The sequence below is a fragment of the Malus sylvestris genome, chromosome 4 (assembly GCF_916048215.2).
Source record: "Malus sylvestris chromosome 4, drMalSylv7.2, whole genome shotgun sequence".
NCBI lineage: Eukaryota > Viridiplantae > Streptophyta > Magnoliopsida > Rosales > Rosaceae > Malus > Malus sylvestris.
Window position 1 is genome coordinate 7,492,089 of NC_062263.1, and position 71,355 is coordinate 7,563,443.

A 71,355-nucleotide genomic window follows, 5' to 3' on the forward strand; every position below is an offset into this window, starting at 1 on the left:
GCTTACCATCAATTGACTTTTTTTTTTAAATAAAAAAAGGTAAATTACATTTTAGGGGTCAATTGCAACCTTATATAACATCTTTAAAACATTTCAATTTCATACATTTATTTATCATTTTATTTCAATTTCATACATCCGTTAAGTGCTGACGTGGCAAATATGGAATCCACATTTATGCACGTGGCTACAAAATTTGTACCATATAGCAAATTATTTATTTATTTATTTATTTATTTATTTTTATGCATTTATAAGACAATAATTTACCCTATTTAAATAATATAAAAAAAAAACTCTAAAACTCATATTCCCCAACCCACCTTCTCTCTTCCCTCCACTCTCTTCACCTCCCTTCCCATCCAAAAAACCCACCCGCAACCTCAGATCCAATCCAAAATCCAAAACCCAAAACCTTTTGTCTCTCTCGGCATCTCCGCCATGGCGACCAATGGAGTCATACATCCTCCAAACCGCACCACCATAGCACTGACCCACCGCTGTTCTTCTACACCAGCATTCCTTCGATTGTCAAATACCAAAATCCCCTTCTGATGTTGTTGCTGACTGCATTTTGTGGGTCTGATCGACTCCAATTCGAGGTTAGAATGAGAGAATGAGGAAGAGAAAGAGATGAAGGAGGTCGTCGGAAATAGGTGGGAGGGTGGCAGAGGGGGCAATAGGTTTCGACCTTTCCTCCATTTTTTTCTTATGGGTAATCTGTTTTAGAACACACACACAAACACACACATATTTTTTGGTTGATTACAAATCTGAGTTTTTTGGTTGATTACAAATAATCTGGGTTTTTTGGATTTTGGGTGGGGGGGGGGGGGGGGGGTGGGGTGGGATGCAGGGGTTTAGGTTGTGGGGAAGGGGTCGGTTAGGGGAGGGGAGTGTTTTTGAGTTACGGGTGGGTTTTTTGGATGGGAGGGGAGGTGAAGAGAGTGGAGGAAAGGGAGAAGGTGGGTCAGGGGAAGATGGGTTTTAGGGTTTTTTTTTTTTTTAATTTTTAAAGGGTAAATTATTGTCTTTTAGATGCATTTTTTTTTGCCACGTGGCACAAATTTGGCAACCACGTCAGCGTAAATGTTGAACCCATATTTGTCACGTCATCACTTAACGGATTTTCTAACGGATATATGAAATTGAAATAAAATGATAAGTAAATGTATGAAATTAAAATGTTTTAAAGATGTTGTATGAGGTTGCAATCGACCCCAAATCTAAGGGGGTTAAATGTAATTTACCAAAAAAAAAAAAACTGCACAACATTTAAACATTTCAAATTCTTCTTCAAAACAATAAAAATATCACAAAAAAGAAAAAAAAATTGGCAGATATGAATCTGCAAACGAAATTAATTATATGTCAAAAAATAAACAAATAATGAACGAATTAGTAAAGATGTATTTGTTGATTTGCCCTTTCAACTTGTATGCTGCTGTCAATTTCCTTCATGAACTTTAATTTTAGCCAATTACCCCCTTAAACTTTTTAAATTAGTCAATTTCCCTCTTGAACTTTTATTTTAGTCGGTTGCCTTCCTGAACTTTTATAAATAGCCAATTCATCCCTTGGCATTAGATTCTAAAAACTTTCATTCAATTTTTCATCATTTTTCCTCTCATATGGTTGTCATGTGTTGTTTTTGTGATCAAGATGAATGAAAAATTGGATGTGAACTTTTAAAATCTAACGTAGAAGGGAAATTGGCTATTTATAAAAGTTCAGGAGGTAATCAGCTAAAATTAAAGTTCAAGGAAGAAATTTTTTTTGTCAAAGATAGAGTATATTAAATTCTGTTAAAGTTCAAGAAAAAAATTGGTTAATTATAAAAGTTCAAGAAAATAATAAATAAAAATTAAAGTTTACAAGGAAAATTAACAGTTTTATACAATCTTAAAAGGGTAAATCGACGAATATGCCTTTAGTAAAAGCTCTGATATTCTTCTTCTGCTTCCGTTTCTGTTTCTGTTTGTGTGTGTCTGGCATGGTCAAAGTTCAAAACACCACAATTATTAGAGCTTACCAAGACCATAACAGCAAAGAGTATAAAAATTTACAATTAAAGTTATTTTTTTATTGGCAAGGTACAAAAAGAGTTGGGCAAAACGCAGTTAAAATGCGGGCCCCGTCCTCCATTTACCATGGTTAAAAAAGTAGAGAGAGAAAATAAGAGGACAAATGTGGGTTAGAGAGAGAGAGTGGGGCACATTATTTTGGGGAACAAGAACCATGATTGAGATTATGGGGGGCTTCCCTTCCTGACATTTTATTAGTCATGATTGAGCTTACACACTAACCCCCCCACCCATTTCTTTTTCTCCCTCTATAAAACCCCCCACACCCTCCCCACCACTCTTCTCCAGAACATCCCCCTTCCCCTCCCTCCTCTTCTCCCTCCCTCCCTCTACCTACAAGCTCTCTCTCAACTCTTTTGTTCTGGAACTGAACCAGGACTCAGAGTGAAATTCCCACAAAAGGAAGGAGGTAAGCATGATGGTTGAAAGAGAAGATTTGGGCCTGAGTCTCAGCTTGAATTTTCCTCAGACCCATAACAATCACAGCAACACCACCACCACCACCAGCAGCAGCAGCTTTCGGCTCAATCTGATGCCTTCTCTGCTCCCAACTTCTGCTTCTTCTACTTCTGGCTTTCTTCCCCAAAAGCCCCTCTGGAATGACTCCTTGCCTTCTTCAGGTTTGTGCTTTTTTGTCTTCCTGTCTTGCATGTGGGTTTCTAGTTTCAGATCTGGCTTTCCCACCCCTTTTCAACCATTTTCTCACCTCTTTTTCCCGAGAAACAAACGCCCTGGAAATTCCCCTTTTCTTATTTCTTTCCTCCTTTTTTTGTTTTTACTTTTGGTTGCCCCTCTATTAATTTTTGACATTTTTGCAAAAAAAAAAACAGAGCTTTTTTGCTTTCTCAATGTCTGTCTTTCAGATCTGTAACTCTACAACAAACTTTTCACCAATTTCAAGCCAAACCCACTAACCTTTTTTCCTTTTACAAATTGGTTGGATTTTTGTTTTCTAATTTCATCGCGATCCGATATGCAGATCTAAACTCCAACTCCGAGACTTACCGGGCCGGACCCCGATCGTTCCTTCGGGGCATCGACGTGAACCGGCTTCCTTCGACGGTCGACTGCGAAGACGAAGCGGGCGTTTCCTCCCCCAACAGCACCGTGTCGAGCGTGAGCGGCAAGCGGAGCGAGAGAGACGCCAACGGCGAGGATCTCGACCTCGAGAGGGACGGCTCTCGAGGCATCAGCGACGAAGAGGATGGCGAGGCGTGCAGGAAGAAGCTCAGGCTCTCCAAGGATCAGTCCGCCATTCTCGAGGAGAGCTTCAAGGAGCACAACACTCTCAACCCTGTAAGTGTTACTTGTCTTCCTAGGCAATCCCTGCGACTAGTTCTGTTTGGATGCCGAGAAAATAGACAAATTTCCGTTTGGTTGCTGAGAAAGTCCACTGACACGTACGGTTTCATTTGTTTTGGGTGCAGAAGCAAAAATTGGCGTTGGCCAAACAGCTTGGGCTTCGGCCTAGACAAGTGGAAGTCTGGTTTCAGAACAGAAGAGCAAGGTGGGTATTTTCGGGAAACCAACAAACATATACCCAATTTGCAGTCACACCCCAGCGGTGCAGGCTTATTTACAGATTTGTTCTTGTGTGATTTGCAGAACAAAGTTGAAGCAAACAGAGGTGGACTGTGAGTTCTTGAAGAGATGCTGTGAGAATCTGACAGAGGAGAACAGGCGGTTGCAAAAGGAGGTTCAGGAGCTGAGAGCACTGAAACTTTCCCCGCAGTTCTACATGCAGATGACCCCACCCACAACACTCACCATGTGCCCTTCGTGTGAGCGTGTCGGGGTCCCACCCAACTCATCATCATCCGCCGCTGATCCCCGGCCCCATCTGCAGCCACGGCCTGGGCCCATCAACCCTTGGGCCTCCGCCACCACCATCCCCCACCGGCCGTCCCCGTTCGACGCCTTTCACGCCCGGTCGTAGTTTTAAACGATGGAGGGCATTTTGGAGAAAATATGCAAAAACCTTTTTAGAATCTCCCTTATATTTTAGAATGCGTACGGAGGATGAGCAAAAAAGAAGCGGTTGTAAATTTTTCCAAAACCTTATTATGTTGGTCACTCTTTGAGATATGGTGGTTGGGAATATGTGATTTGGTGGGCCTGCATGTTTTATAGTATCTGGCCCATCACTTTCATGATCTTCTTTCTTTTGTAGATTAGGGTTTGGTGGTGGCACTACTATTTCTTCCCTAATTCACTTGTTAGACCCAACAATTTGTTGGTGGGGAAAGGGAAGGAGGACTACGAATGTAAAGTGTAATGCCTAATTATAATTTTCAATTTAACATCTCTTTGCATTGGAGGATCGTGCAATTGAGCAATATTCTAATGTAATCAAAAAGTGACGCGGAGGTGCCCGACGTCACATCACCCTTATAAGTCTTTGAGTTCACTTACGAGATATGTTAGTTGGACCAATTTTTTAGACCGTTTAATCAAGTTATCAATCACGTCAGATGGTTTAAATAGATGGTCGTGCTAGCTAGAGCATTACCCTTTTACCCATAGACTTGTCATTAGAACAACCAATTTCCCTTTAATTAATTATGATTAATAAACCCTTCATTGTCTACCTTTTGTTCAATATTTAATAATCCAAGTTACTAGGACGTGATTCCAACTTTTGAGTGCGGAGGAGAATGAACACACAACTCTAATTAATATGACTATACTCAAATCACTTAAAATTAGGAGATATGTATCTGTACTATAAAGAGAACTCTCCTTGTCAACTTTTTTTTTTACTCTTTTTTCCTATTTTGCCCTCACTTTTGATACACACTATTCACAAAAGGAGGTCAAAATAGTAATTTTGTACATTTTGGCAAAATGACAATCATATCCCTATTTTCCTATTTTACCCTCCTTTTTTTTTTTTTTTTTAAGAAAATGACAATTATATACTTATTTTTTCAATTTTACCTTCACTTTTGATACACAATATTTACATAAGAAGAACAAAACAGTAATTATGTAATATTAAAAAAAATACACTTATTAAGAGAAATTATTCACACACACAAAATGTGTGCTCTCTGCTAGTATTTAATTCAGATTACATAGGAACCCCTCCTTGTCTCCCCCTCAGTTGTTTAATATTTAAAGATCCTTAATTTATGGGGAACGAATGCCTGATTCTAAGTGGGGATTATGATCTTGATTAGGATTTAAGGGGATTTGGTTTTGAATGGTGACCGGTGGTGGGTGTGAATATGTAGAAAATTCTGAGGGGATTTCGCAGTTGAATATTAAGATTTGTGATGGACCCAGAGAAATGTAAGGTTTAGTCACGGAGACCGGTTCCTAATTCGTGGGGTTTTTCAAGTGTTTTGACAACAAAAAAATGTGTTCCTCAATTGTGGCTAATCTTTTCTTTTTTAAAGTCAGGGCATATATATTATAATCAATGACTTTGATGATTGCTAATCACAAAGGAAGCTGGAGTGGTTCATACTTCATACATAGTTTGTTCACTCGTCCACTCATTTCGAATGTTTATACGTTTTTAGTATATTTTTTCTCTAAAAAAAAAAAAAACGATGATGGTTTTATTATAATAATAAAATAAAAAAAGCTGTTACAAGTATCAAAGAGGACATTCTAGATAACATCCAACAAATTCTTAATCTTAAAAAGACTTGAAAAAACATAAAAGGTTAATTTAGCCAAACTAGTTGTTACCGTACTAATGCATTTAAGAGTAAAACGTGTACGATAATAAGTAGAAGAACGCATCCAAGTTTGAATCATTCACACTCAAACTCAAAGGACTGATATGACACTCCTAGTCAGAACGCATCCAAGTTTGTGCAGGTAGACAATTTTGTTGAGAACTCTTGATGCAAAACTCAATTTCCGCTTAAAGATGAAGAGTTTTGAATTTTAAAGCCCGATATTATTTTCGTCCAGAATAGCCCAATATCCTAAGTTTCCTCTTGCAAAGCCCTACTTTCTTCCTTGCATGAGTTTTCTCCGATGCACATTTACGTTACAAAGCAGAACAAAAATGGTTAGATCCCGTTAAATTAAACAATCTATTGAATTTTGTTATGTTGTTAACGTAAATGATGTGCATTGGAAAAATCCTTGCATAAAGCATTAACCCAAATTGATTCCCATGGATAGTCAAAGTGGTGTCACCAGTCCCTTAAATATGTACTTGTATCAGACAAATAAAAACCGTTAGATCTCGTTAGCTTTGTCACATAATTTTTAAGAGAAAAACAAGAACGGAAAAAATATGTACTTGTATTATGTATTCTAAACTATATTTTAGTTTGTATACAACAATATGCTAAAAGAGTGCAAAGAATAAATTGGTATTGAACTCGTTACAAATTAAGTATGTTATATGTTGTGTTTAAGATATTGGAGACAACTAAAAGGATGGTCTTGGTGGTAAATGTGGAATTTTATGCTTGTGTTTTGATTTCAAATATGCTGTGCTTAAGACATTTATTATGATTAAGGCTTAGGAAAACTGCAATGCAGCGTCTGGATCTGTCGAACTATAGAATGGAAACTGCGATGCATAACTTGAAGCTATTGACTTGTTCCAAAATAACAAAAATTTGAGAAAAGGGCTATGTAAGTAATCCGATTTGGTTGCACCAATGTTCATTGACCTCATGTTAATTAGAATAAATATGATTGATGTATTGTCAATATTGTAAGTTTTGATTCATCTAAAATCAAACATTCCCATGTCGCACTTGATGGTAATTGTATAACGAGGTTCAATATGGATATATTGTCAATGTTACAAGTTTTGATTAAATTTTTTTTCTTCTCGCCTCTAGTTTCTTGGCTAGTTTCTTCTCAACCAAGAACCTAAGTTCAATATGCACATCTACATAAAATTTCTTGAACAAAACTTTGCTTTTGTAGCTTTTGTGAGTGTAAAGTTTAACAAGATGAATACTCGTCCGCTGCATGCAATTGGTGTACTGTCCATACAAAAACATGTAAAATCTTTGTATACCAATGATCATAATATTGGAACAGAAGCTACAATACCAACTCAATTACAACATATAAACCCCAAGGAAGGGAAACTTAAAAACACCAACCTTAATTCATTCGGCATTACCTTGACAAGTTTCTACTAATTTGAGCACTCGATCGCTTGATCGAATCTATTCTCTGAAGCCTAATCTGCTCCCTGAATTTCGCTATGAATTCATCAGCCTTCTTATCCACATCAGGCCCTTCATCACTCACACTGCCTGAAACAGACACATAACTGTTTGGAGTTGGCTTTGGTGTCTCCCCAATGTCTTTTCGGATCAAACTTTCTTCGAAGCTCTCATCTTCACTTTCGGTTTCTTCATCCGATTCCATCACTACCTTGTCGTGAAAATCTTCTTTCTCTTCCTCAGAAAATTCATCGAAAGAAGCTGAATTTGGCTTTCTGTGGATGCTTTCATGTCCCATTTTCTCAGCCCTGAAAGAAGTTTCATCATACCCTACTCTCTTTCGTGCCGCTTTCTCCACCAAGCTTGTTTCAACTTCCTTAGAGCTTTTCTCCATTACCTTCCAAGGCCCTGCCACGCTCTCACCAGCTCTGGTTGTTCTGACTGGCCCCCCCATTGATGAACCATCAACGTAGCTTCTTCGCTTGGTTTCGGTCCCTGAATTCACTCTGCCCATCACAAATTCTCCGTTGCTCCTGTTCACGTTGTTTGTTTCACTACTGAAACTTCTCCTCATATCCTTCTCATACGAAACCCCATCTCTAATCGGCCTCATTGATGATGACTTGTAAAACATTGGTGGGGGCGGTGGAGGTGGGGGAGGAGAAGACTTGTACAGGCTCTTCTTCCTCCCCAAATCCTCTGCATTCTTCGTTTGAGATTCCGATGATGACAATGACGTTAAAGGAGAAGACTTCTTTGGAGATGAAATTGATGGCGAAGGAGAGAGTTTTGGGGACGAAGAAATGGAATTCGATCGAGAAGAACGAGAACCTTGAGACCTCGAACCCCACGCCTCTTGGCGGCTAAACTCAGATTCCTCCATTGGAGTACTATTGTCAACTTCTTCCTTCACATCCAACCTTCCTGATCTTGATCTCCATGGAATTGGAGAAGGAAGCACAACACTTTCCTTCAATTTCTCCTCCAATTCTAGATAATCCAACCCTCCAAATTCACCACCTCTAGCCTTATTCGATTTGCTTGAAAACCTTCTTGAACCTGACCTTGAATTAGACCTGCTTAATGAGCCAGAATCCCCACTAGACTCTTTAACAGACTCTATGCTATCCGGGTTTTCGGGAACACGTTGTTTCAAGCTCCTAACCGGCAAAAGCAATGGTTTTTCAACGATTGGTGAAGCGGTACCTCTCTGTTCATCAACAGCAGAGTGCTCCTGAGCCACAATCACCGCCGGCTCGTTACGATAATACTGACTGCTCCATGTTTGGACCTTGTTCCCATCAGAACCAGGTGCGGGTTCAGTCTCATCATCAAAAACTGAGGACACCTGAAGAAATCTAGAGACATATGAATGAGCATTATCAAATTTTGTGTGATTGTTGTTGCTGTTGTCCTCGTCTGTTTTCTCATTTCGTTTGCTAAAAAGGCCATAAGAGACTGCTATGCCAACAAGGAGAAGGTGCAGAAGCTCCCAGCTTCTGGTGACTACACTTTGGTTGAAGAACTCAGGAGCTTGTGATGGAAAAAGTGGGAGAATAACAAAGAAAACTACAACTAGAGCAATTTTGTAAAGAAAATGATTGTAAAACTTACTTGGCCTTTCATGGTTTTGTTGTTCTTGGACCAACTTTTGGTGTTTGGTGTAATTAGACTCTGGTTCACTCTCTGCCATTGAAGAACACATGGAGAGAGAGAGAGAGAGAGAGAGAGAGAGAAAGAGAGAATGAAACCCTAGCAATGTTGTATTGGGGTTTACAGAACAAGATGGAAGGAAGGAAGGAAGGAAGGAAGAAGAAGAAGAAGAAGAAGAAGAAGAAGAAGAAGAAGAAGACTTAAGGATTAAGGAAAAGTGTAGAGAGAGGAAAGTAGAGGGGCAGTGGAGAGGAAAGTTACGGAGAGAGGCGTGAGAGGAATTTTGAGTCTTTTTTGCCTTTAACCTTTCTTTCCATTGACATATATAGCCTTTTTTTAATTCAATTTCCCCTAAATTTTTGTTTTTACACAAATATTTTCTCCACAATTTTTGAAGAGGGTTTTGTTCAAATGGTGTACAACTCAGATACCTATCTAACGAAAGAATTCTTCAAGAACTAACCAGTTAAAAAGGAGTCAAGCTTAAGCCTACATTTGGCTATGGAACTATATAATATATGGATTCCCATTATTCCCTTTTCTTCAAGAACAAGATGCTTCTTAACCTTCTAGTGAGAACATAATACCACTTAGTCTACTTGGAATCCACAATTTGTTGAATATAATTGTGAAAAAAGCAGTCCTTGCACATTATGCTGGGGAAAAGTGATAATGGTTTTCTTTTTCTTGTCTAGTTATTGTTATTCTCAATTCCAAATTACGCTCTAAAATGACAAACTGAGAGTGCGAATAACATGTCCCCTTCTCGTTTTTCAGTTAACTGAATTACCGAGGGACGGGGGAGTCAAGCTAATAGTAATAGTAATACTAGTTGGTCTCTTTGCAGTTTACCTCATGCATTAGGAAATAACAGAAAAAAACTTCTGCGGTGCATCCAACTTTTTGTTGTGTGCATGCATGCAGCCGCTTCTTAATTTGTTTAGAGAAAAGGAAAACAAAGGTCAAAAGAATTGAGTCAGATAATCGTAATACTAGCGTGAAGATTGAAGATAAGGTTTTGCTCAGCTGGAAGTCGCTCTTTGTACATCAAAAACTTGTTTTTTTTTAAGAATTGGATAAAGGAATGAAGTGGAAAGGTAACCACTGCGAGTCACTGTAAGTATATTAGGGTTTGTTAATATGATAACCATTCGATATAAGAGAGCACAAGGGCATTTTGGGCATGAGGTAAAAATGGAGGGGGGAAATAGGTTGCGTGGATGTGGTGGGATTCTTCTTTTGGAGTGCCTACGCTAGCTTTTTTGTGGGGGTAATAATATATTCAGCAAAATATTTGTATTTATCTGCAACTTTTGGTGGGAATGCTTTTCTTGTATATTTTGCTTCTGTATTCTCCTTCCAACTGCTATACTCGGATGAAGATGTTCCTAGATGCTCTTAAGACGCACGCAGTCGGACTTCAGTTGGGTTATTCTCTAATTTAAAGGAAAACTAGCGTTTGCTAGGGTTTTTTGTGTCGATGTAGAGGTGGAAGAGTGATATTCTGATCCAAGAAAAAAAGAAACATTGATTCACTGAGAAAGTTTCTAGATGTTGTGCAATGCGTGGAGTTTGTTGGGAATATTTACTTAGAAAATTGGACTTCTGTGCATGATTTTGTTCCATAACAAAGGGACTTTTCAAATCAAACTACGTAACTGACTTACATTGACCAGCATTCACCATTCAGCTCAGTGTTCTAGACTTCTAGTCACCAAATCTAGAGAGAGAGAGAGAGAGAGAGAGAGTAGATATTGTCAATGATTTAGTTTTGCGTTGTTGTTGAAAGATTTAGGAAACAGAACAGATTATGAAAAATACAAAATAAAAACGAGAAGTTTTGAGGTGGGAAAATGCTTAAGATGATGTACATTTCGTCTAGATTTTAGAGACATGTTAGCAACCTGCTACTAATGATATGTTATTATTTTCCAATGTGTGTATTATCACCTGCACAACACAACAAGTGTAAAGAATTGTATCGTAAGAGATCTCAGGGTAATTAGATGTAAACTCACTCAATATAAGTCATATTTGATTCTGTCAGTTTTTCAAATTGTATTCTTCAACACATTTTGTTTTATCTAACAGTTAGAAGATTATGTAAATACTAAATCTATTTACTTTATTTTAATTCACCATGGATAATCTCATGAATATATCTCTAATGTGGATGCAAATATCGTACATGACTAGTTTGACAAAATTTCACATACAATAGAACAAATAATGTTAGCCTAATTGACGAACACCCTGAAAAAGGGGCAGGGTGTTTCCCAAAGGGCCTCAAATGCCTAAGTCAAAAAAATAGTGAGAAGGCAAAGAATTTGAGAGAGTTCGAGTAATAAGTAACAAAGAATTTGAGAGAGTTCGAGTAATAAGTAACAATTACTGTTTCCTCTGTTTGATAGGATTGTTTATAGAGACTAGACCCTAGCAAGCAGCTAGGGGTGGAGGCTGCAGAACATACTAGGCAATCCTTAATGGTGCAGACCAGTCTCTATTGTCCTTCCATCTAGTATTCCTGAAGGGAGACTCTGAAAATTAGCTTCTTGCCACCATTGAGCCTGGTATGGCCTAGTGGCAGGCATGGACCAAAATATCGATATTATCGGTGATATTTCGCCAATAATATCGTTTTTGTGAGAGGGCGATATTTTCACGAGTATCCACTTAATTATCGTCAATATATCGTGATATTATCGGAGAAATTCGTCGTTGTCGTCTGGAACCCTACTCCCCCATTGACGACGACCTCTTCGATCGCCTCATGGACTCCCTCCTCCTCCTCGTCTTCAACAAGATTGGTGACTTGAAGACCCTCGGTCGCCGCTGCGTCGTTCTCTGTGGCGGTGAACGACTCTCGACGATGTGGCAGTCATCGGATCCCATTCGTTCGACGGCGGGACCCACTCGAACCATTTTCGTTTTCCGTGAAACGACCTGTGGTGGTTGGAACACCTCTAGACCTTGCCGGAAATGGGTGTGCCTATTCCCGAGCCGATTTCGTCCCAAAAACCTTGGAAAAACACGAGATAGAACTTAAAAATTCACATCTAAGCTTCAATCTAAAACAGAAAGAGGTAAACTCGAAACTTACCTAATCGGAGAAGATTAAGAAGCTTGCTGAAGAGTTCTTGCGTTCGCCGAGTTGCAGAGACAAGAAGGAGAGGGAGAAATACGAGGTTTGATGACGATGATGATGATGGTAATGATGTTTACACGATGGTGCTGCCGTGTGTGTGTCTCGGCGACATAAAGGGAAGAGATAGAGGGTTTCGAGAGAGAGAGAGATAGAGTGCAGAGAAAGAAGAAGAAGAAAGAGAAAGGAAAGAGGGTCACGGGGTAGGGGACGGAAAAAGAGAAGAGTGAGGAGTGATATGGTGCTACCACGTGGCTGTTTGGGAATGTTTAGGAATCTAGATAAAGGGTCCAGATTTAATCAAAATTAGGGGGGGGGGCAAAATGAAATCTCAATAAAACTTTAGGGGACTTAGGAAATTATACATATAATTGGGGGTTAGGGTGTTACACGCCGCACCCACTACCTGCAACCCAGAAAAAAATAAAAAAAATAAAACCCTAATAGTTGAGGTAGTTTTGTGTAATTTACCCTAATATTTATTATCTAGGATAAATTTTTATATTTAAAAAAACACCAAGGGATTCGAACCCCTCCCATTTTACTCCTTCAACACATTGACCACCATATCACTTATGTTTTTGTGAAAATATGCTAAAATATTTATATATATGGTTTTGTTTTGAATTCTTTTTGCAAGCAACAAATCTACACATAGAGATGATGAAGATAGTGAAAATTTTGAACCTCATAGGAACTCTATGTGGTACTAAGTCACACATGTATCTTACCATGCAATGTATAAAGTGTAAAATATTGTACTAATTCATTATATATAAATGATTATGGTGTGTTTAAACTTCTTTCATTAATTACTACATATTTTCTACTCTCACAATGTTTGCCAGCTCGCTATATAATCAACTTAAATTAGTTAAATCCATTATGCAATGCATTTCCTTCCAATTTTTTTGTGATAAACTAATAGATGATTGACTAAATAAACATCCTACAAAGTTTCAATAAAAATTTCCAAGTTTTTCTTACAATTTTCGTGGTTCTTATTCAATTTTTATCGATATCGATAATATCCCGATATTGCCATTGAAGTTTCCGTGTTTTTGGACTACTGATATTTCCGATATTATCGATATTTTATACCTTGGTGGCAGGAAATATGTGAGCTGTCTAGAGAGTACATAATATATGTGATGCGCGGCCTGGACATCCCATGATTTGTTGGTGGCTCAAAGGCCCATTAATGTAGGCCAAACTAACGTCTTTTTCCCTTAATGTAATTTGTGGTTCGCTCACGAAGTTAAGGGTAAAATCGTCATATTGAGCATATAATCCATGTGTCCATATCCAATTGGATGCAGTTAATTTATATCTCCACATCTAGTACATGCCAATCAAGCATGGAAGTAGCGCTTATTGCAGTAATCATACATGGCAGCAGGAAGCTTTAGGAATGTAAAAGCGAAACTAAGAAGATAACCTCATAAAATGATTAAGAAGGATGGGGAAGGGTGATAAGGTATCCTTCTCCGTCTTCAATTCGCTTCTCCCTTTTCACATTTGTGGCCGCAAGTACATTGGAAGGAGCCGTAGACAATGCATCTGATTCCTCATGCTTTGGAATATCCAAATTTCAAAATTTGTGTTTGTGCGTAACTTTTTAACCTAAAACAACATAGGACCATCTTAAGAAAAGTTAGCATGTACACAATGCTCTCTTATTTTCTACACACATTCGATATTTTAGGATATGGGAACGGCTCTCCGCTATTCAAAATTTCAAAGTAATGGGAAAGGTGAGAGTCGAACTTTCCCAAGCCTTCGACGGAGGTTGACGGAGGCACTTCATTTGCTCATTAGAGTTATAAAACCTTGGTTGGGATACCGTCAACGGAGGTATTATAATCCATTAGGTACTAAGTTAGAGCTAAATGGATGACTGAAACTTTTTTATTTTATTAAGTCTTGTCTTGTGCAAATGAGTAGATTGATTTTGGGAGGAATTGATTCGTCCATTGTTAGTTTAGCACTTTATTATTTACCAGTTGAACCAATTTTGTAACATTCCTTTATTTTTCTAGTCTCAAATGTCTTCAGATTAAACGCCAAAAAGATACAAGTTATATTACTTTATGTATTTTCAAGAAGGGTGGACATGTGAAACGAAGACCTACAAACGCTTCGGTTAGAAGATGCGAGTACGGACATAGCCCAATGCCAAATGGGTAGAGGAAGACCTAGGAAAACTTGGAAAGAGACTCTGAGAAAAGATTTGGACTACTTGGATTTAACAGAAGACATGACACATAATCGAGCACTTTGACGTTCTATATAATTCATATAGCCGACCCTATTTAATGGGATACGTCTTCTTCCCATGCCCTCTTTCCCCTGCATCCCCTTCCTCTCCCTTTCTGAGAATTATTATTATTTTTTTTCATATGAAAAAGGAGAAAACGACATGATTCAGATTTCTTGCAGTCCTCTGAAAATTCGAATTCTCTTTCAAGATTTGTAATCAAATTGTGCCCTAATGGCTCTGTAATCATAAGAGGGAGATGATGATGTACATCAACTCAACGCAATCATCCTTTTGGCCATTTGAATTAGATCAAAGAGGCACAAAAAACATGGTGGTGGTCACTGTTTGAAGTGAAGTGGCCATTTGAATTAGATCAAAGAGGCACAACAAACATGGTGGTGGTCACTGTTTGAAGTGAAGTGCAAATGGTTGCAAAATACGGGATTGCCTCCTAATTAATTTACGGCTTTTGGTAATGTCTGCTAGGCCTCTTGTTCGGACGCGTTGGCAATGGCGGTTCGAAATCTGAGGAAAGACCTCTTTGCCAACTGGAAGGGATTTCACGCTTGAACTTTTTTTTTGTTCTTTAATTATTTAGTTTGCTGGATATATTTTGTTTAGGTATAACAAAGATAGTTTAAGCGTATAGACTAATCTACCCTTAGATCAATCAAATGATTAATTTGAAAGAGGAACTTTTTTTTTTTTTTTTTTTGTGTCCATCGATGTTTTTACACTAGGAGATGAGGAGTTCGGTTAAGCCACACACTGGGCAACCTAATTTGATATCGAATTCGTTATCCATGAGATTTGAACTTAAGACCTCTTACTTCTAAACGAAGAAGAATACTATCAGATCGTAGTACTGAGTGACTATTGTTTGTTAAAAGCCCTCAATTTTATGTATGAGGTGAGAGGTTTGTAAATGAACACCTACAACGAAGGGTGGGCATGGGCTGGGCTAAAGCTAAAATTAGAGAAACCGGACCAAAGACGTTTGTAAATGAAGTGAGGGGCCGAGTCTAGCTACTTTTAAAATGAAACCGGATATAATCCGATCCGTTTAAGGAACCAATGACAAGGGCAAGGGCAAGAGAATTGTCATACCTTTGGGGAGGATAATGCAAGCGTAAGACACAAAAAAAAAAAAAAAAAAAAATATTAAAGAACGCGACTGACGTCATGCTGACTTCAACCTTGCCTGCTGGCTCAAGATTTGGGTGAACATTACTTGGCCCACCACTTGCCCACCGAAGGTGTTATTCTGGGTTGAAGGGCACGTTTCAAGCCCTTGCCCTTGCCATCCCTTCATGGTGGAACAGCTCTGAGCCACCATTCCCCCCCACCGACCATTAAGAACACACGCATATGCCTCCCCACGACTCTCTCAGCCAATTTCCCAAACACAAACCTGTAATTCGACGACGTAACTCAAATTGGAGCTTGAACCATTTGGGCATAAATTAGTTTCTGATCCACCTGAACCAAGTTCGATCATTGCAGGTCTTCATTTCTCCTTTTCAGCATTAGGGTTTAATCTTATTTGGATCAAAACCCTAAAAATTTTCATCGAAATGATGAACCTTTCTTCAATACATCGGTTCTTCTCCTCCTCAGTCGGCCTGAAAAATCACAAATTATCAATCCTGAACTTCTCTACGGCGTCGGCGGCGGCCGAAACAGTGTACAATCACCTGCAGAAAAATGGTGGCAACGTAGAGGAAATCCTTGCCTCGGTTCAGGTGAAATTGGACTCCAAATATGTAAGTCAGGTTTTACAGAGATGCTATGGTAGCCGTTCCCAAATGGGTCTTAGGTTTTTCATATGGGCAGGTCTTCAATCCACTTATAGGCACAGCTATTTTATGTATAGCAAAGCTTGTGAATTGTGTGAGATTAGGATAAAACCGAGTGTGATTTTCGATGTTTTGGAGGCTTATAGAATTGAAGGGTGCTCTGTTAATCTGAAGACGTTTAAGGTTGTTTTTAATTTGTGTAAAGAAGCTAAGCTTGCTGATGAAGCATTAAGGGTATTAAGGAAAATGCCGGAATTTGGTTTGCGTCCGGATACTACGGTGTATAATGTCGTTATAAGATTGTTTTGTGATAATGGTGATATGGATATGGCTGAAAGTTTGGTGAAGGAGATGCGGTTGGTGGATCTTTATCCCGATTTGATCACGTACATGGTACTGATCAAGGGGTTTTGTAATGTGGGTCGGTTAGATAATGCTTGTGGCTTGTTTAAGGTTATGAAGGAACATGGTTGTTTGCCGAATGCTGTGGTGTACTCGGCACTTCTTGATGGATTTTGTAGGTGTGATAATATGGAGAGAGCTTTGGAGTTATTGAAGGAAATGGAGAAGGAAGGTGGGGATTGTAGTCCTAATGTAGTAACATATACATCTGTGATTCAAAAGCTTTGTGACAAGGGACGGTCCACGAATGCCTTGGTTATTTTGGACCGAATGGAAGCTTGTGGATGTGCCCCAAGTCGCGTTACAGTTAGTTCTCTGATTAAGGGTTTGTGCGTTGAGGATCGAGTTGAAGAGGCTTGTAAGTTGATTGATAGAGTTGTTGCTGGACGTAGTGTCACATATAGTGATTGCTATAGCTCTCTTGTTGTGTCGTTGGCAAGAGGTGGGAAAAGTGAGGAGGCAGAGAAGGTCTTTAGGATGATGGTTGATGGCAGGGTCAAACCAAATAGTTTGGCCTCTAGCATTATTTTGAAAAAACTTTGTTTGGAGGGTCAGGTGGTAGAAGCGTTGTGCTTGTTTGATGAACTTGAGAAAATGCAATGCTTGTCTTCCATCGACTCTGATGTGTATTCTATCCTCTTAGTGGGGCTTTGTCAACAAAAGCATTTAGTGGAGGCTGCAAAGCTGGCAAGAGCAATGCTCAATAAAGGAATTAAACTGAAAGCTCCTTATGTTGACACAATAGCTGAGATATTGAAGAAATCCGGAGATGAGGAGTTAATTAAGAATTTGACTAGAATTGCAAGGTGAAGTTGAGCAAAAGAAAACCTTCATCTGTCTTGGAGGTTCTCATGTGTTTATCTGGAATTGTGTTCTACTAAGATCAATATCTCCGACCAAGAAGAAAACAATTCTTGAGTTGAGTTGGTAGTATCTAACACAATAGTTGAGATACTGAAGAAAGTCCTGGTAAATTACTAATTACTTTGGCTTTATGTTATTCTGAATGTATCAAGCTGCTACCTGAAATATTTGCGAATGTTATATTGAATGGTGTTCATATTTTCTAGGATTGGTTACATAATTCTAGTTGGAGATATCAGTCTTTAGGGCACAGGAAAGCATGTCAATAAGCAAACTGCACTGCTCCTTTTCTTTTTTGGCTCTTTTAATAGCTTTCGATTTGCATGTCTGTATTAAGGGAGGCTTTCCTTATGCCATGCATGTAAGAACATAGGTTTTTGGCTAACATAGATAAGGGAAGTATAATTTTTGGAGGTCTTTGATTGTATGTCTGTTCTCGGTTACATGCATTCTTGAATATGTGGATTTCAGGTAGGAAAATTCTGTTCCTTTCAACAATTGAAAGCAAGGTCAAGAATTTTTTGTACCTCTTGGTGTTGAATGCCTTATTGGCGTTTCTAACGTTCACTTCATGTACACATTTATCTCTCTCCTTGTGGTTACAACTGGTTAAAAGGAAACAATTATATGGTATTGTTTAGACTCGAATGTTTCCTAAATCGGTGTTCCCTTATTTAAGGTTGAGCAAGTTAGAATTCAGCTACTCCTTCTCATCCCTCTCTTAAATAATCCTCAGGGGGCACACAAACATAGCATGTAACTATGTTATCTAGTCATCATTGACTGTTTTTATGGTTAGCATAAAGCGGCTCATGGTTCTTGCACTTGTTTCTTGGCAGATCAACCTTTATACTGAGGACAGGATAAGTTGGAAACCTTGAAAGAAACGAAAATGGTTGACAAGGGCGACAACAGAGGTAAGTCAAGTTCGTGATAGGACGACGAGGATCGAGTTCTACATCAATTTGATAGCAAAGCATCAACAGTTGTACTTGATGTTCATCCTATACAATATCAAGTGCCTGTAGTCAACCAGAAAGCTTTACTGATTAGCTTTCTGGGTTCACAGGGGAATTGTAATTACCTTAAGATTATTATTGGAACTTGTCTATGGCCATTGGGAATCCGGGATCATTGTTTCCGATAATTGGTATTTAATATTTTTTCTTTCAAATGATGTAGTCTGCGGCTAATCATACTTGAGTGTTTGCATTAGAGCTTTAAGTCAATAATTAAATTATTAATCACCTAAACATTTACAAATCTGGCAGTTGACATGACAGGTGAGTTGTTTGGAAATAGTGAGGAATCCTCACCGGATCCTCTTTGTGAGATCCCGGAATCCTCAAATCACATCTGTTCATCGTACATCGTGCGGTAAGAAATTATTGTAAATTCTTTTATTTAAAATTGAATATAAAAAGTACCTGACGAAAACTGACTACATGATGTACGAGAACATGTGATTGGAGGATCTTCGGGATCTTCACAAAGAGCATTCGGCGAGGATCCTCATTCGTTTGGAAATGCGTTTTTGGAAAACACTAAAGCTCATAAGCAATAATAAAATGGGAGCTTTAGTTATAGAGACACAAATATATATCATATTTCACACAACTTCATACCTTTTATAACATTACAAGGAGGGACAAAAAACCCAATAACAGAAAACCAAGCCCAACCTAAAAAGAAATGGACTGACTAAGTTACGGTCCATGCCACTCGACTATAATCGTTAATAAACGGCCACATTAACCACTACACGACAAAAATCATAAAAACTAACCAGTTCCTTTCCATTTTCCCTTATTCAATACCCGCATTCCTCTTCCACAAACGTATCATTTCAAAATCCTATTACGCAAAAGATACTTCCCCAGAAAAAACCCCCTAAAATCTCTATAGTTTCCGACACTTTCAAGCCGGATTTTCAGTAAAGTGATTCACAAAGTTCAGCCGGATTTCCATAAAGATCAATGTTTCAAAGGTTTTCCTACTACTCAAAATCGTCCTTTTGTATGATGATATTTCGAACTCTATAAAAAACGAATGCATTATCAAAGTTTTGGATGCATTATCAAGTGTTTTTGCAAAAGAAAACTGTAAAAAAGGCATGCATTATCAAGTTTTTTTTTGCACTTGATTTTACAAAAAATTCAATATTCCAGTTTGTGAAAAAACAATTTCAGTGTTTTATATGTTTCAATTTCTCTTTTTTAGTTTATATGTATACTGATTCTTAAACATCTGAAAAAGAAAATGAATATGCGTCTAAATTTTGTGAGTAAAAACATTAACCGTCTAGCTTCAATGCTGTACTTTGTACTAATACTACACTTTGTAAATTAATTTTGGTTCTACTTTCTATTTGTAAATTGATTCTTAAACATTTGAAAAAGAACCGTTTAACTTCGATGCTGCACTTTGAACTGATGCTGCACTTTGTACTGATGATGCACTTTGTAAATTAATTATGGTTCTACTTTCTATTTATAAATTGGTTCTGCACAATTATGCATCTACATTGTGCATTAACAACCAATTCTGCATCTATCTTGTTTGCTAAGTGATGCTGCATCTACTTGTGCACTAAGTGATGCTGCATTTACTTGTTTACTAAGTGATGCTGCATATAGCTTGTGTGCTAAGCATCTGCCATTTGTATCTACTTTGTCATTTATATGACTTCTTATTATTTGATAATTTATTATACTCATGATCGTTTCAATTTTTTTTTTATGAAGATAACGACAAAAGTAAAACATTTTGTAATCAAACAGAAATCATCTCCAAAATCTTATGCTGTAAAACGTCAGGCATCTACATTGTGCGTTAACAACCAATTCTGCATCTACCTTATTTGCTAAGTGATGCTTCATCTACTTGTTTGCTAAGTGATGCTGCATATAGCTTGCGCGTTAAGTGATGCTGCATCTAGCTTGTGTGCTAAGCATTTGCCCCTTGCATATACTTTGTCATTTATATGACTTCTTATTATTTGATAATTTATTATACTACTCATGATCATTTCATTTTTTTTTGAAGATGACGACAAAAGTAAAACATTTTGCAATTAAACAGAAATCAGCTCCAAAATCTTTTGCCTTAAAGCATCGAGCAACAGATGAGAATTATGCTCAAATAAGACTAAATCTCTAGGCCTTTGCAGAACTAATACAAGAGCTCAAGCCAAAACTTGTAGAAAAATCAGAAGTCTTGGCATTCATATATAAGTCACATTTTGGCAGACTAGTGAACGCGTACATAAAAGGTGAACTACAAATAAAGAAATCAGACTGATATGTCATACATCTAGTGAATTGGTATAACACTGAAAAGGGAATGTTCAAAATCAGAAATGGATATTGTAACGTAAATACTGATGATGTTCAACACATAGTTGGGATCTTAAATCGAGGCAGAGAAGCACTTCAGTCAACAAGAGACTTAAGAATCCCAAAGCCGAAAGAAAACAGATTTGTTGATAAATACTTCTCGGAAAAGACAAGAATTGGTAGATGAGAAATTGCACAAGCAATTCAAGTTGCATTTGATATTGCGACAACAGAAGGGGATCAAGATGCAGCATGCCTTATAATTCTATATTTGCTTAACACAAATCTGCTTGGGAGCTTAGCGAGGAAACTCCCTTGGAGTTTGGCCAAGAATTGCAACTCCACCAATAACATAAATCAGTACAATTGGGCCGAGGAAATAGCAATATATTTGATGGAATCAATCGATAGGATACATAAGAGAAAAAGAGACAAACAACCAACTGTCAGTGGCACTGTTGTACTTTTACTGGTAAGTAAACAAAAACTAATAAAAAAAAAAATCAGTTTTTGTCTCATTTTACAAAAAATATACAAATCTCTAACTTTTATTTTGTCTATAGTATTGGATTTGTGATCACACTACAATCATCAACCCAATAGAAAGAAATGAGAAATGCTCTCCAATAGCAATGAAGTGAGATTTGGCAAATCTAGATGAAAAAAATTTATAAGGAAGCAAATAAAAATTTGAAGGTAAAACTGATATTGCATATACTTTTATGTAAAACATGATTCTACATGTGCATGTGCCTGTTGTGTGTTGTTTTCAAATAAAGTATTAAAAAACATAACTCTTTAACCTTTCACAGATGGACAATGCAAAACAAATTTTGGAGTCAGTTGAACATTGCCCAGAAGATGATGATGACGACCTTGTTGAACCTCCACCTGCATCAAAAAAGAGGAAAATGGAAAAGCAAGTAGCTAAGAATGGACTAAAAGCCAAGAAAGCTAAAGCGTTAAAAAAATTAGTGCTTCAACATGAAGATCTTGAAGAAGTTGAAACGGTAGTGGGACCTGAGCAAGTAGCCAATAAGGATGAAACTGTAGTAGCACCTAAACTTCTAAAAGGTGATGCTGATGACGATATGATTGACATTCAACAGCAAGAAGAGGGTAATGATGAAAGAACTGTTTTAGATGTATCGGAAAAAGGCGATGATCAAACAGATGATGAAGAATTTGAAATGACACTATCTGCATGGATGATAAAAACACAAATCCAATATAAGCTAAAAAATCAAGACGATGACCTAGCAGACAAAATGGTAAATCCAAAAACAAGCTAATTCTGCTCAAAATTTGTATTTAAATTTTATATAAAATCATGAGTTTGCCATAAAAAAAATTAAAATGTCATCAACTGAATGATTATGGTATAATTGATGATGCATACTAAGTATGATATAATTGATGTTGCATATTAAGTCTGTTATAACTGATGTTGCATATTAAGTCTGGTATAATTGATGCTGCATACTAATTTTTTTATCACTGATGTTGGATACTAATTCTTGTATAATTAATAATGCATGCTAAAAACTTATACTAATTCTGGTATAACTGATCATGCATACAAAGTTGGGTATAACTGATACTGCATACTAAGTCTGGTATAATTGATGTTGCATACTAATTCTGGTATAACTTGTGAAGTCAAAAATAATCAAGAGGCGACACGTGGATTTTTGGGAAAAAATAACAAAATTACCCTTGAGGAACATCGAAGCTCCTACGAGTGAGCAGTGGGCAATCATCTCTCAATCAAGTTAAAAGTGCCCAAAATAGATATTTATTTATAACATATTTCATTCTTCCTCATCATGTCTTCTCCACAAAGTAACTCTCAAATCATTCCTTTTTATTATATTAATTACCTAATTAATTAATTAATTATTCCATTAATTAGCTAATTAACCACAAATAAAAAACCTAACCCACAAAAACGTCCAAGTGGCCGGTCCTTCCTCTCCCAAGGGGGCCAGCCACACCCCTATATAAACTCTTACATTCTCTCCAAAACTCAATTCCAATTCTCTTGCTAAATTCTTTAAATTCTCCAAATTCTCCAAATATTTTTTCCTCAAAATTCTAACTTTGGCATCGAAGGTTCTTCAAAGCCCTCTATTCATTATGGGCGCGTAAGGCTCTTGGCCTTGACCTAAAGTGTTGTTTGTTTTGTAGGTGCAATTTTGTCCAAGAATAAGGAGGAAGAACTTTGCATCCACGAATTGGTGCTCTCGTTGAAAGTCTTGATCAAACGCTCATAGAAGATTCTCGCATCTAAGGTTTTTGTATCCTTGCTTATTTGCAGATTTTTCGCATGTTCTTATTCTAGGAATTTTTATTTCTAAAAATTATTCGATAAAACGTAAAAGAAAAGTACAATGGCAAGAGATTCGGAAACCTTGACGAATGAAAATTCCAACATTCAAAGATTAGGACCGCGACTATCTACAAAGCTCAACGTAGTAGTAAGCAAGGTTTTAAAAAACGCTAAGCGCTAGTCGGGCGGCGGGCGCCTAGGCAGCCTAGGCGGATTTGGGTAAATTTCTTATATATTTTATGATTTAATTAAATTTACTATATCAAATGTAAATAATTATTAACTAATATTCTATTTCTTATAGAAGAACATACATATGTAAATGTTTTATACATATATGATATGCTTGCTTAAGAAAAAAAAAACAAAATATTATCTAAATAATTTATATATACACACACACACACACTATATATATATATGTATGTATGTATTCCACTTTTTAAAACCGTCCACCTCACCTCTCTCTTTCCCATCACCCATCCAATCTTATATATATATATATATATGTATATGTGTGTTCCACTTTTTAAAACCGTCCACCTCACCTCTCTCTTTCCCATCACCCATCCACCTTGGGTGGCTTTCATGATTAAAACCATCTTAGAGTCCATGGTTTTCAATTTTAAAACCATCCAAAACGTCAACCTCATCTCTGCTCTTTCACACTACCCAATCTTTTTGAGTCCTCAACTTGCACAACCACCACATACTGAAATGTTTAAGTCTATCTCTCTCTCTCTCTCTTCGCACTCTTTCTTCTCTGCTCTCACTCTCTCTTCTCTGTTCTTATCTTCACACTCTTCTCTGCTCTTATCTTCACAGACGAGCTGCAGAAATTATCTGGCAGCAATTTTTCTTCCCTCATCTTCACCGGCAGTCTCTCTCTCTCTCTTCGCACCCTCTCTTCCCTTATCTTCACAGAGACGAGCTATAGAAATTTTCCTGAGCTATGTTGTTATATACGAGATCGGAAGTTGTAGATCATTTACGAAAATGACAGCAAGTTTAGGATTTGCAGTGAGATTCAAACCGCCTAGATTGCTGCCTAGCCTGCCTTAGGCGCTTAGTAAGCGCCTTGGCGGCTGCTTATTTCCTCATCGCCTAACTGAGCGTTTTAGTCTAAATCGGGTCGGAGCTCCGCCACCCAGCGCCTAGGCCGATTTTTAGAACATTGACAGTAAGTGAAGTGGCACTGCCATGAGGCACCACAGTGGCAACCACTATGGTGGCCACCTATTGCAAGGTTCATGGCCCCATAACCACGGCCCAAGCCCTGCCACTTCAACCCTCTAAGGCCCAAGCCCTAACTGAGCCGACCTGCGCTGCCCAAACCCAGCATAAGCCCAATGCGTTGCTAAGCCGAGCCCAAGCCTCACACCCGCGTGCGCCACACGCCAAGCAACCTGCTCTCGTGGCTTCTTAAGCGGCCAAAGTTGGCCCAAGATTTGCTCAACCATCCCGGCTTCAAATTTCAAGACCTCGATCGAACAGGGGGCCTTTTCACCACATTTCTTCCTCGGATTTGACATTTCCCAACTCAAATCTCGCGCTCGGAGTCTACCACCCTTTCACTGCTCAATGAGGCTTATTCTTTCCAAGCTCTTCCAACCCAAATGGCGAACAATACTTGTCCCGACAAGTCATGGAGTTGATGAGCGCCCTTGCACAACAGACGACGTTGGTGACTCAATTCTTGAAGCGCACTGAGATCCAATGTGCCCCAGACGAGGTGTCTCGAAGTAGGATAAGGGCAAACAAAGAACCTCTCCAGCAGTGTCCTGGCAAATAGCCACTCGACCAATCACGAACCGGTGTTCGGGCAACATACACTCCTGATTGGGCCCCGAGATAACGTATACTCCCATCTTAGCGCGCGGAGGAGTTTGTACTTTCAATTAGGCCAATGGACAAGCATACCCTGCAGCCTGTGAAGAATTCCCTCACCTACCAGGAACAGACTACATGCATTGCTACCGCGACATAGACGAGCCGAACATGTAAAAGAGCAGTCCAGACCAGCAGAACAAGACTAGGGGCAGCCGAGAGCTCCGCTACCCCAATAAAGGTAAATTCAGGAAAAGGCAGAGAGGCTATTCAACCAGCGATTGCATGATTTCCAACATAACAAAGTGGCCGATGAAGCACTACGGCGGGATATGACCAACATAAGCACGTCACCCTTCACGGATGAGATCGAGCAATCAGAGCTTGCAAAATATTCGCCACCACTTTGCAAGGCAAGGCGCAAGATTGGTTTCACATCTTGCAACCACGATCAATCCGGAGTTTTGATGATCTATCCTTCGTTTTCACCAAAGCATACTAATCCTACCGCTCGATCAAGAAAAAGTTCGACCACTTGTTCAATGTGAAGAAGAACCTAAAGGAGTCGTTCCGCAACTACGTGAAGAGGTTCAACGCAGAGAAGGTGAAAATCGTTGGATGCGATGACTCGATAGCAAGCGCAGCCTTCCAAAAAAGACTCATAACAGACCACCCATTGTTCGGAGAAATGATCATGAGAGAAGATTTAACTCTAGCAGACTCATTTGCTCTAGCTGAGAAACATGCACTTTGAGATGAGGCTCGACGAGCAGACAAGGTGCCCGAGTAGCCTTGGAAAGAGTCGGCAGTGGCTCAAAAGAAGGAGGATGGGAAGCAGCCCAGCAAAAGCAGGCAGGAGGCCATCAAAAGATGACCTGACGACCAAGAACTATTTTAGTTCTCAATCCCAATCCACCAAATCCTTCGCTACATCAAGAACGAGCCATGGTTCAAGTTGCCGAAACAATCAAATGGAGATACTTCCAAGTTAGATCACTCCAAATACTATGTATTCCACTGAGGTTCTGATCACACAACCGACAATTGCTACACTTGGAAGAATTACCTAAAAAGCTCGTGAAAGAAGGCAAGGTTGACAAATACTTTGACAAGCCAGCTGCGCAACCTAAAAGGAACGCAGACGACGACGAAGAGCCGCTAACCAAGACGATTCAAATCAATGGCCTTTTCGCTGAATCAGAGCACTTGGGGGCCACCAACAACTCAAAAAAAGAAAGATCCTGCAAGCTCTACTAGTCTCACAGGTCTAAGCAGTCGACACTCAACTTGGACCCATCATTGGCTTCACCGAGCAAGATGCAGAAGGCGTCGATTTTCCACACGACGACAACTTAGTAGTATCTGTCCAGCTAGCCCATGCCATAATCGACATAATGATGATCGACAATAGAGTGCAGTCAACCTACTTCAACTCTTAATCATTCAGAATATGGGCCTAGAAAGCACGATCATACTCTGAGCAGAGGTACTTACCGGATTCAACGAGCACACCTTGACTACCATTAGTCCCATCATACTTGACGTGAAAACACCACTAATTGTCTTAAAGCAGATGTTCACGATCATAAGCGACCCATCTCCTTACAACGGGATTCTTGGGAAACATTGGTTGATCAAGTTGGATGCCATCATTCCGTCAAGTATCAAATGATCTGATTCCGCATCTCGGGAGGAGGAGTCAAAGAAATCAAGTTTGACCAAGCCGCATCTCGACAATGCATTGTGCAGGTGTTGAAGGAATCAAAGAAAAAGACCTTTAACCCCGTAGAGGATACCGAGGTCTAAAATGATGAAGCTACCAAATAGCAATTACAGCAAGCGGATCAAGAAGATGGCGCTCAAACTGATGAGATAGGATGGAAACCCAAAGAGGACGTCGAAGATATCATTCTTGATCCCCAGCAGCCAGAAAAGACGACTAGAATCAGCTTACATCTAAGCCTAACTAAGAAGGAAGAACCCACGACTTTCTTTAGGGAAAACCGATACGTCTTTTCATGGTCACCTTTCGACATGCTTGGCATCGATCCTGAGATAGCTTGCCATAAGTTGCACGTCGACCCTGCTGCCAAGCAGGTGATCCAAACGAGAAGACATTTCGCACCCGAGCAAGTAGTGATCATCGAGGCAGAAATTGACAAGCTACTGGAGGCCAGATTCATAAAAGAGGTAGCACACTCAGCATGGCTTGCCAATGTCGTGCTAGTCGTGAAGAAAGAGAAGGGCAAATTGAGGGTATGCGTAGACTACACTAACATGAACAAAACATGCCCAAAAGATCCTTATCTGCTTACCATGATTGATCTATTGCTAGCTTCAACTTCTGAAAACCAGCTGCTCAGCTTCTTGGCCGTATACTCTGGCTACAACCAAATAGTTATGTACAAGCTCGACAAGAAGAAAATCACGTTCATGATCGAACGAGGCACCTACTGCTACAAGGTTATGCCTTTTGGCCTCAATAACGCAAAAACCATTTACCAAAGGTTAGTAAACATGATGGTGAAAGGCAAGCAGTGGTCAAACCACATCGGCAACTTGACAGAAACTTTCGACATTCTTAGAAAGTACAAGATGAAGCTCAACCCCACCAAATGCATATTCGGAGTATCTTTAGGCAGATTCTTAGGGTACTTAGTAACCCAATGAGGAATCGAAGCACATCCCAAGAAAATCTAAGTGATCCTAGAGATGAAATCTCCCACTACCTTGAAGGAGATCCAAAGCTTGACAGGACGAGCTGCTGCCCTCAACCGCTTTTTTTTCACAGTCTACTGATCGATACAAGCCCTTTTTCAAGGCCATCAAGAAGGCATAACGAGACAAATGGGTAGAAGAGTGTGAAAAAGCTTTCCATATACTTGGTATTATCTGAAGTAGCAGTGAGCTCTGCTCTTATACGAGAAGAGTTGGAGGCCCAACAACCAGTATTATACACTTCTAAAGCTCTTCTTAATGTGGAAACTAGATACCCAAAGATCAAAAAAATAATTTTGGCGCTAGCTGTTACTGCTCGGAAGCTTACACCATACTTTCAAGCTCATACAGTCATCATCATGACTCAATATCCACTACAATCAATACTACATGGTCCAGACGCTTCTCAACAAGTGATGAAATAGACATTGGAACTTAGCCAATACGGTTTAGTTTTTCGACCCCGCACGGTAATAAAGGCCCAAGCCTTGGCATACTTCATATCAGAATTTATGCCTAGCTTAGGCAATGCAATAGAGCGGCCTAACGACGCCCCAGAAGCAGTCGAGCACACCTTAGCCGCGCCTGTTCCCCCAACAAAGACTTCTGGCATTTACATGTCAACGATGCATTCAACTACAAAGGCTCAGGAACAACTGTGGTCCTTGTCACTCCAGACGGTTCAATGCTCGAGCAGGCGATCACTCTAGGTTTCAAAGCATCCAACAACGAAGCAGAGTACGAGGCCCTACTAACAAGCTTCTGAATGGAAAAATACTTGGCAGTGAAGAAGCTTGCAATTCATTCCGATTCCCAGCTAATCACCAACCAGGCTATTGGGGAGTACATGGCGAAACATCTGAAGATGGCGCAATACATAGAGAAGGTACACAAGCAAACAACGCTCACACGGATGAGCTAGCCGGCTTAAGCTCTGCCCTCAATCACCAACTTAAACGCTTGATTCCGATGGAGTATCTAGACAAGCTAAGCATAGAGGCAGAGCTGGCAGCTGAGGTGTCACAGGTTAGTATAACTCCCAACTGGAAAAGTTCTACTATAGATTACATGATCAACGACACACTCCCCAAGGAAAAGTTGGAGTCTAGGAAGCTCCAAATAAAGGTAGCACACTACTACATATAGAACGACATTCTTATCTGAAGATCTTACACCGAACCACATCTCCACTGCCTAGCGCCTCCCGATGACTTGAAGGTTCTAAGCTCAATCCACGAAGGCATTTCTCGAAACCACTTTGGGGGTTGATCCTTAACATAGAAGGCTTTTAACGTATGCTACTACTGGCCTACCATGCACTAAGATGCAAATGAGTTAGTACAAAAGTATGACCACTGCCAACGTTACAAACCGGTACCAGCACTGCCTGCCAGCGAACTACACCCTCAGACGAGTCATTGGTTGTTCATGTAGTGGGCAATCAACCTAGTATGACTTATGCCACCTACTACTAGGGGTAGAGGCATGATGATCGTGGCAACCGATTACTTCACCAAATGGGTAGAAGTTGAGCCCATGATGACCACGACTTAGACATACATAGAACGCTTCATATGGAGGAACATCATTTGTTGATTTGGCATCCCTCAATCCATCGTTACCGACAATGGCCCGCAATTCGTGGGCAAATACTTGGTGAAGTTCTTCTAAAAATATGGCATTAAGCAGCAAATGTCCACGCTGAGATATCCTGAAGGCAATAGGCAGGCTGAAGCATCCAACAAGACAATCATCGATTGCCTTAAGAAATCCCTCACCGACAAGAAGGGAAAATGATCAGACGAACTCCTCGGATGTCTATGGGCATATCGCACCATCGAAAGACAAGCATTCGGTGAAACTCCTTTCTCTTTAGCATATGGTTCAGAAGCAATCATTCATCCCAACATCATCGTGCCAAGCATCAGCACTCTACTCCCAAGCATTGTGCAGAATAGAAAAGAGATGGCCACAAGCTTAGATCTAGCAGATGAGAAACACGAGCAGACCATCACTGGCATCACAGCCTACCAGTAGCAGCTCATTTCCAACTATAATAAGAGGGCCAAGATTTGGCAATTCCAACCCGGAGATCTGGTTCTAAGAAAAGTCTTCATCACTGCTCATAGAGAAGGCTCCAAGAAGATGGATCCCATATGGGAAGGTCCATACAAGATTAGCAGAGTAGGCGGCAAAGGTAATTACACCCTCGCCACCATGAACGATAAAGAGATCGAGAAATAATGGAACGCCTACAACCTGAGGAAGTACCATGTTGACCTCCCACCATATCAAGACCCAAAGACTCAAGCAGCTTAACTGGCACCACCTCACAAGCCAAGGACTATCCAATTGTTATGCAGTCTTTTACAGCTAAGTTATTTGTTCGTTTCACTCGTTTTTCAATGAAGAATTCAGAATTAATTTACAAATTGGCTCAACTACATGTCTACAACAACTTATCTATCTTGCACTTCAAAAGAAGATCATGCCCTTCTTAGGGACTCACCGTATGAATTACACCCTCGAGGGACCAACCTGCTCTCCAGTGCGAAATGGTAAACTAATTCCCTAACACCCACATGGGTCTGCTCTCCAAAGCGGGAGGATAAACTATACACTCCGAATATCCAGACGTGGATAAGCCGGGCTGCCCTAGTATAACTAGATGCACGATGGCTTGCGTAGGGATTCCTAGAAGTAACCACAACAGTCTTTTTCAAGGCTTAGCTAATTGAAGGATTTTGGGTCTCTTAGCCTAATCCGCGGGGAACTGGGCCTTAGAGATGAAGGGCACATTATGCAGTACGCCCTATGAATGGCTGCCTTGGAAACCTAAAGTTGCTACCAAGTGCACTAAGGCAGCTTACGGTTTTCGAAAATTGCATATGGCTTGCCTTTCAAGTAGTAAAGCCGCACTTGACTTATACAACTACACATTCTTGTGAAATGTTAAACAAGCTAGTGTCCATATACGAAGCCTTATCCACTGCTAACATGCTACGTAGTCGATAAGCTTCACCACTGCCAAGTGCGGAACAACCTACACCAAGTCCTAAAGTGTTGTGGTACTTGCTACGCAACCTATAGAATTGGAGAAAGCCAAGGTTGTCAACCTAGTGGTTACGCGGACTTGGCTGCTTCTGTAAGTAAGGCATCTGGCTGCTAACCCTATGGCTAACAACTTTGCAAAGTTCTAGACCAACACCTACGGATACGTAGGCTATGTAGGCTTGTCTGCTTATAGAAAAGTAGTACGTCTGCGACTGGTCTATAAAGTCTAAAGGTTAGGACATTAACAAAAGAAGCGAAGATGGAGAAAAGCGAAGGAAACAAGTTTATTAAATTTTCTAGCAAAATTTATAAACAACTAGCAAAGACCGAAGAAGTTTAAACAAAGCAAAAACAATAAGGAAAATAAAGAAAATCCTAAAGGCTACTTAGATGACTATTATTCAGCAACTTGGACATCCCATAATTACTCGGTCGTTATACCTTCAACAGCCGTGATGCCCTCAGCAGCGGCATCATCCGACGTTTCATCCCCAGCTGCCCCAACTTGGGCACCAACCTCTCCGACTACCTCACCAATATAAGACTCAAAAGTAAAGGCGAGCAAGTCTTCTGGGAGATAGAGAATGTCTCGAAGTCTCTACTAGAAAACTCAAAGTCAAACAGCCATCCAAAGAGATGATCTACATAACCCAGCTTGTAGAAGTCGACTTGACTCTGATTAAGCAAAGTCTCGAACCCAGCCTTCTCACCCTTCAACTGCTAAATCTCCTCAAGCAGACAAGCATGAACTCGCTGTAGCTCATCCACTTCTCTCTTCAGATTGTTGTTGATCTTCAAAGAACCTTGGAGTTCCAACAATTGAGCCTCAAGCCTATTAACAACCTTCTTGAAGTGGATCACTTGGTTGTAAGCAGCGATCAGTTTTTCATCCTTTGCATAAGCAGCAGAGCAGAATTCAGAGATGGCATGCTCAAGATCTTGAATCTGAGGTATGTAACATTCGATCTCATTCTCTGCACTTTCATACTTCACTTGGATTGCGTCAAGGCTAGTCTTCAAATCCACGATCTCTTGGTGAGTGGTCTTAAGCTGCAAAGAAGTGGGGCAAGAGATATTAGACCCTTTCAAAGCAACAAGCTTAGATTCCAATTTCTTGACTTTCTCGGCCGATGAGTAAGCATTGGCTGCCATAGTTCTTGCCACATCCTTAGCAGCCTTGGTATCCTATTGATCAAGAAACATAGACTTGGCTGCCATAATCGCCATTTTCTGCATCATGGCCAGCAGAGCGGTCCTCATATACTTGGTCGTATACTTTACAAAGGAACTTGGGCTAACAACTCCTTTAACGCCATCAACAAACTTGGCACATACAACAATGTCTTCAAGCAAATTTGGTTTCAAAAGCTCACAAATCTCAGCAGCTTCCCCAGAAACAGACTTGGTGGATTTCTTATGACTGCCTGCACGAGCAGTCTTCTTCTTCTCAGTAGACGAGTTAGTCTCAATAGTAGAGGAGCAGATTTTGGCGCCACTTTAGCAGGCAGGGGCACCTTGTCATTCTTCATAGTAACAAGCCTCTCCAAAGGTGAACCAGACTTTAGCTCCAGGTGGACGTTTTGGCACTGAAGGCACGAAGGAACTTATACGCTGGGCAATCTTATCAGCAATCGAACTAGTAGCCTTCAGAACGGTTGGCGCCACCAGCACAGATCTAGCATCCTCATTTTTCTCGCCCTTGGAGGAAGGCAAGTCAATCATAAGCTTGGGAGCAGCCGGTGAATCCTTACGAGTAGAGGAAGAGGTCTTCGGCTTCTTCTCAGCAGGCGTCTCTTGAGCAGCCGGTGAACCCCCATGAGCAGCAGAAGAAGTCTTTGGCTTCTTCTTAGCGGGCATCTCTTGAGCAGACGGGGAATTCCTCTTTTTCCCACCTTCATTTGTAGCAGGCTCCACCACAGTGATAGGACGAGCCAATGCCTTAGCCTTGATTCGTTCTATCTCTTCTCTTGAGGGCAGCCCACATTTTTCCCTACGAAGAGGACTAAGCAGCCAATACCACTCACGGTACTCGGAGGGGATACCCAAAGAAACATGCACTTTCTTCATGTCTAGAGAAATCTTAGAAGTTGAGCCAAACTCTGAATCTACAAAAGTAGCGGGAGATAATAAAAAAATTAAAGAGCAACTAAGCACAAATACTAAGCAATCGAAAGATTAAGCAACTTACTTACCAGACATATATAAAGACCGTTGAAACACGCAGCTCAGAGAAAGAATCAAACTCTCATTCTTCACTTATCTCCAAAGTCTCATTGGCTCAATCATGATCTCCCTTGCTTGAATTATCAAAAAGCCTATGGCGAGATTGTAGCTACCCAACTCCTTCAATGTGGCCTATGTCAAAGAAGTACCAAAATTTGTTAACGGTCAAATCTAAGTAAAAAAAATTGGTTTAGATTGTGGAATCTCACCATCACACAAACCACATTGGGATAACATTAAGCGGGGGCACATCTCATGAAGCATAGCACTTCTTGGAAAAAAGTGGCATATGAAAAGTAAACCCTAACACAAAATAGTAAGGATGGAACTTGATGTCTTTCTAAGCCCCATCATATGGCTTACGACTATTACCATCCTTAACACGCCTCACACGCACTCCCGACGAAATAGCTTGCCAATATGTCTCGAGGAAGTCTCTAAACAAGTCATCGGAGCCAATTTTGAAGTGAGAAGCCTTGAAGCAAACAACCTTGCTCAAAGATCCACTTTGATGAAACAATGGTGGCACAATATCATTATTCTTGTGGCTTGAGAAATAAGGGGAAAATTCCTGCAAGCAATAACTCTTTAAACGTACTTTTTTCACACAATTGGTGCCCCTATAAAAGAAAGGGCAATAGGGTCGTTGGTTCAAAAATTGAAGAGGCATCACTCTCCAGATTTTGAGAAGCAGATTTTCCTGAGTAAAATATGTCGACAATCCCCACACGCAACATCAGCTCCTCGGGTACCACAAATAACTTTGCCACAGATCTCTGACAAAATTTAGACACATAAATTTTGAAGGTCCAGCTACCCTACCATTACCCACAAGGGTAAATGAACAGCACCACTGCTTGATAACTGGAAAGTCCCTATGTATGTCAACCTCCGTGCTCCGTGATAAGGCAGACTGGCAAAAATGCCCAACCTTTACTCACATTGAGAAAACACTCCTAACAGGATTACTTGCTCAAAAATCAAAGAGGCACCGCTCCTCGAATCTCAAGAGCCAAACTGCCACTAGGATTACTTTCTAAAAAATCGAAGAGGCACCGCTATCCGACTCTCGAGAGCCAGACTCACAACAAGATTGCTTTCTCAAAAATCGAAGAGGCACCGCTCTCCAAATCTCGAGAACCAGACTCCCAACAGGATTGCTTTCTCAAAAATCGAAGAGGCACCGCTCTTTGAATCTCGAAAGCCAGACTCCCAACAGGATTGCTTTCTAAAAAATCGAAGAGGCACCATTCTCCGAATCTCGAAAGCCAGGTCCCCGACAAGATTACTTGTTCGAAATCGAAGAGGCACCGTTCTCTGAACTTCGAGAGCCAGATTTCCTTGGATAAAGCTTATCTGCAATCTTCACACGCAACATCAGCTTTCCAGATACCACATACCACTTTTTCAAAGTGCTCTAACAAATTTAAAACACATGAATCTTGCAGCTCCCACTACATTGTAATGACCGAGAAGGGTAAATGAACAACGTTACTACTTGCTATTAGGACAATTCCTATATATGTCGACCTTCATCCTCCATAGCCAGGCAAACCTGCAAATAAAAAAAAATGCTCAACTTTTCTTTACATCCGAGACGGCACTCTCAACAGAGTCTCTCGAAATACTCAGCTTATTTTCCCCCCGATAATACCTCTGCAAACAAGCCACACCAGAGCCAGAGTATCTCATATCATCAGGGTTAAAAGTAAGAGTATCCCATATCATGCTTTTTCCCTGTCTTTTCCTTTGGCCTTGTTCTTACCTGCAAGACAAGGAGAAAGAAAGCAATCGATCAACACTTGGAATCAAGTTTCCAGTCAGGAACTGACTACCTGGAACTTTTTGCCCGATTACTTACTTGGCATTGCTCTTGAGTACTCATCTTTAACATCTTATGCTTCCAGAAAAGATACCATATCTGCCTGAGGAACAGATAGGGCAAGTGAGAAGGATACAAGAAAGCATGTGAAAACAAGAGCAACAGAACACGTGCCAATTTATCTATTACTTTGTCAACAGCAAAAGTATCCCATATCATCAAGGTCGAACGCACACTTGATTTGATGGACTTATTTTAACCCTCAAATTCTTGAGTCGACCTTATACTCTGCAGAAAACCCTCAAACCCTCAAACCCAGTTCAAGAATAAGCCTGTGGAAAGTTACTTATTCAAAAGCAAAAGTATCTCATATCATCTCTTCTCCTTTTTCTTCTCTTTATCCTTCCTGCTGCCTGCAAGATGGGGAGAATGAGAACAATCAGCTGGAACTCGAAATCAAACTTCTGATTTAGGATTGATTTCTGGGAGCTCTGATTGCTTACCTTGTCTGTCACCTCTTTCGACGGATCTCCTAGCTCGGCGACTTAGGGACTCTTACTACATGGTTTGTATCGCGCTTGATCAAGCCTGAAACTACAAGTAAGCTTCAAGTGAAATTGATACATTACCTTGTGCATTCTCCACCAGTTAAAGATACCACATCTGGATGAAGGAAAAGTACTTTCAGAGAAGATGCCACATCTACCTATGAGACAGATAAGGCAAGTGAAAATGATACCACACTTTAGTACTTAGAAGTTTCTTGATTACTTAGCGGCTTGGATCTTGCAAGTCCCCAACCGAGGAGCTTCCCTCACTCGGGAACTTAGGGGAGCACTGTTTGTACCATACTTGACCAATCCCAAAACTACTGAGCACTGGTCAACGTTATACCGTCAAGGACCTAGAAGAGTTTCCCTCCAACCAAGAGGCTAATCACAGTGCGACACGTGTCGACATCAGAAGCCAATCACAGCGCGACACGTGTCAACATCAGAAGCCAATCTCAACACGACATGTGTTAATGTCAGAACAAAGCTAGAAACTCTTCTATAAAAGGAGATCATTCTCCCACAATATTTCCTAATGTCATTTGTACCAATCATTCATTTGTACTCACTAAAGGAGAGCTTGAACCTATGTACTTGTGTAAACCTTTCACAATTAATGAGAACTCTTCTATTCCGTGGACGTAGCCAATCTGGGTGAACCATGTACATCTTGCGTTTGCTTCCCTGTCTCTATCCATTTACATACTTATCCACACTAGTAACCGGAGCAATCTAGCAAAGGTCACAAACTTAACATTTTCTGTTGTACCAAAGTCCCTATTGATTTTGTGCATCAACAACGTTGATTAAATGAAACTGATGCTGCATAAGTATTACGTTGAAAAATATTATGTCTCCTATCCATAAAAACATGAGCTCAATTGCTAAAAAATGATTCTTCATAAATTGGGGTACCAAAAATTGCAAAATACGAAAACAACTTATGGTGCATAAAAAACTTGATTCTGCATAAAATCAAAAATTTATTTTGAATGAAAAATAACAAAAAACTGATGTAATAACAAACTTTCATAATACAAAAAAAATCCAACACTCAAAAAATAAAAATAAAAATCAAATTAAAGTCTTACATGTTTGCTTGTTATGGTGTTAAATCTAAGGACAACGACTACATCATACACCTCTTGTCTCATTTTTAGACTTGTAATGATGAATACGTGGTTTACTACCTTGTCTCCTTGTAAGAGGGGGATTAACATGAGCATTTAGTAGATAAAAAGTCGGCTTGTTCAAGTTAGAAACTGGGACAATAGGAAATTGATAGCTTAGCTAATAAGAAGAAACTTTCCAGTAATCATCCACAAAATCCTCAATAATACGTTGATCATGCAGAATAACTTGCAAAGCATGAGCACAAGAAAATCCTTTATGCTTCCATTGAACACATGAACATTGGCGTTGATCCATCATAATAACAAAAGAGTTCCTATTCCCCATACCTTAAACACATCATCAGATTACCTACTAACAATCCAATGACTACCTTCTTGAACAAAACCTCTAAGATCTTTTTTTTTGTTTTTTTTTTTGACATAACAAAGAAACCACTTTTGCGAAACATGCCTCTTGTCGGACATCATGACCATCAACCTCCCCCTAGTTGATTCAATCAAATCAAGAATAGGCATAAGACACTCTTCAGAAATCATTGCGTTAATTATTTTGAAGTTGCATTACTCATTTCGCCCTACTCATTTCCTCGAAAATGTATAATAGAATAATGCTCTTTTGGAAGATCATCTAAAAATGAATCGGAAATATCTCTACCAACACTTCACATTTTCTCAATATTCCTATCAAAATCTTCGACACTACATGCATATGCACAATTTTTGAAATATTCACACAACTAATCCTTCAAAAACTTATTATCTGCACATTGCCTTTATAAATTTTCTCGAAAATGTATAATGCAAAAACAATGAGAAACAATACGGAAGTACTTTCGAATAGCATTTAAAAGCCCATGATGTCGGTCGGTAATAAATGTGATTTTCCTTCTTTGGTAATTTAATATTCGAGCCAAATGTTCAACAAACCACGTTCAATTCTCTTCATTTTCTATGTCAACAATACCATAACACACATGAAAAATCTCTGTATAGAAAGAAAAAAATTAATAATTATATCAAAAACAGGTTCTGCACATAACATTACTGATGCTGCACATTATTAAACTGATGTCGCACTTTAATAAACTGACGATGCACATTACTAAACTGATGCTGCACTTTACACAGAAAGTTGCACATTAATAAACTGATGCTGTACTTTTGCTGCACATTAATAAATAGATGTTGCGCATTATTAAACTGATGTTGCATTTTAATAAATAGATGATGCACATTATTAAACTGATGCTGCACTTTAATAAACTTAAAAAAACTTACCACTATTTGCATTTTTAGCACAACAACCAAGAAGAGTACCAATATATCTTCCATTAAAAAAACGTACAATCAAGGAACAACATTGGTCTACACTATATGAATCCTTTAACACAAGCTCCAAAATATATGAATATGTTGTAAAATCGATTGTGGGTGCAGTGGAATAAATGAAACAAGACACAAAATTTACGAGGTTCCTCTACAGTCAGTGTGACTGGAGTAAGTCCTCGGGGTAGCAGTGGTGCTTTCATTATAATCTGAAATAATAAGAGTACAGATAACTCTCTCTATTATCTCCTCTCTTCTTCCTCTCTTTTCTCTCTTCCTTTTCCTTCCTCTCTTTTCTTTCTTTCTTTTCCTTCCTCTCTCACCCGTGAACCTCACCACCTTTTTTGATGTTGTGTGGGATTGTATTTATAGAAAATGAGAATCGTATAAGGCAAGCTTTAGCAAACATTATTCCCACTTGTAGCTTAGTGGATTAGTGGCAAGTGTGGACATCCACCATATTTACAACACTCACCCTTGGATGGCCACAAGTCTTTGATTGTCTTGTTAAAATCTTGATTTGTCTTGGATGTTCCCCCTGATGAGTATCTCCCTTTGATTTCAAATCATTTAGGCTGATCGTTGATCATTCTGCTTCAATCTCTTAGCGAGAAGAGTTGCTGAAAGAGGTGTTTTACTTGTTGTTAACTTTCCACAAGCTTGTCCTTGAACTGGGCTGGAGGACCTTTTGCTAGACTTGATCCAAAGGTCTGAATTTACTCCTTTTATCTGGAGCTAAATTTGATTCAAGGGTGGTGAACACTTGATCTTGAATCGGACATGTGATTTCTTTAAGGGCTTTGGGACTTGTTCTTTAATGAAATGGAACTATGAGCAGCCCTACGTAACAAGTGATCTTCAGCTCCGGTGGGATGAATCGGCACATGTTTTGTTGTGCTTGTCTCCACATGCTTCAATTTATTATTTTCACTTGCCTTACTTGCTCCCCTTGCATAAGTGGTATTTTCCCTGGTTTTCCCCCCATGCTTATGTGGCATCCTCTCTTGTAGTATTTGTCCACTGATACATGAGTGAAATGCAACCCTTGCCCTGAAGATGAGTACTCGAGGGCAATGCAAGGTAAGCAACTAGGCAAAGGTTCCAGGCAGTCGGTTCCTGACTGGAAGTTTGAGTAGAGGTTCCGACATATTGCTTTCTTTATCCTTGTTTTTGTAGGTAAGAACAAGGACAAAGGAAAGGACAGGGAGATTGCATGATATGAGATAGTCTTGCTCTCGTCCCTGATGTTATGAGGTACTCTTACTTTGGTATGACCTGTTTTGAAGAGGTATTCTCAGAGAGGAAGAAAACTGAGTATTTCGAGATGCTTTGTTGAGGATGCATTCTTGGAGATGAGGAAGAATTTGGTATTCTTGCAGGTCTCCCTTGTTATAGAGAACTGAGATCGACATCTATAGAGATTTCCCAGTAGTAGGTAGTGATGATGTGTCTTTACTCTTGTCAGTTACTGTTGTGTAATTAGAACAGTAAGATTTACGCGTTTTCAACTTTGTCAAAGATTTTTGACAAATTTGCACGCGATATCCGAAAAGCTGAGATTGCATCTGAAAAATGCCAACGAACTTTATTAAAGAAAATCTGGCTTTTGAAATTCGGAAAGCGGTGCCTCTTTGATCTCTAAACAAATAGCTATGTTGCCTCTTCTTTTATAGAGACATCAATTGTGTTCAAGAGTAGGCTCAGAAAATTACTGCCTATAGAATTTTCCCATTTTTTTGCACTTTTGAGATTTCAATTTATTTGACCTCCTGTGTATGTACATATCTATAATTTCTTGGAGATATTAATAGATAAGCTTTATTTCATTCAATGTATTGTGCCAAATACAATAATGCATATACTTCACTAAGATGTGGTACTTCTGGACCAAATATTAATTTATCTTTACCCTCACGAAGAGAAATGATTATTCTTAGTGTCTACATCATTTGAGTATTCAACTCATAATCTTCAATCCATATGGTTCTTTTAATATCATAAACATCATGGATAACATTCGTGTTGGTAGATTGTTCGATCTGTAGCTCGAGACAATAACTCTCTGAACACTTTATAATCTTTCTTAACTCTTCAGAAGTCTCAATTTAATATCATCAACTCTTCAAGAGTTCTAATTTAATGTCATTAACTCTTGCAAGAGATTTTAGTATGTTGCAACAATATCATAATGATAGTACTCACTAAGGCAATTTATATCATCCATTGGTATTGAGTACATAATTTATATTTTACCTTTCGAGGGTTTACTTCAAGCAATTTGAATCCTTCAAGGATTTTCTACACTTCATGACACATTTTCCTTTGGAATTTATATAGAGCAATTTGTTCCCATATATACTTGAGGGATTTACTTATTGAGATATGATGTGGGCAACTCACAACCCTTCGTATATAATTCTCCATTTATATGAACTCGTTTACAAGAGTATAATTTCAAGTTTCAATTAGTAACCTTGTGTCATATCATGTGAGTGTATTACACTATATTACAAATGCCCATATGTAACCTCCTTGGTTCAACATCTTTTGGCTATTTGTATTGTATTCAAATATATAGGCCCATTTTTCCATGTTTTTACAAAATTGTAATGCAATTGTCTTTCTCCATTTTTGCCAATAATTTTCCTTTTGTCGATGAACAAAAGAACGTGACTCAATATTAACACAGCTCATTGATGAATTTAGTAGCTACTTGTAAAATCCAAAATTACCATTGGTTATCATCAAACGGTGATCCCATATTCTCATGTGCATGCGCATGCATAAAAGTTTTTCATTTCTTTGGATATCCATTGCCTCTTCAAGGGCATGACACTATCTCTTCCAGGATAGTCATAATTTAGAGAATGTGGATCATAACCTCCTCTTGAGTGGTATAGAGCTTGAATTTTAATCTCCACTTCTGGGAGTTGAGTCATTTGAACCTATATGTCTATTATGCTCCATACATGAGACATCAACATTCCCATGTCTGCGGATTGTCTTTTCTGGGACGTATATCCATGCGGCGACTGTCATGCTTCTGGCATGCAATAGTTATGCTTCGGAAATGCAATAGTTCAGTAATGCAATATTCTTCTTATTTCAAAGGATTGAACCTTTTGAGTCTGAGGGTCTGCCACGCTTCAAGCGTGCAATAGATAAATCATTTGCTGCCATATTATTTTGTCCAATAGGGACATCAATTCTTGTAGGCATATTTGCAGCAAGTATATATGATTTCATCACTTTCGTTGCATCATTCAATTATTCTTACTTCATTTTCATATTGATAGCTTTGTGAATCAAAATAAGACAACTTCTCTTCATTCTTCTGGAACGGTATTTTCTCATCATTCTTCTAGAGCGATATTTTCTCCCCCTAACAGAGGGAAAATTGTCTTATCAAAATACCAGTCCGCAAACCATGCAGTAAACATATCCCCAATCAAGGGTTCTAAATATTGAATGATAGATGGTGTTCAACTTCAATGCCTAATCCATGATGATGCCTTATTTTAGTACGTTGTGGCAGTGTAATAGGCACATAAATAACATAACCAAAAACTCATAAATGTATAATGTTTGGCTCGTTCCCAAACCCTTGTTGTACTGAGAAGTATTAATGGTTGATAACATGTCTCAACCGAATTAATAATGCATCATGTAAAGTTTACATGTCCCCATGTAGAAAACTGGCAATTTCGTTTTCATGAAGAGCACGGGAAATCAATTTCATCCTCTTAATAAAGGCTTCTGCTAAACCATTTTAAGTATGGACATAAGGAACTTCTGGTCCTTATTTAATAGTCTGTAAACTGAGACTCTTATGGATTTTATTACAATTAAGTTAAGGCACTGCGGCACTTCAAAATTAAGGTACTCATCTAGGAACTTCATGTCCTGATCTTCATGATCAAGGGACTTCATACTTGATATTTTTTGCGTGATGGAACTTCAGGTCCAATCATTTTTATATGATATGGATCAAGGAACTGCATGTTCTTATCTGATTAATGAACTTTAGGTCCTATATATACTCATTGTAACAAAAGATAAGTGCAATAAATAAATTAAAGCAATAGGCGGTAATTCCAGCCATAATGAATAAATTGCATTTAAGTAAATAAAGCTTGTGACAAAGGTTTTAATTCAGCACCATCAAAACTTAAAGCAATAGGCGGTAAAACCGTCCATGGTAAATAAATTACTTTAAAGTAAATAAAGCTTGTGACAAGGGCTTTGATTCAGCACCATTCACATAAATATCAAAGCTTTAAAGCAAAGGGTAATAATTCTACCTACTGTAAATAAACTGCTTTAAATAAATAGAACTTGTGACATGGGATTTAAACCAACACCATGCACATAAATATGCCAAAACAGAAAATGCAATGATTAAGTCCTCATCTATTGCTTTTTCTTTTTCTTGGTCTGCCACTTCTTTTGTTTGATTCCTTTTATTTTTATTTTTATTTCATAGTTCTGAAGTCATTTTGGTTACTCAGGAAATAATAGTAACAATAGGTTCCAATTGGTGTTCGACCTCCGGTGAGCTTCGAAAAAAGTTGAAACGGTTCCCATAAGTTTTGGAGTCAAGAGTGTCTGTAACTTATGAGAAGATCAAACCATTAGATTTAGTTCAAATTTTAGTATGATATGGATAAGAAGATACCAAATAACTTTCGTGAAGAAACAATTTCGATTTGAGCTACTGAAATGGAGTTTTAGTACTCATAAGGTGGCTGTCCAGTTTTCTGCGGAAAATTGGAAACTGGTTTGGGATTTCAGATATCTGCGACGATCGCACTGTTAAAGTTTTCTGAAATTTTGATATGTTGTAGATACTGAGCAGACGAACAACTTTCAAGAAGAAAGTATTTCAATCCGAGGTCCGCAAGTTGGAGTTTTGAGGCTGTTTACATGGCTACCAAATTCTCTACAAATTTTGAGCCTGTACTCTTTTGCTTCTGCAAAGGATGATATACAGTCATACAACAATATATATAGTTGCTTCAAGAAAATCAATTGTACTAAGATTTGAAGATGAAATGAAAAAGTTTTCTTATCTGTGAGATTCGAGCTGAAGGAGGTGAACAGGATTTGTGGCGTTGTGCTTTCCACTGACATGAGACCTTCTCTTGCTGATAACGTGTTGTAAAATCGACGGTGGGTGCAGTGGAATAAATGAAACAAGACAGAAAATTTACAAGGTTCCTCTATAGTCAGTGTGACTGGAGTACGTCCTCGGGGCAGCAGTGGTGCTTTCATTATAATCTGAAATAATAAGAGTACAAAGATAATTCTCTCAATTATTTCCTCTCCTCTTCCTCTCTTTTCTCTCTTCCTCTTCCTTCCTCTCTTTTCTTTCTTTCTTTTCCTTCCTCTCTCACCCGTGAACCTTACCACTTTTTTTTATGTTGTGTGGGATTGTATTTATAGAAAATGAGAATCGTATGAGGCAAGCTTTGGCAAACATTATTCCCACTTGTAGTTTAGTGGATTAGTGGCAAGTGTGGACATCCACCATATTTACAACAGAATAACCTTTAAAATCGATTACTATCATTATCAAGTTCTAGTGCACAAAATGATTCATCATTGGCATGCACAAACTCATCAATGTACCAAGACAAAAATTCAAATGAGAGAGCCTCATCACCATTAACCTCATTATATGCAATCTCCTTGTCATGCCAAGCTGCATGGTATTTAACATTAAGACCATAACTCTCATTCATTTCTTTCATAATATCCTTTGCCTTAATAGACGGATTCGAACGAACCTTGGCAACAAAAAAAAAAGGACAAAACAAAGGGGCCAAACCTTTTATTCTCCTTTTGACGAATAAGCTCAGTGCAAGTATAAATATTATTTAGTTTTTTTAATTATAAAACAACCACTAGGCTGTTGCACAACAGCATGAACATGTTATTGACACCCTCTGACAGTTTCCTTGAGCAAACAGCAGTAACACGCTTCCAATCATTCCTAGTGAACTTGAAAATAAAACCAACCTCAATAAAGTATTTTGTAAGTTTTCTACGAAACTCAACTGCACCATCTTCATAACTTTGACCATCATAAGAAATATAACCATGTCACTCATTTGTTGCATAATGGGTCGTCCATAAGAGCCATATTTGCCCAAAAATTGGTTCTCATCTCCAATATTAGTAGCTTCACTTAGGCAAGACAACACACTACTAGTAGAAACAATAGACATCTCATTCTTAGCTTGAACATAAACATCAACAACTGGATTTGAAATCAAGTTTTTCACCAATAGAAGGGTCTGAATATCTTTATTGCACTCTAATAAACAGTTTGGTTTACCTCCGTATAATGAGTATTTCAACAGAAAACCTCCTGATAACAAACTTGGAAACCTCAAAGTTAATTGCTCGCATAAATCCTCATAACTAGTATGCGGATAAAGAGCCACAACTACTGCACAAGTATTACGCTGAAAATTATTAAATGCTTATTGAGGGGGTTCCCCCAACCCCACCACCACCCCAAAACTTATGTCAACTATTTTTGCAAGATTCCATGAGCTGATGCTGCACAAGTATTACGTTGAAAATAATTGTTTAAATAAAATTGATGCTGCACATTGATGATGAACAAGTATTATGTTGAAAAACTCATGCCAATTGATTCTACACAATTTTATGAACTGATGCTATATAAATATTAATAACCTTGGCCAAATACTAAACTAACTCATAATACATTTTAATTCTAACAAATATATATGATAACTATACTGCAAAAAAAACAAAAGGAACTTCAATGAAAAACAAAAGCAGCACAACAAAAAATCATCTTCGCCAAACACTCGATCAAATAAGGTCAAACCAAATCAAAATCTTCAAAACTAAAAAACTGTGACTGCAAAAAACAAGAACAATCCAAAAAAACTCAATGCAACTAATAAAAAACTAAAAAATCAGAGACTCTTTCAAAATTTAAACCGAAATAAATTCAAAAACACACAACACTTGGAAAATCTAAATCGGAACACATAAAATTCAAAGAGAAAAACTTGAGAGAAACACTTATCTTCGAAGAAAACTTGAATGATTCGAATAGAAATTATGGCGAGAGATAATTGAGGGAGATGACGAAATATAAATCGGAACAAATAAACATCAGAGAGAAAGAAAAACATCAGAGAAATGAAAATATAATTTGAATGATTTGAATCACCGCTGATCGCTATTTAATAGAATACGTAATTTCCTTTCTAACGGAAAAACTGGACATGACGTCATCTTACGCGGATTTAAAAAATGTCCCTTCTTGAAATGTTTAAAAAGTATTGTCTCAATATATAATTAAGTATTGAAAGTATACTCTAAATGTAATTTTTTTTTCTAATAATAATAATAATAATGCAAGTTCTTCTTAGAAAAAAAAAATTTAGTTTTTCTCCTAGCAAACATGATTAAACATGCTTTAATTGATTCTGAGAAAAAATGGTTGGCTTCTAATGTTGACTAAAAAGAGACTTACTTTAAATTTGTTCTTATAAAGGTGCATTTATAATGTCCTAGGTGAATACTGGCGGTAGATGTTTTATTTTTTTTTTATAGGAAATTTAAAGCATTAAATAGCAAATTCGTTCCGATTGAGCAAAGTGTGGAACGATTCACGTCGGAACAATGGTGTTTTACACACCTACTTCACCCTCCCCCTCCTCTTGTGACATTTTGTGACTTCTCTTGCAGGTGTGGCTGTGGAGACTTTGGTTCTCGGTGGATTGATTATGTGCAATACTCACTACCACGAAACCATTTATTAGTGACGTTATGATAACCAACAAGAAACATATATTATTATCGGATATTAAGCAAAATCTGACAGAAAATGAATGCAATGACAGATATAATAAACGACAAAATTGCCAGTGTCAGGAAATGAATTTTTCTACAGAAAATACTCTAAAACTGACACAACTTTTGTTGGATATAACCGACAGATAATATATTAATAATGAATAAATAAGAACATTCTCTGTCAGATAAAACCGACAACAAATACTCTACAATCGACAGAACTTGTGTCGGATATAACCGAGAGAGAATTTATTAATAATGAATAAATAAGAGCATTCTATGTTGGATAAAACCGACAGCAAATATATTAATAATAAAAAATATATATAAAGGACAATTTAAATAAACATAAACAAAACTAATAATTGAATAAATAATACTCAAAATAAAACATATATATATATATATATAAGTTCGCTAATTATGTTTATAATCTTTTACGAATTATACAACTTGTAAAAAAAATATATATATATACCTACATTCGACTTCGTTTTCATCTTCCTTAATCAAGCATCAATCTTTCGTCAGAGGAAAAATACACAATTTGGGATTCCACAGCTCCGAGTTCTCCGTTGTGGCATTGCTCCTTGTTAATAACAAAAAAACATTGGTGATGCATATTTAATAAAACAAAACCTACATAAAAGCTCTAAACAAAGACCAATTTTCAATTTATGCATAATATCTTATAGGGTATCTCAAGTCAAGATTCAAAATACAAACTCGATTTAATAACATAATCAAATTTAAAACACAAAATGAACGTAATAAAAATAATTTAAAACGTACTGGTTTCGGAATGTTGCTCCTCGAATTGTTCATCCATGGTGATTAAAGCGAGAAGGAGAAGGGGAGAACGAAATGAGGAGAGGAGAAAAGGGGGGAAGGAAGGGGGAATGGAGAAGGCACCGGCGCAAGGAAAAGATGGAGGGGTTTTATTTTGGAAAATTTTCATTACTGTCGGTTAAAACCGATAAAAATATTTTTTTTAAATATAAACCGACATAAAATTTTCATTACTGTCGGTTATAACCAACAGAAAAAAACGGCAAAAATCCCCCCAAAATTTTGTTAGGATTTTAAAAAATAAAATAATAATTGTTTGGTTTAATAAATAATATGTATTTAAATAGAATACGTTTTTAAAAATTAAATAAATAATTGTTTGGTTTAATAGATAATAACTCATGTAAAATATGCAATAAAGAAACAAAAAGATAATTGTACAATGAAAATGCCATGAATAAATATTGTCTAATCAATACTTGAAAAACATAAATAAAAATTTAGCACAAATTACTTTTCCCACTTCAAAATTTAGGCAAATTTAACAGATATATGCATTCTACGAAACTAGTTTCAATGATCTAACCGTCAAACTTGTTTGTAGATATTACAAGATTGCATACGTAAAAAATCGCAAAAAAAAATCATTAAGAGATTAGATAACGAAACAAAAGTTTTTCGACGGTTATAAACGAAAAATCACAATTTAACGGTTATTTTAGCTCTGATTTTGAGGATTTTTTTTACAACTACACTCCTCGACCCTATAAGAATGCAATGAACTAATTCGATCTTCAATTTTAAATATTTACACTTGTGGATACCACAAAATCTTATTTTATACTTTTGTTTGGACCCAAAATTACATCATCGGCTCGAGTAATCGAGGTCGTTGAGTAAGCATACCTCCACACCGTCGATGAAAAAAGTACAGATAATTTTATTAAAAGATAACATTATGGTTTTTATCATAATTATCTTTTAATAATGATTTATTTTGACATTTACTTATAAAAATAATATATCTCCAAGTTAGGAATCAGCGGCACAATTCAAATTAATATGGATGTTTGGATGTGGATGTGTGACACAATTCAAAATGAATTTAAAATTCATTTAGTTGGGGTCAAAATGCATGCAACAATAAAGATGATGGTTTTGGGTGACGGATGAGACAAGAAGTCTAGGAAAGCTAGGCTTTTGGTGATGATGTGATTCCTAGATAGGCTTTTCAGTTTGTTTGAAAAGTCATAGATGACAAATGGATCGGTTTTCTTACTAGAGTTTAAGTCGCAGTTGAACACCATCAGCCAAGCAAATATCAACCCAAAGTCCATTTGAGATAGAAATACGTCAAGTGGTCTCATCATGAAATACTGTTTGGTTCCGCATAGGCACAGGATAAAGATGCATGTGGATTATACTAAAGAGATTAGGATTTGACTGAAGCTTGAACGGTGGAAGAATTGTAGTGGCATGGTGGAGTTTCAGAACTTATCAACCGCGTACTCATCCCTATAAATACGAGAAACCGTGCAACACAAAAACCCAAATTCAACACACAAACTGCCCTGCGTAAACCTTCGCTCTACGCGAAACCTTTCAACAACCTTGAGATTTTTATTTTCCTTTTTTGCCAAGACATCTTCAATTTGGATAAACAGCACTGTGAAAGCAACCGGCGAACATCTTCAATTTGGATAAACAACACTATTGCCGTAGAATCAGCGGACCGCGAAGCACCTTCAGTTTGGATAAACAGCACTGCAACAGGGTCAACTGGTTATATATCCAAGTCTCGGTCGAGAAGGATTTTCGAATCCTTATTGGCAGAGGTCATCTCATTAGCCTTCTCAGCGAAGTAAGGTGTTACAAGTTACTACATTCGGCACATTGAAAGCTGAATTTGATATTGAACTTCGCAGAACTAGCAGCCTTGTATTCAGGCTCTAAAATCTGAAAGCCAAGACATGTTCCTTCCTCGGCTGTAATCGCAAGATCGAGAAGTCAGCAGCGCACCCAACGCAACATCAACATATTTTACTCACCGGCTGAGCTCGGCTGTCGAGTTGGCACGCCCTGCACACATCCGAATGACGTAGTTAGCTCATTAGTTACTTGGCCTACGCGCCACATAAACTTGGTAGTTTTTAGGGTCAACAACTTTATGGAAGTATAATATTAACTCGAAGTGTTTGTTTAATCTACCGTTTTGATGCGATATGCATTCTATGAAACTTTTTTCAACGATCCAACTGTCAAATTTATTTGTACACACTCCGAGATTGCATACGTAAAAAATAAAAAAAAAACATTCAGAGATTACGTAATGGAACAAAAGTTTTCGACGGTTATAAACTAAAAATCACAATTCACGGTTATTTTAGCTCCGATTTTAATGAGTTTTTTACAGTTACACTCCTCGATCCTATAAGAATGCAATGAATAAATTTGATCTTCAATTTAAAATATTTACGCTAGTGGATACCACAAAATCTTATTTTATACTTAATGGAAGTATAACATTAACTCTTAAGTGTTTATTTAATCTATCGTTTTGATGCGATACATATTCTACGAATTTTTTTTCAATGATCTAACCGTCAAATTTGTTTGTACACACTCTGAGATCGCATACGTAAAAAATCACAAAAAACAAACATTCAGAGATTATGTAACATAACAAAAGTTTCGATAGTTATAAACAAAAAATCACAATTTAACGGTTATTATAGGTTAGATTTGGATGATTTTTTACAACTACACTCTTCGACCCTATAAGAATGCATTGAATGAATTCGATCTTTAATTTAAAATATTTACACTAGTGGATTCTTATTTTATACTTGATGGAGGAAGTATAACATTAACTCTAAGTGTTTGTTTAATCTACTGTCTTGATGGGATATGCATTCTACGAAACGTTTTTCAATGATCCAACCGTCAAACTTGTTTGTACACACTCTAAGATCGCATACGTAAAAAATCGCAAAAAACAAACATTCAGAGATTAGGTAACGGAACAAAAGTGTTCGATGGTTATAAATGAAAAATCACAATGTAACGGTTATTTTAGCTCCGATTTTGATGATTTTTTTTACAACTACACTCTTCAACCCTATAAGAATGCAATGAATGAATTCGATCTTCAATTTAAAATATTTACACTAGTGGATAAATCTTATTTTATATTTGATGGAAGTATACATTAATTTTTAAGTGTTTGTTAAATCTATCAATTTGATAGGATATGCATTCTACGAAACTAGTTTCAACGATCCAACCATCAAACATGTTTGTATATACTCCGAGATAGCATGTGTAAAAAATCACAAAAAAAAAAAAAAACATTCAGAGATTAGTTAATGGGACCCAAAATTTTGACGGTTATAAACAATAAAATCACTATTTGTTTAATATAATATAATATTTTTAAGAAAGTTTAATCAAAAGTAATGGTTTAAAAAATTGAAAATAATATAATATTTTGACACAATTTGTGTCGGATATAACCGCCAAAATTAGAATAAAAATTTTGAAAATATTTGTGTCTGTAATAACTGCCAGGGTTAGTATAAAAAATTCAAAAATAATTGACAGATTTGACACATTACTTACTCATGTCGGATATATCCGCCAGAATTGGTTAAAATTAGTTAAAAAAATATATATCTAATGGAGTTAAGGGCCCAGTTCATTATCCTTGTCAGATATAACCGATAGTAATACTTTATTTTCCAACACTTTTTAAACATGTTGTCGGAAAACATTTTATCCGACAATAACAGTATAAAACCGTCACCATTAACCAACACAATAAGCCAATTTTGTAGTAGTGACTCTTAGATCCAGTTTTTGGTTCAGGTGCATTTTACCGTTTCGTGATGTCTTCCTTAACATTGGTAGAGGCTACGGCGACTGGTTTTTGGCTGCTGGAAAGTAGGGTTTTGCTATTTATATTTTCTTTTGTTGCCTATGAGCCTAATTCTGTGTGGGCCTCCCTTTGTTACTTGGGTTGTAGCTTTCCTTTTGGGCATGTCTTCTATTTTATATTGCTTTGTTGTGTAGAATTTTTTGTTTTGTTTGGGTTTAGACCTTTCTAGCACAAATTGTATTTCTCTTTCCTTAAATGAAGGTTTATTCACGACAAAAAAGAAAGAAAAAAAAAAAGCATTTCTAGCAGCATTAGGAAATGAGTATCCTAAATTGTCCTAAGTTTGAAGTTGATGTCGATATACCATTTCGAAATTGTGATGTCGATATACCATTTCAAAATTGTGATGTCGATATACCATTTCAAAATTCCTTATATTTTTAACTACTTTTATATCATAATAATAACCTAAAAAAATTACTTGGTAAAAAGTGATTTTTTTTCTTTCAGGCAAATGGTAAATGATGATGTGGACGAATGAGTCATACAAAGAGTCGACAATACATCAATGGTTTGAGAGTGACCCATCAAGCTTAAGCCACTGGCAAAGCATTGAGTGTTGAGAGTCCCATGTAAGCTTAAAAGCAGCTCCAGCGGGAGCATTTGCTCGGGGGACAGTGAATTAAACAGTGGGCTGTTGCCTGATGGACATGCTCTAGCATTTGGGAGCCCGAGGGACAGGCCAAGCCTGAGCGACAGGCCCGGCAGCAATTGCCAGCCCGAGAGCCCGAAGGCCATGTGACGCAAGGCTGACGTCTGGGCGACGTCAGCCATCATCTCCTCTGCAACGATCGAGATCCCCTTCTAAATTGCCCGGATCCAGGTGAACAGCCACAACTTCTTCCACGAAAAAAGTGGGACAGCTGTGGACTCGTCGTCGACGGCATCGTCGAAGATCAGGATCTTCTCCCGCGCCTCGAACGCGACCTCCTCCTCCTCGTCCCATGTCGACGACGGCAGCGACAGGGACTGCGGCTGCGCAGCAGGCAGTTGGCTTCGTCATCGTCCGCGCCGTCTCGCAGCTTCGACGACTCGTCGTCGTGTTCGCGCACTTGGGCGCTCATGGTTTCTGTCTCGCAGCTTCCGTGCGTTTTATTTTTTATTTTTTTAGTTGTGGAGATAGTGTTGGATTCCTTTATAATATTAATATAATTAATAATGTAATATTAATTTATACAAAGTAAATAATATAATATTAATTATAAATAAAAAAATACTAATATTTTATTGCCAATTGCCAGGGCTATTCAGTGCAGGGATGGAGATGCAAAAGGCAATTACCAGGAGAATGCACTATTCATTAAGGGCAGTTACTGTTCACTAGGTGGATTAAATAGTGAATAGCCTGGGGGGAGGGCTCCTACACTGGAGTTGCTCTAAAGGCAGTAAGTGATTGTTCATATCATTAAAAAGCAATCAACACATAACCTAGTCTTGTTCCCCTTTCTTTCGCTAGGAGTTATCTTTACCGTTTACACTAGGATTAGAATAGTTGTGTAATTTTCGTATGAGCGATTGTTCTTAACATTATTTCTGCTTTTAATAGACCTAGAATTTGCATAGAAACTTACCATTTTCTCGTGGTTCCTTCTTTCACTCCTTATGGGTTCTCCTTACCACACTAGGAATAGGTAGTCGGTGTACCGGTAATGACCAAGCATATAAATGCTTTGCAATTTTTTTTTTTGGTGAAATTGAAAGGTAGAAAGTGTAGTGAATCTTTCTCAAAAAAAGAAAGAAAGAAAATGTATGGAATGAAAGTCATTAAATGCATGGGACTAATCATTCTGGATTTTAGTAATTATAAGATTAGATTTTAGTTTTAGTTTTCGATTGATTTGGTACGAATCGCTATTCTTAGGGTTTAAATGTTTTGACCAAACTACAAAAATTTTGCAAGTGGCTTTTTACCGGTAGTGGAAAGGTGTTGAGTTATTGCATGATGATGTGAGTTCAAACCTCATCAGTTGCAAATCTAACATTTAATCCAACTAAATCTTTTTTTTCTGACAAAACAAAAAAACAAAAACAAAACAAAAACTATGAAATTGTTTTTTTCTTGTTCAAACTACCAAAAATGAAAAATAATTCGATTTAAATTGCCTTTTCTCTGTTTTTAAAATACCGTTCCAATTGCAATTTTTAGAGTTTCACAAGTACAACGCCTTTCTAATTGGATAAGGATATACTTACACCTATTGTGGCATTCTGAACTGATTACATGTCGTCAAATTTTAATCATATCGCTAACTGATTTAAAATAATTTTATTTTTGTATACTCGTTTCATGTAAGTCTTTTTCGTTGACTGACTTCACGAGTCAATGATGCTAGTAGCCTAGTACAATTGTTGCACCTCATAACCGTTGCCAATGTTGACTAGCCTTTTTTTTTCCTAAATTTTTTTTAATAACTTCAGAAGAGGATAAGATTTTAATTAATTTTCTTTGTTTTGAATGGTAATAGCGTTTGTTTAAAAACATTATGACAAAGACCAAAGTACATGCGATGCAATGGATATAATATTTTTGTATATAAATAGAATCCATATATATATTGTTTGAGCTGTCAATTCTTCTTTTGGTTTTGTTCCTATCAATTATCCAAATCTTTTTGTTTCTTTTTCCCCTAGTTAAGCAACTTAAATTATCATTTAAATTAATATTTTGTTTGCATCTAAGAACAAAAAGTTTTCATGCAACTTTCGAGCTTCAACGCCGAAAGTGAGATATCTTACATTCCTTTAGGATGAGGATCATCCTCTTTGTGAGGATCCTAAAGATCAATTCATCTTAGTCATTGATCATATATCGTGTTGTCAGCTTTTGTTAAGTGTTGTTTGTATCCAATTTTAAATAAAAAAATTATGGCCGCATGATGACTGATGAATAGATATGATGAACTAATCCGTAGGATCTTCACAAAGAGGATTTGAATAAGATCTTATTCCATTCTTTTATGTAATTTCAGTTAGGTAACTGTTTGGGCCCAAAATAAAATTTTGGGCCGAGCTTAGAGTCATTCTCGGTCTAATAACATTCATCTAGAATCTTGTCATGGGCTGTCCAGTCAAGGTTGGCCGAATCCTATTATGAAGAGGATTGGTTTAGATAAGGGTGAGGTAGTCGAACCCTAGTGCAACAATGAGTCTTAAAGCTAAGGATGTTTAGAATTAGGGGATGAATCTGGTTCGTTAAGGAGCTTGGTTCAAAGTCCTATAGGGGTTAGGATTGGGCGAAACCTGATCAGATTGAGTTGAGAAGTTCTAATCCAAGAATTTATAGTTCGGCCGTAAGGGGGTTCGCTCCTATAAATAGAGAAGGGAGTGCATCATTCAAAGCCCCTTCAAATCAACACACAAATTGCCCTGCACAAAGCTTCTCAATAACCCTGAGATTTTTTCCTCTCCCCCTTTCTTTTCACGAACACATCTTCAATTTGGATAGACAGCACTGTGAAGGCAACCGGTGACTTCTTCAATTTGGATAGACAACACCGGAGCCGTAGAATCAGTCGATCGAGGACCACCTTCAGTTTGGATAGACATCACTGCTTTGAGACCGACTGGATATTTATCCAAGTCTCGGTCAACAAGGATTTCCGAGTCCTTGTTGGTAGAGGTCATCTCATCAACCTTCTCGGCGGAATGAGGTTTTATCAATTTACTAGGCCCAGCACATTGAAACCGAGTTTTATTTTATGATTGGATACTCGCAAGTACATTTTCAAGTTCGGCATTCCAATGGTTGAACGACATTTACAATCAAGACATTCATCTCTTTCGAGTATTTGTGTACGTACAATATGGCACCAGTTTGGCGTAATTATACTCTCACGAATATAATTATAGTGACCGAACCTAGTGCCAACGATTTGTGAACTTTGAAGAAACTAGCAGCCTTGTCTTCAGACTATAGAACATGAAGGCCGAGACGTGTTCCTTCCTCGGCCACAGTTGCAAGATCAAGAAGTCAACAGTGCGCCCAATGCCACATTAAAATATTTTACTCCCCAGCCAAACTCGGCCTACGAGTTGGCACGCCCCGCACACAACCAAAGGACGTAGTTAGCTTATTAATTACTCAGCCTGCGCGCCACGTAGGCTTAGTAGTTTTTAGGGTCAACAGTAACATTTAAATATAATCTCACCTAATAAAGAATATTTGAGTTTAAAGATCTCATCATGTAAATGTGACCATAAACTTATTTCTATGTGCAAACCTAGAAAGATTTAACATTTGAAGGTTCAAATTTCTCAAATCATTACATTTTTCTTATATTGAAAATTCTAATCAGTATATGTTAGATGACCTTTCAAAGCAAAAAAATTTACAAATTTTCGTGAGACGAGGGCAAATTGAAATCGTCGATTGAAATTGAAGAAATTTGGTTCGTGTTTGAATAGAAGATTGAATGATTTTCTTTTTCCTTTCTTTTTCATGTTGAGTATGAACATATCTAAATCTCACATGCTAAAAATTAATAAAACTTTCGATTTTAAACCTAAATTCTAACAAACTTCATCATAGGTATCTTAATCTTCAAATTGAAATCGTTGGTTGAAATTAAAGAAATTTGGTTCGTGTTTGAATAGGAGACCGAATGATTTTTTTTTCCTTTATTTTAAAATTAACGAAACTTTCAATTTTAAACTTAAAATCTAACGGACTTCATCATAAGTATTTGAATTGCAGTTTGTAGACTAAATTTGTAAACTATTTGATGTGTGAAAATAAATAAGTTAATCAACGGTTACGTAAATATTCAATTCTCAATTTTCATATAATTTAATTTACAAAACTTAATATTTTTAACGTTAATCATAAAAAATAATCACATCATAATTCCAATTATCTTACTTGGTGGCCGGAACAGGATCCCCTCCAGATCCAAGGGATCTAAGTCCACTAATCAATGAATCCAAACCATTGAAATTTGATAGAGGAGTCTTTAAAAATTATAATAATCGGTTTGATCAAATTTCAATGATTCAGATTTATTGATTAGTTGGATTAGATTCTTTTGATCAGAAGGGGATCCAGTTCCTTGTCGGCCAGCCCTTTAAAACGATAAAATAAAACGGTCCCGAATCCCTCAAATCCCACCACGTGTCCCCCACTCACGTTTTTCAAACTCCCTCCTTAATGACCACCGTGACTCTATCCCTTCCCTCCGTCTCCTTCCACACCCTTCCACACCCTTCCTCTCTCTCTCTCTCTCTCTCTCTCTCTCTCGTTCGTCCGCTTTCAGAGTTTGTTGAGCAAAAGGTGGAGTAGAATCTCAGCCTATCCTCTCCCTGAAGCAAGTTCTTGTTTTTTAGGGTTAAGGGTTCCCCCATATTCCCAATTCCCAATTGATTCTCCCCAGATTTCATCGATCCTTGATCGCATCCCTCATCGTCTTCATCGTCTCTACCTTTACTCTCCGATCGTCCCCTTTTCGTAAATTATGGTTGCGAGCTTTTCCATGCTTTGCAGTTTCTCCTTTTATAAATCGAATTTGCTCCCGATCCTTTGTTCCTCTCACTGTTGCAGAAATTCTTAGGTTTTCTCGCATGATTCTGTAATTTCTTTGGTACATAAAAGAAAAAAAGTTTAGGGTTTTTGTTTTTTATGGGGATAATTGTGTAAATGGTTGTTTGTATGTAAATATTGGGGGAAATTTCGGGTTATCTGTTGAATTTGTGTTGTAATTGTGATCGATTGTGTCGGGTTTGAATCTGAGGCTATGTATATTGAGGAGTTGAAAGGAGGGGAAGTTGGAAGTGGGGAAGAAGGGAATTTGTCCCCTGGAAATAGGGATTTTGATTGCAGGAGCATCACACCGTTGGATGCGAAGCGGGTTTTGATCGGGGCAGGAGCTCGTGCGCTGTTTTACCCGACTCTGCTTTACAATGTCATTAGGAACAAGCTGCAGGCTGAGTTTCGGTGGTGGGATAAGGTTGATGAGGTACAAATATCATTTTATTGTTCTAGTTTTGTATTTATTTATTTCTCTTGTATATCTACAATGTGTATAGATTGGGTTCGCTTGTGTAGTATGTAATGTTTATGTGTAGGGTTTGATTTAGATTGTGAATTTCGATAGCTTACGAGTACTTATGCCCGTGTGAACTTATCTCAATGTAATTCATGAATGGGGTTTGATTCTTTGTGTGTGGTAATGTTATTGAATTCTTTTCTTAGCTGATAGTTGATGTAACGTAGAGTCGTAGACGAAAAAATTGTTTTGTTTGATTATTCTTCACTTCCACATGTGCCTTTTTGTTCTGCGATATGACCTAGTGTTGATTTTTTTCTGTCTAAATTCTAATAATTTTTTTTTTCTTTTTCAGTTTGTGTTGTTAGGTGCAGTTCCATTCCCTACTGACGTACCCCGCTTAAAGGAGGTTGGAGTTGGTGGAGTCATCACACTTAATGAGCCGTACGAGACTTTGGTTCCAACATCTCTTTATCATGTTAGTGGTTTTCCTTGTAGTCGTATTACACCAAAGTATCCTTCCTGAGAGTTGTATTGTGAGAGTTCACTTGCTTTTGGAGATTAGTTGATGCATTTTTCTCTCTGATGAAATGCTGTTGCTGTTTGTGAGGATATCTGTTTTTTGTATGACATATTTAATACTGACAGATTAACTGGTCTTTTTCAGTAATATTGTTTTATATTCATATGTAAATTTAATTTGACTAAGCATGACTTGGTTCTTGGCTGTACCGGACCAAAACTTCCTTTATTTTCTTGTACTTTATGTTGGGGGCATTCCCTATTTCCCAGTAGTTTTATGTGTTTCTATTAAATTTTTGGCAGTCTCACGGCATTAACCATCTGGTGATTCCTACAAGAGATTACTGCTTTGCACCATCACTCAGCGATGCATGTCGTGCTGTAGACTTCATTCATGGTAAGCATTCTTGCAACTTGATTTGCTCATATTGGAAGGCATCTGATATTGCATGACTTGGCACAAACAAGGCACATAACTATGGCATATTCTGATCTTGGTTAGATACTCATGACATGTTTGGAAACTTTCAAAGCTGAAACAAATTGTCCAGCATCGCTCTGATATGCAAGGGTACAATTGTGAGGCTGTCCTAGATTTTTCCAGTGTAGATAAGTTATGATGCTTAGAAATTATGGACCATCTAACCTGCCTCTTTTTTTATCGGATGGAATTTTAGAAACTTAAAAAGATGATTTTGGTCAATTTTAAGCTGCTTGGTGGTGGTGTTGAAATTTTAATCTTATGGGTAAAAAAAAATATTTGATTTGTTTCATCCGTACTTGTTTAATTGTCATTAAGGACTGGGAGTTTAGTGTGAAGTCATTATATATATATCGTGGGATTGAAATTGTCATTTTTGTGTAAATGTTTTTTCTTCGGAGAAGACTGTTATCTGATTATTTCATTTTGTTTTTCGCATTTGGTTTTTGTCATGAAGAAAATGCATTAAGTGGACGGACAACTTATGTTCACTGTAAAGCTGGGCGGGGGCGTAGCACAACCATTGTTATCTGTTACCTGGTCAGTACTAGGCTCTGAAATCACAAATAACTCTTTGAGGATTGCCAGCTTTACTGATCTTTTATTTTTATATAGGTCCATCACAAGCAGATGACACCTGAATCTGCTTATGAATACCTGAAGTCGATTCGGCCAAGGGTGCTTTTAGCCTCTGCTCAGTGGCAGGTAACTTGTCCAACTTATATGTGATTTGCACTGGCATTGTGGCTTGATTTTTCTCCGTGCTGTTTGATGCTTTTTTCTTTTGGTTGTCCTGCTTGGAAGTTGGTGCAGTGAGAAAATTGTATTTACATTTCTGTTTACCAATATCAGTATGTGAACAATTTGCCTATAATACTATAATCTAGATTTACACTGACCTGTGGCATGATCTAGTTGTACCCTTTAATTTGACTTATCTTGATCTCCTATTTGATGGTTCGTTTTCAGGCTGTCCAGGAGTACTACTATTTAGTGGTGAAGAAAGCTTTTGTTTACAGCCGCATGCCAGATCTGGTGGTGAAACCGCTGCAATCTACTTCCTCGCACAATCTAGCCGCATTTGATGAAGGCTCTGTGGTAGTAGTAACAGAATCAGATCTTGAAGGATATGATGCGAATTTCCAGTCTGGCGCTGTGGGAAGTGAGATTTGGGCAGACTTAAATGTGGTTTATCGGGTGCGAGTTGCTGGTCAGGCAGCTCTAGCAAGAATCTCATGTATGTGGCTCGGCTGCGGTGCCCACCAGAAGATCACAGGAGAGAATATGGACAGGGAAAGCAGCTGCTCGATGAGCGCTGATCGTCTGGGCGGCATTAGTGTGGATATACAAGTCTACTGAGGAAAGCCAGAGAGTATGCATATAAGTTGTTTGCTGAGCGATCTTCTCTTTTATTTCGTGCACATACAGAAAGTCAAATAATGTATTTCGTGCTCGTACAGAAAATCAAATAATGGTACGTAGGCAGCACTAAACTGTGTTTTTCGCCCCCCTGTAAATTGAGTCTACTTTTATCTTGAATCGGAATGAAAGAAAGTTTAGCATTTTGGTTCAATTACAGAGTGATGCATAAAATTCACTGGAAAGTGATCTCTCTTGTATTCTGCTGCTGTAGATACAGAATATACCATCACTCTCTCCGTATTCAAATAAACAAATTATTTATTTGTTAACCAAATTTAGAATAGTACGTAAAAACGCTTGGAAGAAAGATGAATAAATAACGTAAGAGGTTTGTAACTCGAGTAGCTTAGATGAACATTGTATATGCGGGATACTGAGATATATATCATCAGGGAGTTCGTTGTTGAGCTTCGGAAGAAACTTGCATTTTCCTAAATATTCAGACATTGCCTGGAAACAAATAGTTGATCAGGATGCTTATGCTTACAGCTATCATAAAACTGAGTAAAAACCGTAGGTGAACAATGTGGTAAACAACATCTCATTAGATGTATCGAATGTTTCATTTCTAGCCACTCACATTTGGTAATTTAAGATAACCGCTGGGAGCCAGGTGTTCCTACATTTTCAGAATCACAATCAAGATGGTCAGGCCTCATCGGAAATATACCTAGGAGAGCGAAAGTTGACACCGTAATAGAGACAAGAAGAAAGAACCAGCAGAATGAGATGCATACTTGAATATAGTCTGTGTAGATCTCTGATTTGAGTAGCTTATTCACAATGATGCAGAATATACCAGACTGCAGAGGCACAAAAACAAAGCCCTTTAGCATTATTAACATGTCCCAAATAGGTCACAGAGTATTTCCAACCACGTTTGAAGTGTTCCTCGATAGTTAATACCTTATGACTATTATAATTTGAGACATTATGCTATAAACAATAAAGTTCTTCAAAAATCTCATAAATATATAAATACGCCACGGGAATCAGCAAAGTAGGTAAATGACCAGAATAACAATGCAGTCTTTGTATGGAAGATTTCACTCTTAGATGTATTATTATACAAAATGCTTTCAAAATATTCTCATGTTATGTAATTGAATGAATGACGTAGGAAATGCTGTTTGCTGCAACCATTTACAATAAAGCACTGCCGAAAGTGCTAATCCTCTCCTGCATAAAATCATAAACTTTCCCATATATATCTGGTTCTTTCGGATGAGAAGCGCTCTATTGGGAAGAGGAAACATCAAGCTCATATACCATACTAGGATGGTAATTTTAAGCACTGTGGGATTCTACACTCTGTGAATTCAATTGTTAATATATACATGTACACTCTTCTTCACCAGAAGCTTTTTCAGCAAGACAAAAGCATTTGGATAGGGAGGGATTAAAATTCCATGATGATAGTATGATACTTACACCACAAAGAGGCACAGAAGCAGTACCCGCATGAGGTCCTCCTAAAGAGACAAAGTTCTTGACCTGTAATCAATAATGGCAAAAACAAGGATTTTCGTATTGTCAAATCCGCATCTGTTATGAAATGAAACATCAACCTGTGTAAGAAATGCGCATTGAACCAACGAAACAATGAAAAGGAAGAAAGATCTCTAAACCTAATAAAGCATTCGCCTATAAACCACGTCACAGAAAAATGTGACTAAAGATTTCTCTGAGACAAGAAATAATCCTAACAGCTATTATGTCACCAAAATAATATAAAAAAATCTTAGAAGAACTTATAACCTCATTCCTCATGCATTTTCAAAGAGTTGGATACATGTATGATAACTGAAATTCAATTTTAAATTTAGTCCGTTGAAAAGCAGTAGAGGAAAGATGATATTAGCAGAGTTAGTTAAATTGAATCTTACAGGGGGTCCATCGACACAAAATTCTACCACACCTCGGCCTATCAAATTGCCCTGTCAAATTAAAAAGAAAAAGTTATGAGAAAGAACCGAATGACCAGAGTTACTTGAGCATCAAAACTCAACATTATAAGCATTAATTCATTAATCTATTCATAAGCATTGGGGGATTGAAAAAGAATGTGACATGATGAAAAACTTGTCGCAGATGAAATGACAACGAAAGCTACACAATATAAATAAAATTGCATATCCACAATGAAAACTACCACCATCAGAACAACAAAAGGAAAAAGGAAGAAAAGATGATGCAACAGCAGATCATCCCATATATATCAACAAAGCCACGAGTCAGTAGCTAAACTTGGGAATAAAATGGCATCTAATAAGGACAACATTGAAACATAACGACAGCTACACTGATGGCCAGAACAATGACAAATGTTCTAAAATACAGAGTCATAGAAGCCAAGAATCATTAGGGTGAAGATGGAGAATGATATCACCTATAAGGAGTGCTTTGATTCAAATTCAAAATACATAAAAAAGGACCGGTTAGGTGAATGAGGCAAGAAAACATGTGATGATATGTGCTTACTAAGTGAAATGGTGAGGAAGGATGTCAAGAAGTAATTCCGATCATGGTGACATAATGTGTGGAGTTAAGCTGAGCTGAACAAAAATCTAATTTACTAAATACACGTGAAAACAGAAAGATCCAAGCTTAATAATACCTGGGAGAGACCAACAATGTTATAACCTTGTCTCAGTTCTTCCTTTTCTTTAACCTGTGGTTGTAGTAGGGAACAAAGTCAAAAGTCACAGAAACTTCAAAAGCCAGACCAACAATATACAGTAACAAGGAAAACTTCACCACCTTATCACAAACGATTCTGGTCTGCAAACACGTAGAAAAAAAGTCAGAGTACAAGTGGAATTCATAGAATTATAAATAAAATGACAAGCATTGCTTTTTTAGATTTTACCTGTTCCTCAAGAGGCAAAAACCAGGAATCCCACGTTCCATCACCAATTTCTCTGCAGGAAGGTAAATCCAAGCAATACTATTACACATGGTAAAAGTACACTACACACTACATTGCTCCCCGAAAATTGAAAAAAAAAAAAAAGTGTAAGAAACCAAAGGGCAGACTTCTCAGTTACACATCACCAAGAGTCTTTTAAACAATCAGGTTGTATCTTATCATATTGTTCTATAAACTCAAGAAGGCCACACCATATGTTAAAATAAATCTTAGAATCAGAATTTGATATAAAGTTGTTAAAAGCAATGTGATGAATGAAGTATACGCAATGAGCTCTCAAAGGATAACATATAGGTATGGGAATAAGTAGACAGACTTGAGAAGAAAATAATGGACCATACATGCAATATCCTTCAACACCAGAAAAGTTGCTCAGTTTCTCGGTAAACTGTTTAACTCCTTTGTTAGAGCACTGGTCTCCAATGCCTGTCATGATGAAGCATTAGAATGCAGAAAGAGCATATGAATGCAATAATAAAGAATGGTGAGAGAAGAGATGAATCTTCGTTTCACTGATCAAAGTTAACAAACTCCAGGAAAGAAAGATCAGTCCAATATATAAACGGAAACTAAAAGAAGAACTACAATGGATGATGTTCAAAATCCAACTAAAAACACTTAACTGCTATCAGATTGACCAAATTCAAAGGAAACTAGGCATCGATAGAAATGTCACAAAAAATTTTGAACATACAACACAGAAAACTTGCACAATTCCAAGACTGAATTAATACATTAGATAATGCAGAGTTTATTGAATGTAATTAGCTAATAGTAAGGTTCAAAAAAATGTTTAGTAAAACCAGAGTAAATGCTTCAAAAAAGCACATGGGGTTCATTTTGCCTGTAATTCGAATTAGTCTGCTGCCGTTAGATGAGGCAAGCAATATGGTGATAACTATCCAGCTGCAGTTTTTTTATCTTTTTTGGCTCCATTGTTATTTTGTTTTGTATTTTTCTCAGCGGTTTTTCTTGGTGATTAACTGCAAAAAGAACCTATTTGGTTCATGCTACAGAGAGGAAAAGTTTAAATATCTATCTGCTGAATTATGTTCCTCGGGCGGGTGAACCGAAAATTGTGGTTTAATTCTTTGATCTACAATCTTCATGTAACGGTTTAATTAATTAAAGACAGTTATTTTATATGTATTTTTTTTTTCAACCACACAGAAAATGCAAAAAATAGAACTTTGAGAAAATTTCTTCCAGATTTAGATTAAGGCCATGACTCCATGCATTGCACATGCTGTCATTTGGATATTAGTATCTAATTGAACATCTTCAGGAAAATGGTCATCATCAAGTTCCTATTAGTTCTAAAGACCTTTCTCTGATACAGCAAATTACAGCAACCCACCATATTTAGCATCAATACCATAAATTAATCAACTTTTGTCCAGAAAATAACAATATATCAAAAACCCAGAAAAAAAATTAAGCAAAACACAGATACAGAAACAGATTTATCAAACAAAATATGAATAATTTCTTTGAAAGGAAAATTGACAAGTATGAAACAGAGAGAGCAGGAAATTACCATGGAGGACTATGAAGGGTACGGAAAGTGAAGTTGGGATGGATATCAAAGCCACGATGAAGACGACGACCAACTCCATCATCTTCTCTTCTGGATTGCGGTCTCTAAAAATTCTTTCTTCTTTTTTTTTTTATATAAAAAATTAATAAGATATTTAATATTCGTTTATGGTAATAGTAATGGTGGTAGGTGGTGTGTGATTGGTGGATAAAGAAGCTCTAAACATGGAGGCACAAGTAATTGCGTTGCCTTTTGCTTCGACGGAATTTATTGAGGATATTACTATTAGCTAATTGGTGATTTGCGTCGTCAGACTGTCAGCCCCGAGGAGTGGGAGGTGCAGTTTTTGGAATAAGGATTCGCATCCCCTTTGAGGATTTCGAAATCTTCTAATCACATTTGTTCATCGTATATCGTACAGTTAAAAATTATTGTAAATTTTTTATTTAAAATTAAATATAAACAGTATTTTACGAAAACTGACCGTACGATGAACAAATGTGATTGAAGGATTCAAAAAGCATCCTCGTTACAGTTTTTGTATGTTGCTGTATGGTCTTAGTCATGTCAGCAATTTTTACAAATGCTGTATTATAAAGGAGGAAAATTAAGATTTTATCCCTTGTAGAAGCATCAACTTGCATGAAATTGGTACATCATTATTATAGCGTTTTGGTTCGATAATTTTATATTGTGGGTAAGTTTTTTTCATATGGTACAACATTATTTTTCATTTGGTATACAATTATTGAATCAAAATAGAAACTCGTTCTATATAAGTTGTTCTCCCTTACTAGGGTGCAACTTGACGGATTGGATGCTCAACCCAAACCCTAATATGACCTTTACAATTAAGCCTTTGGTTAGGTTTGAGTTCATCAGGGTTCATTCTACCTCGGGTTTCAGTTAGGCTCCACGTTAATCCTGTAACACCTTATTTGCAAAAAAATTCAAATTTTCAACCAAACAATGGCAATATTTGTTAAAATACATCATCATCACACAAAAATCAAACCATTTCTATTATTTTCACATTGCGAAGTTGACATTAAATTACATGACAATATTAATGTGTCAACTAAAAGAAACATAAGAATAATACCCCACTCCGGAATGTCCACCTAGACATCCAAATCAAGTTGTGTTGGCCGACACTTGGAGGGTGTCGAAACCATAAAGTGAAGTTCATGTAGAAAAGTATGCATAAATTAAAACCTAAAAGTCTAGAATTAATCTAAACTAATATTGTGAGTACGCAAGGAATGAACCCTTATTACACATGTGTCAAAGCATAAATAGTTATGCAGTAACGTAAGGAATTTTTGTACCAAAAGGAGAAACCTCCTACATTAATAGCAGTGGATGACAGCGTTTGTCAAAAATCCTCATCACCACAAGAGTACAGTCACTAAGTCCTAAAGGGCGAAAAATAAAGGTGAATGGGCAGAAAACAAAGTCTTGTAAAACCGTTGTTTTCATAAAAGTTGTAAACCCTAACCGTAAAGCAAGTATAATTTCTAAAACTAGTGCTACTCGTAAGTTATATTGTCCATGTAAGATGTGATTTCGTGATCACTTGGGAATATCAATGTGCCTCTCTCACAGATAAACAATGTGAAAGTAGCAGTTAAGAAGTATACGAGGATAACTAATTCAAGCCAGCAAACCCTGTTAGTCCACGGTGTATATTTTTTCACACAATCAAACTTAGCATGTGTTGGAAAAATTAGGTTCTACTTGCTATATTAAATCACATATAAAATCAAGAAATAATTCATGCAAGTAACCAATGTTAAATGAACATGACATAATAGATTAGAAAAACCTAGAAAATACGGTTGAGGCAAGTGTTGGACACTTTGTCCTTAAAACAAGTTTACACCCCACTACAGTGCTCATGGTTGATCAGCGCATGTCTCCCAAGATACGACCACGTCCTTGTAATAGTAGCACTCCAAATCACATGGCTCCATGAACCACAATTGTGTTGAAAAGTCTCTCATATGGACTTAATGAGACTTTCTACTATTTAATACATATATGTATGCATGATGAAAAGTAATTAAATGATTATAGGGGGCTTCCTATTTAAAGAATGTGAGATACCTCTTTGGAAAATATGTGACTATTTATGAAGAGTCAAAAGTTGCAACACTTTATTTAAATAGACATATCTTTCTACCAAAAGGCTCTACTTCTAATTTTTCATTCAATTAATAAATTTAATATAATAATATTATTATTAAATTTTCTAACAATCCCCCACATGCATGGAAATTGACTCAACACTATGCAAATGACAATGCAGACATTAGAGAGAGAATTCAGTAGGAAAAGTACCGCATCGAGATAGGTGGCTTTTGGCTTTGAACCTTCCGTAGTAAATTACTATCGGATTTACTTGGCTAACCAGTGAACGCGATGTCTTGAACTGCTCAGCTGTTTGTGTAAACCAAGATAATAGTAATCACACAATACCTTTCCAGACACTTCGTGGTTGCTCGGTTATGTTCATTTTGACCCTGAACAATTCTTGATTTCTCATGAGTGCTTTTAGAGAACCAAGCCCTTAAAAATAATCTCGCAGGAACGCCCCAATTCCTCACTCAAGATAGGTGACTTCCCATTAAGAGTATTCTACAATACCCTACTTGTTATTTCCAAGTACAAGAATCATTAAAAAGCAAAGCTTATCCTAAATACGCTGCAGATAACACTATTTCATCATAAGACATGGGTAGGAGATTATCTCCGCAGTGCTCCCATTGAATCATCCACAATTCGGTTGTCCCTTTGAACCTAGATCTTGGGATCTCCAGTCAACTAGGTTGGGTTGCCATTATGGCGATTCTTAAGACGTAGGCTTTTAATTCATTCCCCTTCATGATACAACTTACTCTCTAGTCAAACCTTTAATTAATTGGCTCCACTAGGTTGATGAGTATCTCTTATGGTGTGCACTTCCATTTATGAAATTATATTTCATTTGAGAATAGTTGTTCCAACGTAATTCCTCCAAACATGTGTTCAGACTTGATAAGTAATTTACTAACATTTGAGTAAATTCTCCCACATTTAAGGTATTTGCTAAAAGATCTATAACCTTTCAATACCTTAAAACTGCAATTATAAGAGATAATCGTTGTCTCTTTCTAGAAGCAAATTACTTTTACATTCTTTTTAAGTTTATTCCATTTCTCAAAAATAGCCAAGTCACCCCCACAATTCCGTTACATTGTGGTTGCTTTTCTTTGTCGTCAATAATTCATTCATCATACTTAAAAGAAATAGAAAACTTATGTAGATAAATTTCTCTCATCCATCTTCGTAAACCCTTAAGCCTCACTAGCCCTTCTCAGGAGATGCACTTATTGACTACTTATTTGCCCTTAGCCCTAAGAACTTGTCTCCTTAATTAGGCTTCTAATTATCAGACCAAACATGATCTAAAGTTTTTTCCCTTTGAGGGAATACTTCTTTGCCGTCACATATATTTGCAACATTAATATACTCATCAAGCAAACAGAATACTTAATTAAGAACAAACTATTGAGTTTTGTTTCTGTTTCTTGAAATTAATTTTGCATCTACACAGTACATGATACATATAATATATATCATTAATTAGGCCACTTTCATTTCTGAAATGATGAATTCATTGCACACAGACCATTTAAGCCATATTAATCCCTTTTAATGGAATAATAACAAGTGATGCATCTGTTCGATTTAAAAACCCCAATAAAATTCACCAATCAATATTGTGGTTTTGGTTTATATCCTTCATGTTGACATACATATTTCTCAGTAAACAAACTTATACAAGTACATTTCACCGAAAAATTCCTATATGCATCCATTGCTAACTGATTTAACTTCACTACTAGATACCACCGCCTGGAAAAGGTACTGCCATATACCAGTTTTGCAATAAGCAGAACACGCAAGTAATAAACAAAAGTACCAGTTTGGTGGGTGACATATCTAAGCAGTTTATAATTAATTCAGACATACAATTACACATATATCCATACTAATGAAAGAGAGTCACGACTTCTGAAACCCGCTAATTCATTTGGAAAGAACCAAATGACCCATATTGAATGATCATGCCTTTTCGTTAAATTCTTATCAGGAATATAATCGTAGTCATGATATATATCACTATAAGTTTTATTCATGTCTGTTGAACACAAATATGCAACGGTAAGGGATGCAACTGAACACCACACTGAGAATATTACATACCAAATTTGGTAATCTCTCTCGTGTCTTTCATGTACCAGTTCTGTACAGTACCCAAGACATCAATCGTGTCCTTTGATCAACGATGTAACCTTTAAAAGGGTTGCATTAGTTTCAAAAGGCACTTCAAGACTTCCAATTGGGCAGTCGAAACTAACCAAGATTCTTTGGATGTCTGTTTAAATCTCCAGACTTAAAAGAAAAGAAAAACTGTGAACTTAAAAAGTCAACAAGTGTGAGTAAGTCTTTCAAGTGTATACATAGAATCCTGCTTTGTAATAAACATGCATACCATAACCATATATTAATCATGCATTTGCTCTCATATAATCATATACTATTCATAATTTCAATGACAAACGAACAACGTACCAAAATGACAAAATCCATGTAATCGAATACCATATTTTCTGTCCGTACGTGATTTTCTCATAAGCGAACTTTATTTGATCAACCTTCGGTAGCAACTAAACCTTAAACTTGTCTTAAGATTGTTGGAAAAATTAGGGTCTACTTGCTATATTAAATCACATATAAAATCAAGAAATAATTCATGCAATTATATATCACAATAATGCATGCACATGAGTAACCAATGTTAAATGAACATGAAATAATGGATTATGAAAACCTAGGAAATATGGTTGAGGCAAGTGGCAAACACTTTGTCCTTAAGACAAGTTTACGTCCCACTACGATGCTCATGGTTGATCGATGCATGTCTCCCAAGATACAACGACCACGTCCTTGCAATAGTAGCACTTCAAATCACAAGGCTCCATGAATCACGATTGTGTTGAAAACTCTCTCATATGGATTCAATGAGACTCTCTAATATTTAATGCACTATATGTATGTATAATGAAAAGTGATTAAATGATTATAGGGGGCTTCCCTTTGGAAGAATCAAAAGTTGTAACACTTCATTTAAGTACACATATCTTTATACCAAAAGGCTCAACTTCTAATTTCCATTCAATTAATAAATTTAATATAATAATAATATTATTAAATTTTGGGTAAATTACATAGTAGCCCCTCAGGTTTGAGCTCTATTGCAATATCATACAACATCTTTAAAACATTTCACTTTCATACCTCAAGTACTATTTTATTTCAATTTCATACAACCGTTAGATTTTCCATCCATGGATGTGTTAAATGCTGACGTGGCTGCCACATATATGACACGTGGCTGCCAAATGTCTGCCACGTGGCAAATAAAATAATTTTTTAATTTTTTTTTAAAAAACCTGAAATTGGAAGAAAAAAAAAAGGTCCGAACCCAGAAGAAGAAGAAAGAGAAAGAGAAGAAGAAGAAGAAAGAGGAGGGAGGAGAAAGAAGAAGAAGAAGAAGAAAAAAAAAAAGAAAGGGGTCCGAACCCAGAAGAAGGAGGAAGAAGAAGAAAGAGGAGGAGGAGGAAGAGGAGGAGGAGGAAGAAGAAGAAGAAAAAAAAAAAAAAAAAAGGTCCAAACCCAGAAAAAGGAGGAAGAAGAAGAAGAGAAGAAGAAAGAGGAGGAGGAGGGAGAAGAAGAAGAAAAAAAAAAAGAGGTCCGAACCCAGAAGAAGAAGAAAAAGAAAGAGAAAAAAAAAAAAAAGGACCGAACCCAGAAGAAGAAGGAGGAAGAAGAAGAAGAGAAGAAGAAAGAGGAGGAGGAGGGAGAAGAAGAAGAAGAAGAAGAAAAAAAAAAAAAAGGTCTGAACCCAGAAGAAGAAGAAAGAGAAAGAGAAGAAGAAGAAGAAAGAGAAAGAGAAAAAAAAAAGTGACAAATATGTTTTTTTTTTTTTTTAAATTAAAAAATTATTTTATTTGCCACGTGGCAGACATTTGGCAGCCACGTGTCATATATGTGGCAGCCACGTCAGCATTTAACAGATCCATGGATGAAAAATCTAACGGTTGTATGAAATTGAAATAAAATAGTACTTGAGGTATGAAAGTGAAATGTTTTAAAGATGTTGTATGAGATTGCAATAGAGCTCAAACATGAGGGGTTACTATGTAATTTACCCTTAAATTTTCCAACAGAATGTAAAACCCTGTGCTTTCTTATTGTTGTAGTTCTCTTTGGATCTTATAGTTTTAGTTATTTGATTTTTTGATATGGATCATTCAATTGTTATATACGATTTGCAGATCCTTCAAGTTGATATTTGTTGGAAAATATTAGTATTTATGTTTATTTTAGTATTTGGGTTTTCTTATAAGTGTATTTTGGGTCTAGCCTGTTAGCATTAGGGTTGGGGTTAGTTTATTATAAATAGAGTGTTTTGTTATTCATTAGAGAATAAGTTAGTCACAATGTAGCCTATTAGGGTTTTGTAGCCGTTTTGTCATTCTCGTTTGTTTAATAATATTCCTATTATTTTGTTAGTCTCGTTCGTTGCGCACTCTGATGTTCAACTTGGTATCAGAGCGAGTTCGATCCTTAGGGTTCAATCCATTCTCGTTGGTAATCAATTTGTTTGTATCAGTTTTGTTTCCGTCATCTTCCGCTATTTGTGTTTTCGTTTTAGATTTGTTAGTTGGTATTGATTGTTTGCAAGAACAAAAAAAAAGGAAAATAGAAAGGATCTTGGAGCTCTCACCCCTGGCCATGTACAAGGCATTTTGGATAGGCAACTTTTAGTCTCTCTTGGAATATCGCCTAACTCCAGTTAAGCTCCTTCTATTGTCCCTGTTCTTTGGCACCCCCTCCTTTTTCTTGGGTCAAAGTGAATACTGATGGCCTTGCTAAAGGTAATTCGGGTCCTGCGGCATGTGGCGGGGTTTTTCGAGATTCTGCGGGTTATTTTCTTGGTGGTTTCTCCCTAAGCTTGGGCCATCGTACTTCTTTCTATGCGGAGCTCCATGCTGTCATCCTTGCTGTCGAATTGGCCCACGCGCGGGGCTGGCAAAATTTATGGCTTGAAAGCAACTCTTCTAGTGTAATATCATGTTTTGCTTCTGGATCTTTCTCTCCCCCTTGGTCGCTCCAGACACGCTGGAACAATTGTACTCTCCATTTGCAGAACATGGTTTTTCGTTGCTCTCATATTTTTCGAGAAGGGAATGCTACTGTTGACAAATTAGCCAATTTAGGACTTCTATCATCTTCACTTGTTTGGCATTCCACTCCCCCAATAGAGATCCTTCCTCATCTGCACTCAGATTTCTTGGGCATGCCAACCTACAGGTTTGTCTCCTCTTCTTGATGTGTGTTCTCCTTTCTTTTCCTAACCTTTTTGGTTTCCCGTTTGTTTTGCAGTTTGTCTTGCAGGTTATTACCTTTTAAGGTTTTTAGAGGGGTTTGGGCTTATGTCCGCCTAGTCTTTTCCTTGTATTTTCTTTTCCAAGAGGGGTACGGTCTATGTCCCCCCCTCTTTTTCCGGTATTTCCTTTCTCAAAAGGGGTAAGGTGCATGTCCCCCCTTGTATTTCTTTTCTATTGTTCTATGAGGGGTTAGGTTTATGTCCCCCCTGTCTAGGTGTAACTTCTTTTTTCTTATCAATAAATTTCCCTCGTACCGCCGAGGTTCCCCCAAAAAAAAAAAAAAAAAAAAAAAAGAAAGGATCTTGCTGCTGCTGTTTGTTTGCACAGAAGAAAAAAAAAAGAAAACAGAAAGGTTTTGCTGTTTGTTTGCATGAAAGAAAAAAGAAAGAAAAATGGAAAGGAAGGAAAGGATAAAAAAAAAAAGCAAAAAGAGAAGGAAAAAGAAAAACAATTGTTTGCTGTTAGTTTAAGGTCCACGGGCAACAAGAAAAAAAAAATGGTTGAGTTTGTTTTTAGGTCCACACGAGTTGTTGGCCTGTTTGGGATTATTTTGTAACCGTCATTCGAGTACTTGGAATTGTGACCACCCGAGTGATAGTATTTGTGTTTGTTTGTTTGTTGCTACAATTGAGATATGAAAATCTTGTCCGTTTAGTGACAGGTTCTTTCCATACTCTCAACACTAGCCAGTTTGAACTTGAACCAGTTTGCCAACTAGAATCAAGTCAAGAATCAAAAATCAAGAATCAAGAA

General features: G+C 37.4%; 6 protein-coding genes across 6 annotated transcripts; 4 read left to right on the forward strand and 2 right to left on the reverse strand.

The window, feature by feature from the left end:
• Positions 1–2,354: 2,354 nt before the first annotated feature.
• On the forward strand, positions 2,355–4,401 carry LOC126619887 (homeobox-leucine zipper protein HAT4-like). Its single transcript, XM_050288307.1, has 4 exons — positions 2,355–2,704; positions 3,064–3,380; positions 3,512–3,591; positions 3,690–4,401. Exons 1-4 carry the CDS (start codon positions 2,500–2,502, stop codon positions 4,018–4,020), a joined length of 933 nt encoding a protein of 310 aa, XP_050144264.1. The 5' UTR covers positions 2,355–2,499; the 3' UTR covers positions 4,021–4,401.
• A 2,651-nt stretch (positions 4,402–7,052) lies between these two features.
• On the reverse strand, positions 7,053–15,787 carry LOC126618082 (uncharacterized). Its single transcript, XM_050286180.1, has 3 exons — positions 15,701–15,787; positions 8,849–8,986; positions 7,053–8,582 (listed from the first exon to the last, which is right to left on the reverse strand). The coding sequence occupies exons 1-3, from the start codon at positions 15,785–15,787 to the stop codon at positions 7,185–7,187; spliced, it is 1,623 nt and encodes a 540-aa protein (XP_050142137.1). The 3' UTR covers positions 7,053–7,184.
• On the forward strand, positions 15,504–18,525 carry LOC126620092 (pentatricopeptide repeat-containing protein At5g47360-like). The gene is made up of 2 exons (XM_050288567.1): positions 15,504–17,456; positions 18,191–18,525. Exon 1 carries the CDS (start codon positions 15,864–15,866, stop codon positions 17,295–17,297), a length of 1,434 nt encoding a protein of 477 aa, XP_050144524.1. The 5' UTR covers positions 15,504–15,863; the 3' UTR covers positions 17,298–17,456; positions 18,191–18,525.
• A 2,973-nt stretch (positions 18,526–21,498) lies between these two features.
• On the forward strand, positions 21,499–29,357 carry LOC126618083 (uncharacterized). Its single transcript, XM_050286181.1, has 4 exons — positions 21,499–21,957; positions 26,679–27,349; positions 28,346–28,586; positions 29,250–29,357. Exons 1-4 carry the CDS (start codon positions 21,499–21,501, stop codon positions 29,355–29,357), a joined length of 1,479 nt encoding a protein of 492 aa, XP_050142138.1.
• A 26,032-nt stretch (positions 29,358–55,389) lies between these two features.
• On the forward strand, positions 55,390–58,788 carry LOC126618809 (phosphatidylglycerophosphate phosphatase PTPMT1-like). The gene is made up of 6 exons (XM_050286983.1): positions 55,390–56,182; positions 56,568–56,690; positions 57,038–57,131; positions 57,673–57,755; positions 57,831–57,920; positions 58,185–58,788. Exons 1-6 carry the CDS (start codon positions 55,961–55,963, stop codon positions 58,572–58,574), a joined length of 1,002 nt encoding a protein of 333 aa, XP_050142940.1. The 5' UTR covers positions 55,390–55,960; the 3' UTR covers positions 58,575–58,788.
• A 21-nt stretch (positions 58,789–58,809) lies between these two features.
• Positions 58,810–63,420, reverse strand: LOC126618084 (uncharacterized). Its single transcript, XM_050286183.1, has 11 exons — positions 63,104–63,420; positions 61,908–61,992; positions 61,507–61,558; positions 61,398–61,418; positions 61,255–61,308; positions 60,524–60,574; positions 60,069–60,131; positions 59,375–59,440; positions 59,218–59,256; positions 58,959–59,087; positions 58,810–58,842 (listed from the first exon to the last, which is right to left on the reverse strand). The coding sequence occupies exons 1-11, from the start codon at positions 63,183–63,185 to the stop codon at positions 58,810–58,812; spliced, it is 675 nt and encodes a 224-aa protein (XP_050142140.1). The 5' UTR covers positions 63,186–63,420.
• Positions 63,421–71,355: the final 7,935 nt, after the last annotated feature.

What these genes read in the sequence shown, in the direction of transcription:
- LOC126620092 (XM_050288567.1), top strand. Translation starts at nt 15,864, where the DNA reads ATGATGAACCTTTCTTCAATACATCGGTTCTTCTCCTCCTCAGTCGGC.
- LOC126618084 (XM_050286183.1), bottom strand. Translation starts at nt 63,185, where the DNA reads ATGATGGAGTTGGTCGTCGTCTTCATCGTGGCTTTGATATCCATCCCA. An exon ending in ACATTGTTGGTCTCTCCCAG is followed by an intron (nt 60,575 to 61,254) that starts GTATTATTAAGC and finishes TTAATTTGACAG; the next exon opens with GGCAATTTGATAGGCCGAGG. An exon ending in CTTCTGTGCCTCTTTGTGGT is followed by an intron (nt 59,441 to 60,068) that starts GTAAGTATCATA and finishes GTGCCTCTGCAG; the next exon opens with TCTGGTATATTCTGCATCAT.
- LOC126618082 (XM_050286180.1), bottom strand. Translation starts at nt 15,787, where the DNA reads ATGATCGAACTTGGTTCAGGTGGATCAGAAACTAATTTATGCCCAAAT. An exon ending in GTTACGTCGTCGAATTACAG is followed by an intron (nt 8,987 to 15,700) that starts GTTTGTGTTTGG and finishes CAACATTGCTAG; the next exon opens with GGTTTCATTCTCTCTTTCTC. An exon ending in ACAAAACCATGAAAGGCCAA is followed by an intron (nt 8,583 to 8,848) that starts GTAAGTTTTACA and finishes AGATTTCTTCAG; the next exon opens with GTGTCCTCAGTTTTTGATGA.
- LOC126618083 (XM_050286181.1), top strand. Translation starts at nt 21,499, where the DNA reads ATGGACAATGCAAAACAAATTTTGGAGTCAGTTGAACATTGCCCAGAA. An exon ending in ATGACCTAGCAGACAAAATG is followed by an intron (nt 21,958 to 26,678) that starts GTAAATCCAAAA and finishes TAGCAATTACAG; the next exon opens with CAAGCGGATCAAGAAGATGG. An exon ending in GCAAAAACCATTTACCAAAG is followed by an intron (nt 27,350 to 28,345) that starts GTTAGTAAACAT and finishes AATACTTGGCAG; the next exon opens with TGAAGAAGCTTGCAATTCAT.
- LOC126618809 (XM_050286983.1), top strand. Translation starts at nt 55,961, where the DNA reads ATGTATATTGAGGAGTTGAAAGGAGGGGAAGTTGGAAGTGGGGAAGAA. An exon ending in GGTGGGATAAGGTTGATGAG is followed by an intron (nt 56,183 to 56,567) that starts GTACAAATATCA and finishes TTTCTTTTTCAG; the next exon opens with TTTGTGTTGTTAGGTGCAGT. An exon ending in CCATTGTTATCTGTTACCTG is followed by an intron (nt 57,756 to 57,830) that starts GTCAGTACTAGG and finishes ATTTTTATATAG; the next exon opens with GTCCATCACAAGCAGATGAC.
- LOC126619887 (XM_050288307.1), top strand. Translation starts at nt 2,500, where the DNA reads ATGATGGTTGAAAGAGAAGATTTGGGCCTGAGTCTCAGCTTGAATTTT. An exon ending in AGCACAACACTCTCAACCCT is followed by an intron (nt 3,381 to 3,511) that starts GTAAGTGTTACT and finishes TTTTGGGTGCAG; the next exon opens with AAGCAAAAATTGGCGTTGGC. An exon ending in TTTCAGAACAGAAGAGCAAG is followed by an intron (nt 3,592 to 3,689) that starts GTGGGTATTTTC and finishes TGTGATTTGCAG; the next exon opens with AACAAAGTTGAAGCAAACAG.